At 43.2% G+C, this 60,948-nt stretch overlaps 2 protein-coding genes and 1 long non-coding RNA gene across 3 annotated transcripts; 1 reads left to right on the top strand and 2 right to left on the bottom strand.

Moving 5' to 3' along the window:
- The first annotated feature begins 430 nt into the window (after window positions 1-430).
- On the top strand, window positions 431-22,827 carry MYEF2 (myelin expression factor 2). Its single transcript, XM_082198940.1, has 17 exons — window positions 431-864; window positions 6,449-6,678; window positions 7,859-7,911; window positions 9,103-9,110; window positions 9,226-9,319; window positions 10,235-10,426; window positions 11,199-11,352; window positions 12,655-12,704; window positions 12,783-12,846; window positions 12,963-13,067; window positions 13,758-13,808; window positions 13,886-13,957; window positions 14,044-14,139; window positions 15,959-16,057; window positions 18,847-19,061; window positions 19,145-19,196; window positions 21,995-22,827. Exons 1-17 carry the CDS (start codon window positions 446-448, stop codon window positions 22,156-22,158), a joined length of 2,118 nt encoding a protein of 705 aa, XP_082055066.1. The 5' UTR covers window positions 431-445; the 3' UTR covers window positions 22,159-22,827.
- Window positions 3,037-3,533, bottom strand: LOC309518588. Its single transcript, XR_014213529.1, has 2 exons — window positions 3,395-3,533; window positions 3,037-3,130 (listed from the first exon to the last, which is right to left on the bottom strand). It is a non-coding gene; the product is annotated as an uncharacterized lncRNA (long non-coding RNA).
- Window positions 22,822-36,151, bottom strand: SLC24A5 (solute carrier family 24 member 5). Its single transcript, XM_082198610.1, has 9 exons — window positions 35,954-36,151; window positions 32,080-32,259; window positions 30,678-30,761; window positions 30,486-30,589; window positions 29,564-29,664; window positions 26,220-26,500; window positions 25,102-25,308; window positions 23,594-23,695; window positions 22,822-23,217 (listed from the first exon to the last, which is right to left on the bottom strand). The coding sequence occupies exons 1-9, from the start codon at window positions 36,090-36,092 to the stop codon at window positions 22,895-22,897; spliced, it is 1,521 nt and encodes a 506-aa protein (XP_082054736.1). The 5' UTR covers window positions 36,093-36,151; the 3' UTR covers window positions 22,822-22,894.
- Window positions 36,152-60,948: the final 24,797 nt, after the last annotated feature.

The following is a 60,948-nucleotide window of genomic DNA, read 5'->3' as shown; positions in this document are numbered from 1 at the left end:
CGTTTACAGAGTTCGGGCTTCTTCACCCCTGCTAATATTATGTCTTCGTTTTGTTAATTCAGCTAACGAAAGGAGCCGTTGCTTTTGCCAGTCCTTCCCACCCCCAGTGCTTTTTTTCTGGGGTGGGGGTGAAGACGCATACCCCTAAACATTTTGTGAATAATAATAATAATAATAATAAATTTTTATTTATACCCCGCCCTCCCCAGTCAAGACCGGGCTCAGGGCGGCTAACAACCAATAATAAAAACAAGTTGATTAAAATACAATTTAAAAGATTAAGATACAACATTAAAACATTAGGATGCAGCCTCATATAAGTTTGGCCTCATTGAGGGGCAGTATTTCAATATGAGTAGGAAAAGGTTTTTTTAAAGAAAAAAAAACTGCCCACCCCGCCCCCACCTCCAAATATCGTGGTTTAGCCGGGGGAAAAAATGTAAGCATGCAGGCCGCCGGCAAAAGGCCTAGGCCGCCGCCGCTGTCGCTATGGCAACCGGGAAGTTGCCGGTCGGCAGGCAGAAAGGGACCGCCGCGCTCTCGGAGTTCTCGCGAGAGCCTGGGGGAAGCCGGTGCAGAGACTAAGGAGAGAGAGAGAGAGAAAGAGAGCGGGATCCAGCAAGTGGAGGCCGAGGCGCGCGCTCGCCGGCTCGCTCGCGAGGAGGAGGAGGAGGAGGCGGCAGAGGGCCTTTTCAAACCCGGCGGGGAAATGGCGGAGAACGACAAGTTCGAAGGGTCGTCGGCGCCGCTGGGAGAAGCCGAAGAGGAGGCGGCCGCCGCCAACGACCACGAGCGGCAGCAGGATGGAGAGGCGGGCGGAGCCGCCAGGCCGGAGAGCGGCGACGGCGCCAATGGCGTCAAAATGTGTGTGTCTGTGAGGGAGAAACGGGGCGGGGCGGCGGGCCAGGCCGGGAGGGGGGCGTGGGCAGCCCGCCCGGACCCGTTACCTGAGCGCGGGGATTCGGGGGGCCGCGCAGGCCTCGCGCCAGGCGGGTTTGGGTTTTTTTTTTTGGGGGGGGGGGGAGTGGTCCCTGCGCCATGGTGGGGTTGAGGCTTCGGGTCCCCCTCGTTAGTAACCATACCCGGCATTGTTTGGAGAGGGGCCGCTTGATGGGTGTGTTATGTGTGGGAGTGGGAGGGACAGAGGCTGGCTGGGCTGCCTGCGACTCTGGGATGGAAGAAAGGCAAGGGAGGCACACGGTAGGCCGTCGTTGTGTTTCTTGAGCAGGAACAGAGATGAAGAAGATGATGATGATGATGGAGCAGTTATGATTAGATTGGCTCAGGGTATAAAGCTGCCACATGATGCGATGGCGGCTGCACAAATGAAAGGCCATAAAAGGAAAACAAAAACAGCACGATTGTAGTGATAAAGAATAAGTCGGAGTCATGAGAGATGAAGAAATGGATCGAGAAGATTCATGAAGGGCAGAAGCGTGTGGGAATGGGGTGTAACCCTGACACACTTTGTTGTTGTTTAGTCCTTTAGTCGTGTCCGACTCTTCGTGACCCCATGGACCAGAGCACGCCAGGCACCTCTGTCCTCCACTGCCTCCCACAGTTTGATCAAACTCATGTTGGTAGCTTCAAGAACACCATCCCAACCATCTCATTCTCTGTCGTCCCCTTCTCCTTGTGCCCTCCATCTTTCCCAACATCAGGGTCTTTTCCAGGGAGTCTTCTCTTCTCATGAGGTGGCCAAAGTATTGGAGCCTCAGCTTCACGATCTGTCCTTCCAGTGAGCGCTCAGGGCTGATTTCCTTCAGAATGGAGAGGTTTGATCTTCTTGCAGTCCATGGGACTCTCAAGAGTCTCCTCCAGCACCATAATTCAAAAGCATCAATTCTTCGGCGATCAGCCTTCTTGATGGTCCAGCTCTCACTTCCATACATCACTACTGGGAAAACCATGGCTTTTACTATACGGACCTTTGCACACACTTTACCTTGGACGAAGCCCTGTTTTCGCTTCATAGGGCTTAGTTCTGAGTCAACAGGTACAGTGTGTCCTTTGCACCCACAGTTGGTTTACAGCAAGGAGTCCCTTTGCACCTTTGAGATGGGCAGCTTGTTTTGTGGCAGAGGCCTTTTGTGGACTAGGACCCACGTTTGTTGTTCCAGGTTGTCAAGATACGCAACAAACAAGGCCAGTGTCCACCAAATGCAAGAGGATACAGTCTGTGACATTGCTATGCAAAGCCGCAACATGTATGCACAAGATAAGCACAGTAACCATTCACAACAAGAGCAATTGGTGATAACACTAGTCTGTCAGTGTGTGTTCTTGTTACTAGCTGGTGAGTGTTAAAGGTCCTGCTTGAGAACTGCTAGGTCTGTCTGTTCCAAAGCAGGAGAAGTTTTGTTTTAAAAGAAACTTTAATCTCACATTTTCCAGCTTATAAAGTTTGAATCCCTTCTCTTCCAAGGTTGTAATATCCCTAGGGTTAATTTAAGAAACCTCTAGTTTGCTGGATTATTATAAATAAATAGAATTTGTGGTTTTTGTGTGCATACTTTGTGACCTTTCCACTCTCTTCCTTTGGTGATTACGAAGAGCACGGAGAATATGGCCCCACACTCACTGTAGTTGCTCATTGTGTTGGATAGGAAATAAATTCCACACAGACAGGAGAGCCTTTTCACATATATAATTACTGTATGGAATTCACTACCACAAGATGCATTGGTGGTCCCTAGCTGCATTAATTGTGGATAGGTCTACTTAAAGCTGTTGATCATGATAGCTGAATAGAACTTCCCAGTATGGCAAATACTAGATCAGGCATAGGCAAATTCGGCCCGCCAGATGTTTTGGGACTACAACTCCCATCACCCCTAGCTAAAAGGACCAGTGGTCAGGGATGATGGGAATTGCAGTCCCAAAACATCTGGAGGGCCGAGTTTGCCTATGCCTGTACTAGATGGTGGGGAGAAATAGCAGTGAAGAGCGTTCATGTGCTGCTTTCAAGCTTCCAGGAGCTGGCCACTTTTGGAAACACAATTCTAGACCAGATGGACCATTAGTGAGAAGCAGCACTAGCCACTCTATAACTGGTTGCTGTAAAGGAATGCTTGGGCTTCAGTCAAGTCACCTGTTCGGTTTCTCTGCTGAAAAATGAATCAAGTTATTTCTTCAATGTTTAGAAGAAGAAGAAGAGTTTGGATTTGATATCCCGCCTTTCACTCCCCTTCAGGAGTCTCAAGGCGGCTAACAATCTCCTTTCCCTTCCTCCCCCACAACAAACACTCTGTGAGGTGAGTGGGGCTGAGAGACTTCAGAGAAGTGTGACTAGCCCAAGGTCACCCAGCAGCTGCATGTGGAGGAGCGGAGACGCGAACCCGGGTCCCCAGATTACGTGACTACCGCTCTTAACCACTACACCACACTGGCTCACTATCAATGTTTATAGGTGTCATATTTGCTTTCTTAATAGCAGCAAACTTTTTCCACTTTTAACTTCTCCTGGAATGATGGCTTCACAGAATACAGTATACCTTTCCAGGCTTTTAAAGAGCTGCTCATCTGGTCATATAATCTCTCAAGTAAGGGTACTGCAAGGCAGGGAACATTCAGGTCAAATGTTTTTGGTTTTCATCGAATCATCAAATTGGGTTTTGTATATGTCTTTTTCATTTATAGTGTCTGGTGTGTAGTATTTGAAGATCACATAAGTGAATAGTAAAACTGTTTAGAATAGAAACTTTATGGCCAGCCTTTTAGTAGCTATGGTATATCTTTTTATTGTCTGAACTTGCGTTTGACAACATTAAAAGTGGTAATACTGGGTGAAGCCTTTTTAAAAGAAAGATACGCATATCTTTGTATCATTGCATTATCCCAATTCTTTGTTAATTTTATAATTGATTGGAAGTAATATTAGGATCCCAGTGAAATAATTTTTCTATTCCTAGTTCATATTTATTGTTTGACCTGTTCAGTTTTTTAATCCATCATATTCAGCATTAGTCAACATTGCAGAAGTTTAAAAAATGAGACCTTTTAGGTTAATATTTTTATTCCATTAAACAATAATGTGAAATTATTTAAAAAAAAATTATGACAAGCCCTGGGCTCAATTAATTTGATGGCCGGTGCCATTCTTTTTTCATCTATCAATGATGGTGGGGGAGTTCTTATTGAAAAGAAGGCTATCTAGAGGAATGGCTATATCTCCAGTTTCTGTGGGAAACCCCCTGTGTTTTATTCAGTTATTCTAATAATACCACATGTAATCCTATGAATTTCCTGTAAAATCTGTGAATTGGTCCCTTTCTTGATGATTGATTGATTTGTGAAGCTTTTCCAATTGCACTTTGCTCAGGAATTGATTTTGGTAGGGAAGTTGTAGTTGTACTTGACCTCAAATATTACCGTTTCAGAATTCTCTCCCCCCCCTTTATAATATTTGTTTAGTGTTCAGCTATCCCACCTTTGTTGGATTACCTAAGAACTTTCAAAGTTGGTCCTAATTGACCATTAGGTAACAATTGCAGTTATTTTAGTCCTAGTGCTTAAATTCCTCTGGATTTTTCCTAGCTTGGTCAGGCACAGACCTGTCCAAATTGTGTGGTTCCCTTATCAATCCTTTGTTGTTATTTAGAAATATTCTCCTGTGAGCAATTGGCCTTTGTGTGGGTTAGAGTGTACAGACTTGTGATTGTGCACTTTTAGGTGGAAAAAGTGTACAAATTGACAGCGTGGATATGGGGCTATGTGATCCCCCTGTTAATATGGATCATTTTCAAAAGATGTTGGAGAAAGTGATTTCCAGGTGTTTTGTACACTGCTCAGGCTGTGTGTGCAATTCGACCTTGTACATTAGTACCAGAAGTTACAAGCTCACAAACATTTTCACTAGCCTGGTTTTTCCTCCTTAGAGGGACTGGCAGATGGAGCACCCTGTCCCCCCTTTGCCAGTCCCCTCTACAACTGAAAAGCAGGCTAAATATAAATGTGGTGGGTTGGCACAGGGAGCATAGAGCAGTCCCTGCCTCCACCACTAAACTGCTTGGTTTCCTTGTTAGGCACATATTCTGTACACCTAGCTTGGAAACTGAGCAGCATGGTGATGGAAAGAAGGAGTATTCCTTCACTCCATGCTCATGTCCTGCTTGTAGACTATGAACAGGATGCCACACTAAATGGTCCTTTGGTCTAATGATGTATCAGAAATGGATGTATTATTTTGGTTTCGGTGCTTGACACACATGAGGGTTTTGCCCTCCTCCACAGCTAGCATGGAAACACAGGAAGCTGCCCAAGGTCGGATATCTTTCTCCATGGAGCCTGCTTCCTTTCTGTGGTGGGTGAGGAGAAGGGCAGTGGGCTGCTGGAAGCAGCTTGAAGTTTTTGTCTCTTCTGGCAGTCTGCTCACTTTTCTAGATGAAATTCATTGCCACCTATGGCAGCCAGTTTAGTGGTCAGAAACATGACCAGCCTAAGTCTTCATTACATTGCCTGGGCACATGCGTAGTCCCTAAGCAGAGAATTATCAAACTGGCAAATAAGCGTTGATGCTGACTGATGTTACTAGAAGACCATATATGTTGACAGGGCAATGTAAAAAATATGTTCTTCATGCATGTCAGTTTGGGCACCCACAACCTGTACACCAGCAGATATTTCTGTTGCTGCATTGTATGCTAAAGAAAGTTCCTGTTTTGTAAACAAGTGTTGCTGTCTTCAGCCATTCTGATCCTCTTAAGCGTGGCAAAACTGAAACAGTTCCCTTCATAAGAAACCTGAGTAACTTTTGACTGAGTGTGGTGGTCTTATATTGTCTCACTTGTGTATTCTAGCTTGTAGAAGGAACTGCTGGTTTAATCCTACTGGAAATGAAAGTAAAATATGGTTGAGTGACCTGTGTGCAGTTGCTAACATTGTCTCTTAGTGAGGGAAAAGTGTAACACTCTGAATGCATTAGGACCTAGATGAAAATTATTGCTTTCATTTAATCAGTCTCTCTAGTCATGGAAACTGGACAGAGATGCAAGCCAAAAAGGAGAGGATCATGGGCTTCATGTGATGCTACATGCATCTTTGCATTTGCACATGCAGATTTATTTGGTTTTTAAATAGCCGCAGGGATCCCCAATCCAGATTGGGACCAAAGCACAGCTGGATGAGGAGTTAACCCTTTCTTTCCTGTGCAGGGTCTTACCAAAATCCTTCCTGGGAAGCTGTTTTTGGCATAAATATAATCTTTTTTCATGGGGGGACTTAGTCCCTCCCCCTTCCCACTCATACTACAGTTCCAATTCTGGATCCACTCTCATGCCTGCTGTTTTAAAACATATGCACACAGGTGTGAAGGTATTACCCTGAATATGTGTCATTTGTCCCTGTGATAGGTGCTACTTTGGGCTTTACATTTTGTCATAAAGGCTTGATAGGATTATATACTTAAAAGCAAACTAATATTCTTATTTTTTTCCTTCTTCACATGCAGGGAAAATGATGAAACGGGAAAGGATGAGAGACCACCTGTGAAATCAAAGTATATTTCAAAGCCTAAGGCAATCCCGTCTCTTGGACACAGGAATAGATTCCATCCTTACACAAAGGAGAAGGGTGCAGGCACTGGAGAAAAGAAGACCCTTAACCGTAACAGAGTATTCATTAGCAACATCCCATATGATATGAAATGGCAGTCTATTAAAGATCTTATGAGAGAGAAAGGTAACTTGCTCCTTGCAGCTGGCTTCTCACAGGAATGAGACAAACTCACATATCTGGAATACTGTGAAACACACAGTTTTGGTTTGTCCTTTTCAACTTCTGCTTGTTATGTCTACTTTCCCCCCTCTTTCACTGGAGACATTTGCATTGCAGGATAGTATCAGTAAACAAATGAAGTATCCACAGTCTCCTTCCATTCTTGTACGATAGTAGGTAGCCTAGAGAATATGCATGCCCTCATGAACCTTTAAAGGGACTGCGTTATGTCTAGGTGTAGTTCTGAATACAAGCAAAATTTAGTGTGCTTTTAAAGTATGAATGAAAAGATGTCCTTCAAAAGATGTTTCTGTATTTTTCTTGGTGGAATCTGGCTGTAGAATTCTCTGTCTGCATTGTCACTTCTGCCATGACTTGTCTGTCTGGAGCTCTATATCACGTTTGTTACTACAGTTGTAGTTTTTTTGAATGCCCCAAACTTCTTGCCATGGGCATGTCTGGGGTGGAAGAAATCCCAATTCATGAACTGTCAAAAGTTGGTTTTGAATTAACTGGAAAAAATGATTGCTTCAAAATCATGCAAAGAACATTCGGTTTCTAGGCCTTAAAAATAAATAAATAAAACAAACCTTTAACTGTGCTAGGTGTATCTGTTGTAAGGTGACGTGACTTATATGATTTGGTTTATGCAATGAAACCTTAGAAAGTGTGTGGCTTGCTGTGAAATTTTTTGACTTTTGTAAATTGGTTATTCTATTGAAGGCAACCTCTTTACTATTTGAAGCTATTCAGGTAGAAAGTCACCTTAAAACAGCTGTTGTTAGCAGGATGACAAATGTCACTGAAAGTGTTATTGTTGATGTCCTTAATTGAGAGGTGAAGGGACTATTTGTATATCTGAACTTGTTCACCAACTATATCATACTGGCCAAAATATGATCTGTAGTATGAATTAGGTTAAATATAGTTGTTTTTCTTTAGCTTTTGAGAATGTGGCTGTTGCATATTCCTGAAAATTAGCTAAATTATATAGACCTTGACAGGAGGTATGTTGGTCTGGTTTTGATTGTTGGTGAATAATAGGTGCTTCTTCGTAGAGTTGTGCACAGGGACACAGCAAAGCAAGACATTGGTGTTTAAATGCATTGTCTCTTGGTATTTTCCCTTTGTATGTCTTATGTAGTTGGTGAGGTTACATACGTGGAGCTGTTTAAGGATGCAGAAGGAAAATCAAGGGTAAGTGCCGTGGGCAATCATCTGCTAGAGGTTTAAAGTTGCTCAGCAGTTTTACTTTTGTTTAATACTTGTACCAGTAATTGGAAAGTAAGTTTCATTTTTTTTCACTGATGTTATTACAGACTGAGGTTTCTGTATCAGATACAGCTTTGTCAACTTCCATATAAACTGGTGTAGTTGGATGCAAGGGGAAAGCTCTTTTAATATGTGTCTAAATAAATGGCATTTACCTAATTCATTTAAAACAGCAGCTCTCGTTAGGATTTTTGGTGTGTTCAGATGTGTTTTAAGTTGAGCATTGGAAAAAATATCACTGAAATGATAAATTAAGTGTAGCATTCTAATCTGAGGCTTGAGTCCAAAAGATTGCAGGACTTCTTCTGGATTATTGGACTTGTCTAGGTCTTTTTAAAAATGGAATGGAAGGAGTTGGTTGTTAGGCAGTGGATTGCCAGCAATGAGGGAGGCAGTTCAGTGCAAAGAATGTTAAAAGCTGCTTTGTGTCTGTCTTCTTAAAAAGGTCAAACGTTCAAACTATAGTAAGTCTGAGCCTGCTGTGTGAACAAGAGAATGCAGGTTTGACTCGAACGTAAGCAATTAAACCTGTTGGGTGTCTGGTTTTTTCCCTTTGAAAATTTTATTTAAATGCTTTTTTTGTTCGGCCTGTGGGAATGTTTCAAAAAATAAAACAAAAATAGACCTAAACTGGTTGCTTTATTTTTATTGAATAGTAGTGCTGAAAAAAAAGCAACCAAACTGCTTCTCCTTAAAATTGAAATATGGAAAAGATACTAGCAGTTGTTAAGTAATATAATTGCAGTCATTTTTCTGGAAAACCTGAGTATTGCACTTTAAGATAATCATCCACTTTTGGTTATCCTGCTCAGTTTTTTCATTTTCACATTCTATTTCTGGTTTGGCTAAAAAAAAAAGTCAGAGTTTTAAAAAACTGACCATCTGTGTCTATATAACTAATGTTAAATAAATAAACTTTGTAATGTCTATGCAAGGTGGTAGGAGAAATAACTAGCTTAATGTTGCTCTTCCCACTCCAAAACTACATTCTTCATTCAGCATGTCTATTTTTGTTCAGTTTGTCTGAAATGTTAAAATACTTCATTGCAACTGCATTTACTAAATCAACTTTATTTTTTCCTTCTTCCATGTTGGCAAATCTTCACATGGCTATAGGGTTGTGGGTAAGTGCTCCTTTGTGTTTTTTCCTTTGTTTTCTCCTAGTTTTTTAATGTATTTTAATAACAATTTTAAAAGTTCATCACACAAACCAAAACATCATTATTTTGTTTCATCCAGTGTTGTTGAATTCAAAGATGAAGAATTTGTAAAGAAGGCACTGGAAACTATGAATAAATATGACCTAAATGGAAGACCATTGAACATAAAAGAGGTATGCTTGTAGTTTTTGCAGCTTTGATGCAGAGTATTGAAAGAGTTTTGGAATTCTTTTAAAATAGCAGAACAAACTGTGTAGAGTTATTAAATGCCCTCACAGATACTTCCACACAGTAAAAAGAATCATACTTCATTTCCAAGCAACCAGTGATATAAAAAATGCCAATTTTCTCTCAGAATGACAGATACATTCAATTCCTACTCCTTGTTTCCATTACCTGTAGCTTTTAAATGGATTAGATATGCTGCAGCCTCAGACTGCTTGTCTAGGGAACTGTTGAGGCACTTGTATAATTAAAACTTCAGATAAGACTGCTATACTGACATGAGTTGCTTAGGTTGGGGATCTACATCCTACTGATATTCTTGAGTCTTAAAATATGCCTTTCCCCCTACAAGATTAGATCTGTAGTTGGATGAACAATCACCTTTAAGTCTGGGGAATTTGCTGTGTGGCTCTGATGTGTATCATGTTCAGATTGCCTTGCTGTGGGAGCGATAAGGGAGGAATAAAATGTGTCAGCATTTTCATTTGCCTTTATGAGTGTTCCAGTCGGAACCATGATGTCAGAGAGTTATGTTTTCTACGTTTGATATTAACGGAGAGCACCAAGATAATTGAATTTGGTTTTTGAAAGAACATGTTAGGCTGACAGATTTCTACTTGTCCATAGGCTAGGTAACAGCATATGAAGTGGCAGTGCACACTTGTCTCAACCCTCATCTGAAAGGACCACCTCTAGAGGTGAGGGAGCTAGGTCTCCATGCACATGAAGTACTTATTCCTTCTGCCGCCGCTGATAAGGATGCTAACCGCTCTGTTGTGATACTGTGAAATTTCTGAAAGAAAGTACTGTTACCTGTGATTTGGGATTAACAGATGTATATTCTATTACTAAATTTGTTGTAGGATCCGGACGGTGAGCATGCTCGCAGGGCATTGCAGCGTGGGAGTGGACCCTACACGGGAGGACATGGCCCAGAAATATCACCCGGCTTGATGAATTTGCCACCTTCTATTATTAATAATCCAAACATTCCTCCCGAGATTATTAGCAATCTGCAGGCTGGCAGGCTTGGGTCCACCATTTTTGTTGCCAATGTAAGTATTAATACATACTGGCTGTGCATTGCTTCATTTTGGAGCAAAACATCAAGTTTACTTAGCACAGCACAAGTGATTTTTCTTAGCCAACAGTATTCATGTCTATTTTAACAGGGCTTTAAACACGGTTGCATCTTATGTGAGGGTGGTTTCGTGTATCTAAACTGCAATATAAATATTTTCCCCAACTTGGTGCCCTCCGGGTATTTTGGACTACAGCTCGCATCAGCTCCATCAAGTTGTAATTCAAAACATCTGGAGGCCACCACGTTGGAGAAAGCTATTTTAGGACCTCCAACTTAAATTTTTATGCTGCTCTGCAATTCTTGAAACCCATTTTAATAAACCTGTTCTGTGAGCTGAGTGTGCATATAAATAGTTTTCTCTCAAAGTAACTGGTTTTAAAATCAGTACATGGTTTTTTGTTTACTCTTCCCCAACTAGATACTGTTGGATTATGTGCTCAGTGTACTACATTCCTTTTGATGGCTTTTAGCTGAGTTGTTACTTTTCATCAGAACTAAGTTGTTCATCAACAAGTTGAAAAAATGAAAGGAAAGAACATGGATGTGACCAAAGATTTATTTGCATCTCTGATAACTAATGCTTCAGTGTTGGCAATCTTCCATGTATCTGTCACCACTACAGGATATATTTTTTTTTTGCTATACTTAAGCTATGTGTAGAGTTTGCCCCTGTGCTAAAACAAAAATCCTGTTTCATAAGACAAAATTGTGTTTGTTTGTTTCATGGAAACTTTCTTTTTAAGCTTGACTTCAAAGTTGGCTGGAAGAAATTAAAGGAAGTGTTCAGCATTGCTGGGACTGTAAAACGTGCAGATATTAAAGAAGACAAAGATGGAAAGAGTCGAGGAATGGGAACAGTGACTTTTGAGCAGCCAATCGAAGCTGTTCAGGCAATATGTATCCTGACAAGAGTTGGGGAGTGACTGGGCCTGATTAAAGGAGTATGTTGTCAAGTGTGGGTTAAATAGGAATGCATTATTTTCTGTCTACATTATATTTGACTTGTATGTTTGTGTGAATATAGGTGAGCTCATCAACAAAGCAATTGATAACTTTTCTGTTCGTAGTATATTTGATCATGTACATTTCCCCTTGATATACTAACTGTATTACTGCTAATATATTCAGGAGATTGACTATAACACCATGATTACATTGGAGTAGGGATAACATAGAATGGGGAGAATGAAAATGTTAAGGGGAGAACTTGAAGCCCAAATTCATCTTCCTCTAGTGGAACAAAGTGGCTCATGGCATTAGAGATTCTGAGAATGATGCTTATCACCAATGAAATACAAAATATACCCTATTTTATGGTGGCAGCTGATGCACCCTAGAACTTAAAACCTAACTGAAGAATTTGGCAAGCACAGTTAGACTATATGGAAAATCAGTGTGACTGACTTGTTCAGTCCACAGAGCATTGTTTACATGCAGAATTATTTCACACTTGTTTTATTGAAAAATACTGGTCTGGCAATAGAGAACTACTTAAACCATTATTAATTGTGACTTACAAGCAATGATGTGCTTTAAGGACAATATTTTCCCATTTTGCCATTACTTTTAGGTAACTAATTCCTTAGTCAGTGTTTGTTGTTTGAGTGCAACAGTGCTCATATTATTGGAGGAGAGATAGGAGGGCCATTAATGAAATTCACAAGGGCCGCCCCCCTCTTGATTCTCTATGGTTTTAGCTATATAATCTCCCCTCCACCCCAAAACCTGATAGTCTTGAAAAAAAAGGGAGCTAAGGATTCTGCTCGCATCTCACTGCCCCCACTGTATTTGAATAGTGGGGTGCAAGTTGAATACTTTAGTACAATAGGAGATAAGACAGCTATTCAGAAAAGTACATGAATAGTATATAGTAGGATTGTAATGTTCAGTTGATTTTACAGATTTAAAAAGTCGTCTGGTCTAACTCATATGGCAGATTTTAAAGAAATTATCTATCAAAGCCACAGTCAGTAGTCATAATCTTGATGGCATTTCAAATCAGATTTCTTCTAAATTGTGCTTGCTGTAATGAATTCGGACCACTATTTTATATGCATGCATATAATTGCAAATTTAATTGACAAGACCCCTAAGATGAAGCTATTGGATGACAGTCTAGAGGGCAAGTGTGTTTGTAAGATCACCTGTGTAGCTTAACATATTATTGGCGGATGTAAGTTTCCTTGACTTTATGTTCAGCTATGTTCAATGGACAATTTCTGTTTGATAGACCCATGCATGTAAAAATGGTGAGTTGTTCATTTGTTTTGCCCATGGTAGCTGAGACAAACCGCTACAATGTTCTAAAAGTCTTTGTCTGTTGTTAGGATGACAAATCAATTCCTCACGATGATTTCCGTGTAGCAGACAGCAAAACACCACAGCTACCTCGTGAGTATGCCTGTCAATATAGACATAGGTATCATTTTGAAGCCTAGTAGAATTGCCCCTGCCTTCAACTGTTTAGAAACACTGAGAACCTTATGGAGTGATCTTTGCTTTCAAAGGTGGTCTTGGAGGAATTGGAATGGGACTTGGACCTGGCGGGCAGCCCATAAGTGCAACCCAACTAAGCATGGGTGGTGGTGGAATGGGAAGTGTGGCTCCTGGAGGTCAGTATGCTTTCTTTCCTCTTCTCAATGTTTTCTTGCCTTGGACAAAATAAAAAAATTCCTTCCAGTAGCACCTTAAAGACCAACTAAGTTAGTTCTTGGTATGAGCTTTCGTGTGCATGCACACTTCTTCAGATACACTGAAACAGAAGTTGCCAGATCCTTCTATATAGTGTGAAGGTGGGGAGGGGTATTACTCAGAAGGGTGGTGGGAATGGGAGATTGGCAGATAGCTGAGATGAGCCTGTTGACGACTCTTAACGACTGCAATAGGTCTTACAGGAAAAGGCAAGGGGTGAGAAGGTGAAAAATGTCTTAGTCATGTATAATGACTACCTATCTGTAACTTCTTGCCATGGAGTGAGGGAGACATTTCCTGAAGTACCATAGAAGTCTTTAAATGTATTGTGACTCATACTTAAATTTTAATCATTTTTTCATTATATGTACCTTTAAAAGTGCCTGTTCAGCACCAAGCTTTTCTTGTTTGGTTCTTCCAAAAATTTTTTTTAAGTTCTTACATCTTATCCTGTTTTTAACTGCTGGTATGATTCCTCACTAGGTTATGATATATTTTGTTGCTATATTGCATTGATTTTATTGTGAACCTCGCTGGGAGCTGTTCAGCTGAAGGGTAGAGTGGCATAAAGATATACTTAATAGCTCACCTGTAAATCTGTTTATTTGAAGGAATGGGAGTGGATGGTCCAGGCTTTGGAGGAATGAACAGAATGGGCGGAGGTAGGCACATTCCCCAGTTACTTTGTTGCTATACAAAATTTATGAATTTAGTAAAATGCTCTCTGCTTACGGTTCAGGTGTTGGCGGATTTGGTGGCATGAAAGGGATGGCAAACATGGGAGGATTTGGCGGAGTCAACCGAATGGGAGGTAGGTGACTATTTGCTCTTAATATGTACAGCTGTTCCAGTGTATCTAGAAGTATTGTAAAACTAAAAAATAAAATCTATTTCTAGGAATGGGCAGTGTGGATGATTTCCGAGGAAATATTGGCAGCGGAATGACTGGTGGCATCGGAACAGGCATGGGGGGCATGGCAACAGGTATGGGAGGTAAATTAACCAGTTTTTTAAAATTACTCTGTGTTTGCAGTTGTAGCCCAATCATTTTAAAGCTACAATCTTTGATTTAAGAGCTTAAGATCAATGATGTGGAAACGTACATTTAGTTTTAAAAAGGCTTCCGTAAAACATAAACTTCAACTATCAGCTGTGAAGCACAGTGTGCTTTCCCACCCCCATCTGAAAACTAGAGTGTGGGAATATTCTCCTGGATGTGTTTATCAAATTTATTTTCATTGGAGTTAATGTATTACAAGCAAATCTGCAAGCAAACTTTCAGCAGGGATGCCTAATTGTTGAGTTTAACCAAAGGCTTCATTTTGCTTGCTTGCTTGCAGCATACCACCTTTCTAAAAGGTGATTTAAATCCTCTGAGCTTAATACAAATTAAACAAAAATTAAGAATTTGTTAACTTGATAAAATACCATATTTCATGTTCTTGACCAGAGCTTCTATAAAAAGCTCAAGTTAACTGTTGCATAAAAGCCAAAGGTTTTAATTGCTGGGGAGCGTGCAAGCCCAGGTGTATTTATGGTGGTAATGCCCCTTGATATCCTCATTCTGGGATAAAGTCATTAAGAAAATGATCATAATTAGTGGACACAATATTGTCAACCCCAAAAGTTTTGTCACCTATTTTTGATGACATTATTTACATTAATCTAAGGACTTGGTAACACTTTGGCTGGCTCAGCCCAAAGGACCCTTTCTTAACAGTGGCATACAGTTGACCTAGTGTTGTGTAACTTGCTTTTTCACACAAATGAAAGAGAGCCCTGTCCCATATTAGACTATGCACACACATTTGGAATAATGAGTAATAAACAATGAATTTGACAAGAACTTATACTTGGAAATGGACTGAGGTATTCTTATCCAATGATCTCTCATAATGTTGATGTAAATATTCTCTCTCTATTTTCTGTTACTCTTATTAGCTTTATGCCAGTATCCCCAGTTTTTCCATAAGGGACCCTGGTGGCCATGTACAAATAGATTTATTTTGTTTTGTATTTGTTTGTTTTTGTTGAGTACTGTATTAAAAAACACACACCCTGAAGGGCTTATCTGCTACATTTGTGTGCCTGTGCACAGAGACAATCAAAGTAGATGTGATGTTAAAAACAGGACTTTGCATTTCACATGCAGTTTTTTAAAATTGGAGGAGGCTGCTTCTTAATGAGATTTAAGCAGGCAAGGAGGGGTAATTTAGCTTCTCCACAGCTTTGATATTGAGGAAGATCTCTCTTTTGAAGCTGAAATTTGGAGGTGGTGGGAAGTCTCTCATTTTTGCCAGTGCTTGGTGCCATGCTGCTGCCTCCAAAACTACCTCGGCTCCTGGGATTCTTGAGGAGAACATTTGAGACTGCATTATATTGGCATCATCCACTGATCCTGTGAGAGGGATCTACTACAAAAAAATTATAGCGACTCTTCTAGAGTTCTGAATCTCACATTTGTAGTAATAGGGGAATGGAAATGAGTCTTGCTTCGACTGTATACCCAACATGTACAGTCAAGCTATAATGCATGTTGACTCGGAAAGACTGCCTGAACTATGGAGAACCTCTTCCATTCAGGGTTGACAATGCTAAGTTAGATGGATCAATGGTCCATGAAACACAGCTTCCCATGTTCCTATATTTTTTAATGAATTTGTTTGAAATCAGTATCTTGAATAAGCATCTTTCCACTTAGCTGTTTATGGTACCATTCAAAGCGAATCCTTTGTACCCAAAGGTCTGTCTGTAAGCAAACATACGGTATCTGGAATCTAAAAGAAAATCCTGTCTACTGTGTTTCCTGCAGAAATGTTCCGTGGAGGAATGGGAGGAAATATTGATAGAGACTTTGGTCGAACTGATATGGCAATGAACCGTGGCTTTGGAGACTCGTTTGGAAGGATGGGTATGGCCCTTGGCAAACTTGCATTTTTCATGGAATTGGGTATCAAGCATGTAGCAAGCAAATCATTTTCACAAGTGAACACTTCATACTCATAATCTCCCTTTTCCCTTCCGCCTGAGATAGATGTCCATGAAAGGTACTGTTGTCTTCTTTCTGGAGATTGACAGGGTGAAGTGCTTTTCACATACTGCTTTTTGAGATTGAATAGAAGTAGTTTAAAGCAGGAATCCAAATTAGTTCTCAAATAACCATTCAATTTTAAGAGATGCTTGTAGACTTCTTGCTGCATTGTAGCTCTACTGGCCTTACAAATTTACATTCTCTGAAAAAATTCAATGAGAACATTGTAGTGAAGTTATTTTTTCTCATAGTCTAGTAGCTACCCTTGTTCAGCTTTTGTATGTCCGTTGAGCATTACTGCCATCAATAAATTATTTTGTTATGAAAAGGTAGTTTGGTAGAATTCCCTAGCTTTTAAGTAAAACGGAGATGTATAATGTGACTTTTTTCTGTCCTTGTTTAGGTGGTGCAATGGTTGGTGGTTTTGCAGGAGGAATGGGAGCTTCTAATATGGGCCCAGTAGGATCTGGAATGAGTAGGTTGATCTGCTTCAACCAAATATAAATTCTAATGTATAATAGAAAGGATCTTTTGTTAGTGCTATGCCTAGATGGATCCAGAAAATTGTTCCATTGATTTAAAACTTCCAGTTTTATGTGACTGCAGTTATAACTGAAGTTCATTAAGATGTCTAGTGTTTTCTTAAGATTAAGTTTCTTGAGTGGGTCATTTGTATAAACCCTAGCAGCCTTGTACCTGGTGTTGCCCAGGAATTCTAAGAAATCAAAAAATCAGTGCAGTTTTGAAATGCTCATTCTTCTGTTCTGATTCAAAAAGGTGTCCAGTTGTATACAAACACAGACAAAAACTTGCTCCTTGATCTTAGAAACCATGCAGAATTTGGTTATGACATCTTAAGAGGTGTCCAAATGCATAGCAGACAAGCAAATTTCCAAAAAACAGCAGATAATAGCAAGTATTGGAATCTGATATTAAATAAAACCTGTAGCAACAGCTACCAATCGCAGAATTTCAGATAGCTGTTTTGACTTACAAGGTGGTTTAACATCTGTCTGTAAAAGGGAGATTCATAGAGTTGTCATGCATGGCTACAAAATAACTGAAAGGTGCATGTTAAGAATACTAACACCTCTGCATTCTAAGTGTGAACAGTATATGTGATGGAATATAAGTCTAGCTCTCTTATCTGGTCATATTTAATAAGGGAATAATACACTGACAATTCCATGCTTGTGAGAGCCATTATGCTTATTTTGTGAAAAATCACAGTTTGGATTAATAAATTTCTATAACAGGAGCATAGGAAACTGCTCTTAAACCAAGTCGCATGTTAGGGATTGAACCTGGGACTTTTTGCATGAAAATACGTAAGCTGCCATTGAGCTATGTTCCTTCTCTGTAGTCAGTGTCTATCAAACACACACAATAATTTTTAGTATTCTCCAAAACTTGGCATTTTAAAATTCACCTGGATCCTGCTTGCTTATGAAAAAAGCATCTGATCTTAATGGGACTGGTAATCGCAAAGTGCCTGTTTAAACAATAAGTAAGTGACAGCCATGACCTGATAAGCCCACAGTCACTTTCGCAAACTAGCTTGCACTGATCTACTTTAGGCACATCAGTTCAAACCCACTTCAGGGTAGCCGTGGCATCATAAAAGCTGGGAAGGGTAGAATTCAACTTTGTAACAGGGGCATCCATGATAAAATATCAAACATTAAAAACTTCCCTAAACAGGGCTGCCTTCAGATGTCTTCTAAAAGTCAGATAGTTGTTTATTTCCTTGACATCTGATGGGAGGGTGTTCCACAGGGCGGGTGCCACTACTGAGAAGGCCCTCTCTCTGGTTTCCTGCAACCTCATTTCTCGCAGTGAGGGAACTGCCAGAAGGCCATCGGAGCCGGACCTCAGTGTCCGGGCAGAACGATGGAGGTGGAGGCTCTCCTTCAGGTATACTGGACCGAGGTCGTTTAGGGTTTTAAAGGTCAGCACCAAAACTTTGAATTGTGCTCGGAAACATACTGGGAGCCAATGTAGGTCTTTCAGGACCAGTGTTATATGGCCTCAACGGCCGCTCCCAATCACCAATCTAGCGGCTGCATTCTGGATTAATTGTAGTTTCTGGGTCACCTTCAAAGGTAGCCCCACATAGAGCGCATTGCAGTGAATGCCCATGGGCTGATACTGCCATAAATCAGTAATGGCTAACTGAAAAATCTAGCTGCCATGTAACATTCTTTCAGACAGACAAACATTAGTAGGGGTTTACATCTACTTTCATAACCCAAATACTGTATGCACCATTTAAAATCTGCAATTATTAAATTCAGTTAGGAAAATGTAGGTCAATGGCAGAAAACAAAAATAAATGTTTGGTCTCTTTATAGTTGGCTGGCTATTACCAGCATAATAAATCATTGTCCATTTGCTTCCTCAGATGGAGATCAAATGAATTTGGTTAAAACAGCCCTCAGCCCTTTAAGTGCTATTTCCTCTGAATATTTTCATGGGATTCAGTTGCATGTCAAAGTTAACTAGTGCACCAGAAACGTACTTGACTTTCTTTATAGAAACTCATCTGCATTTTCCCTTGCATCAAACCAGCTTATTTATATATGAATTTGAAACTTATCAAGCTTTTGTTTACTATTGTGCTATAAACATTACTATTGGGTTCCTAAATCTCTCTCTGTGTGTGTTTGCAGGTAGTGGAATAAGTGGTATGAACAGTATGACCGGAGGAATGGGCATGGGCATGGGAATGGATCGGATGAACTCCACTTTTGATCGAATGGGGCCAACCATGGGAACTGGCCTGGAGAGAAATATCGATATGGATCGAGGATTTGTGCCTGGCCCAATGGGAAGTGGTGTGAGAGACAGAGTAGGCTCCAAGGGCAACCAGATATTTGTCAGAAATGTAAGCACATAAATTGAACCAATTAGCAGCGTTATTCTCTGGCTTTTTCTCCTTGCGTTACTATATGCTTATCTTCATTTCAGCTTCCTTTTGACTTGACCTGGCAGAAGCTTAAGGAAAAGTTCAGCCAGTGCGGTAAGTATTAGGCACAAATGTTGTTGCCTCTAAGGCAAAGATGATTAGCCGCAACAAAGATGGTAGGGCGAGGCTACCACTTGTGCCAGAGTTGTTGGACATCACCTGCTGCTCAGCATGAATGGAGTGGGTACCTTAAAACTGTGTATGTTTCAGGGGGAAAGTTGTCCTTTCATGGAAGCTTGAGCTTCATTACCAACCTTCATTGAGGAACCCGAAGGGTCCCCAGAATGTGGCGACTTGGATGGCTTGCTGTGTGCCATCTAATTGAGACTCTAAGCCACGACTTGTGTTCCAGATGCAGAGGCAGCATTCGAAACTCCCATTGTTCTAGGCGTGTTTTGCGACAAGGAATTTCATTAATGCAAGCAGTTTCTGAGCTCGGAGCGATATTGCACCTAAGATTTCAGATTAAAATTGCCATTGTTGGAACGAAAGGAGGACCTTTTGCTGCCTCCCCATATTGAGCCATTCTCTGAGGAGTGGAGAAGGGACACTTATAAGAATATTAGGGGGGTGGGTATGGCTTTGGTTTTTGCAGTATTCAGATGAGGAAAAATGAACATAAGATTTTAGCTGCAGTTCATTTTCAGCTTGTATTGTTATAAAGAAGTGTGCCTAGACATTCCGTTGCGGCACCCATAACCTAGATTTAAGGTGTCATTTAGCTCCTAGCTTTCATCTCTCTATTTCTAGCACTGTGCAGAGGCAAACAATTATTGGTTTCTTTCTTATCTCTTCCTGGGAATCCCTAGATGTTGTCCCAAACAGTAGCCTCTGAGCAATGCCCCAAACCATGGTGAGAAATCAGTTTGCCTAAAGTAGTTTACAAGCCTCAAGCCGTAGTAATAGATCCTGCTTGGTTGATACTCACAATTTGTGATTTGTTTAGTTCCTTTAATTAAATGACAACAAACAATGGTTTGGGTTTCCATATGAATTTCCCTTAGTTTGAAACTGCTAAGAATATATTAAGACTAAGGGATGTGGGTGGCGCTGTGGTCTAAACCACTGAGCCTAGGCTTGCTGATCAGAAGGTCGGCGGTTCGAATTCCCGCGATAGGGTGAGCTCCCGTTGCTTGGTCCCAGCTCCTGCCTACCTAGCAGTTCGAAAGCACGTCAAAGTTCAAGTAGATAAATAGATACCACTCTGGCGGGAAGGTAAACGGCATTTCCGTGTGCTGCTCTGGTTTCGCCAGAAGCGGCTTGGTCATGCTGGCCACATGACTCGGAAAAACTGTGTCTGTGGACAAATGTTGGCTCCCTTGGCCAGTAAAGCGAGATGAGCAGTGCAACCCCAGAGTCGTCCACGACTGGGCCTAACGGTCAGGGGTCCCTTTACCTTTACCTTTTAAGGATGCAAGAATGTTGCAGTAATGCTAGTTCTTGGCATTCCAATATAGATCTGGGTGGCAAGGGTGTCTTTCTTTCTTTCTTTCTTTCTTTCGTTTTTTTGTGTTCGCAGCAAATAATGATTTTTACTTGAGGTCCAAGTCATCTAAGTCTCATTGAATTCTGAGGGGAATGTAATCTCCATCTTTATTACCTTTCTGTGAAAACTCATCCTTGCTTTGCTCATGAAATGGACAACCTGTTCAAAGAGAAAGGAGCTTTTGTGGTTCCTGGTAGAACTCTCAAGCTATAATTGCCTTCTTTGACCGCACACTTCTGCAATGTTACATATTTGTCATAATCCACAAATTGTGCTTTTGAATTCTCAAAAATGTATAGTTTTTGAAATGTGCACTTAATCTTATTCTCAGCATTTCATGTTAGCTTAATGCACCAGCAAAAGTATTTTTCTTGCCCTCCTTTTGAAACATGGATGGAGAACTTGTGGCCCTGCAGATATGAAGTTCTCTTTTCAACCACCTCTGGTCATTAGCTCTGGTGGCTGGAGCTGATGAGAGCTGAAACCCCTCAGTATCTGGAGGGCCAGAGTGTTCCCTTTCATGCCTTAAAGCATCAAAAAGCAAGATTCCCCCCATCTGTGCTCTGTTGCATTTGTGGCTTAAGAAATTGAGGCTTTTCTATACTTTTTAAAATTAAAAAGTCCTATAACAAGTAGTGACTGCTAGGCCACCTGAAAATGCTGCAAGAAGTGTTGAAGTTACTAAATTTTATTTAAGGGATTCATCATCATCATCACCACCATAACCATAATGACAATAATATTATTATTTATACCCCACCCATCTGGCTGGGTTTCCTTAGCCACTATAAACTATATAAACTGAGTCTGAATGTAGAATTGCACAGTTTAGGGTCAATTTTTAAACCTATCCAGTGTTTTAGATCAGCTGCCTGTTGCCCCCAATTGCCTGGGTTCATCTAGATGTTTAAAATGTTAAAATACTGAGAATCAACAATCTCTCAACCTTTCTTTACCGACGAAGTTCTTAGAAATGTGCCCTCTCTTTCCCAATTCAGTTTTCATTGAGGGGGTGGGGTGGGGGGAGAAGTATGGAATACAGGAAATTTGGGAAGAGAGCCGACGTTGCCAAACCTGTTGGAAGAAAATATACCTAATGTAGAGGAGGAAGGATAGGTTGGCAGATAATTGGAATGCAGTGGCATTTGAGGGGGTGTCGAGTTTATAAATTCAGTGTGGCAAAACGGAGGCTGCTAGATGGCTTCTCTTGCTTGCATGGGTAGCATTACGATAGGAGACCTGTGACATGAGCTGGCTTTTATTACATTGCAATTCAGATTTTTTAAAGTTATCTGTGGCGACTGGGATTTCTAACACCAGCAGTGCATCATAGACTAAATTGGACTTTTTAACTTTGTTTATCCAGGTCATGTAATGTTTGCAGAAATAAAAATGGAGAATGGGAAATCAAAAGGCTGTGGAACTGTCAGATTTGATTCACCAGAATCGGCGGAAAAGGCCTGTAGGATAATGAACGGCATAAAAATCAGTGGCAGAGAAATTGACGTACGTTTGGATCGCGTTGCATAATTTATAATTAAATGTTGGGGAACATTCCTTTTTGTCAGTTTAGCTTTTCTCTCCTTGTCTCCTCCTAGTGAGTCGTTTTTAGTAACATTGTATGCTTTACTTAAGTTGGAAAAACAAAACTTTTAAAACCCACCAGCCTTTAACAGTATAGTGTTTAATATACTGTGAGTTCATTAACTGACTCTTACTACATTTTGGTTTTTGAAAGAGAACTTTCCTGACTTGTCCAGTGGTATGAACACCCACACCTTCTCTTGAAGTCTGGGAGCTGTGGCTGTTTTAATACCTCTCCAAAATCATGCTAAGTGTCTCTAGTCATTCAGTTTAAATGAATGGTTCTACTGTTTTTAATAAAACAAGCCATTTCCTCTGTTTAACAAAGACTGTATAGTGGAACTTGTTTTGTGTCATATTTCCCTATGTTACAATTGTAATGTAAAGAATGTGTCTTCCCTTTTTTTACTCCCCCTTCTCCCTGTTTGTTTTACATGCATTTATAGTCACTGCTACTCCTTTCTCTGAAATGACATGCTCTCATTAATTCTTGATAGCCTTGAGCTTTTAAGTGGTTCTTATGTCATGATGTGGAATTTCTGTAAATAAGTTTTAGAGCTCAAAGGGAATGCTGGAGTTTTTTATTTGACTAAATGAAGAAACTAGTGCTTTCAATATTTTATGTATGTTTATTTCTTATCCTCGATTACATTGTAAAAAAAAAACCCCAACCCTAGCCAAACTAGTCTCCACAGATACTGATAGGATTGTTTCCTATGGCTCCAAGTTCATACAGGATTGATAATATTACAAATGCCAAGTACATCACTAGACAGACTGCCCCCAATTTTTTGTCTAGCTTCCAGCCATTCAAGTGAACAGCCAGAAAAATAAAAGCAATGGAACAAACAAGAGAAATGGCAGTGTAAGTCAAACCACTGCTGTTCACTTCTGCAGGAGCTGTTGTGTCTACAAAGGCTGTCCTTATAAACCATGGCAATCCCAAACACAACAAATCAAATACATTGGATCCTACAATGTTTGACATCGCCATATCGCCTCTTCCTGCAAGATAAAACACATTTATGTGTATCAATCCTAAGGAAGCTTTTTGCTGCATTATACCGTATTTTATACCGTACCATGATTGCAGAAATTGCTAGTTTTAATATGCCTGAACTATTTTAGGTTGGCTGCTAAGAATTTGTTTTGCTGGAGCCATCCAAGCTCCCCGAAGTTCTCCTTTGACCCTAAACACCCTGGTACTACTTATAAAAGTAACAATTCATTCCCATGTTGTGTGCTAAACGTTTGCCAGTTCTTCATGCCAGTATAGCGTTAGTGCATTCTGTCGGCATATTCTAAACAAAGGGAACCGCCCTCCCCCTTTACACTTGCTGCAAATTGCTTCATAATGCTATGGGTATGAAAAACCACTCACCTTTCCTAGCCACCAGCACACTTGCAACTGTATCTGGTATGCTTGTTCCTGCTGCTAGTAATGTAAGACCCATTACAGTATCTGGAATGTGCAAAGTTTCCCCTGTAGCAAGCAAATTCAAAAGGAAGGAACACTTTAGCTTTCTGTTAATGGACAAAGAATGGAATTGTGTGTGTGTGGGTTGGGGGGGGGTCTTGCTAGTGTTTCAGCTACCACATTTCTAGATCAGTATGAACAGATTTAACATACTACAGTTTGGTGGTATATGCTGAAAGAAGCTATGCTATTCTGTCATTTAAAAGTCACCATTAAGAGATTTCTAGTTCTGAAAATATTGCTACTAATCAACATGCCTGCGTCAAGTTTCCCTTCAAATATGGAATAGCTTACTCTTCTAATTGCAGGTCTCTTGGAGTTGTTACAACTGGTATAATCCCTTCTTTTCCTTTGGCATCTTTATCACATGAGCTCTTGAAGTCATATGAACCACTAACCCTTCTTAATCATCTGCTCTTGAAAGAAACACATGAATTCTAGGCTGGGGGCGGGGGAGGAAATTAAGTCTGCTGATAATCTTGACTCAAAAACTTCCAAATGGCATTGCTGTGAAAGTTCAGCTGGGAAAGTAACTTCAAGCCTTTAGTTCCTGAAATGGATGAAAGGGCACTGTAATAGTTTGGAATCCAAATTTCTAAGCTGCTATTGTTGGCTTTAGTTTAACGTCATTGCCAATGCCTGAAAATAAATTACAACGTTGTAATTTTGCTGCACAGTTAGAGGATGAATCTAGGTGTACTGCCCAACACATGACTCCCATGTGTTTCCCCCCCATTATATCAACGGAACAGTGGCAGACAGAATATAGGAAAGGTTTAGTATAATGCTGCTGGTGAGGTTTTTTAGCTCATTCCTTGGAAGACTCCATTTTGGTATATTAAAGCAGGTTAATCTGATCATCTGGGGGGGCTGGCTATAGTTTCAGTGGAAGACCCAGATGCTTTCCATCCAGCAGTTCTCAGATTCAATCCCTGGCATATCTTCAGTTTAAGGGAGTGGGTAGCAGGTGATGTGGAAGCTCTTTGAGAGCTGCTGCCAGAGGAGACAGTACTGGGCTAGAAGGATGAACAGTGCCCTAAGGTTAACTGCCAGAAATATTCCATTTTTTGTGCAGCTTATCTACATTAGTTGGCTGTGAACTCTTGATTTTTTTTAGGGAGTTGGACTTACAATCTATGTTTTTAATAATAAAAAGAATGCTAGGCTTAGCTTTTATTTCCTAAAACACTGCTGATTCAAGCTGGCTAAGCCTGTGGTTTAACTCTAGTAAATTCATACTTTTACATTGACCTAATGTAGGCATTAATTGTTAAAGAAGTCCAGTCTGAAATCCTATGCATAGCAACTTTTATCTTAAGCACCACCAAAATCGGGATTCTTGTTTTAAGACACTGCTGCCAAATTGACTTATTATGCAAGGGAGGGCTTGTACTGCTGGATTCAATACATACCCACTATTGTTACCATCCATACAAGAACGTATGTAAATGCCGAAATCCACACTGCTGACATGAAGAATGTAAGCATGAACCAGTTCTTCCAAAACTGTCTTCTGCAGTCAGGTGTCGTCAAATAGAGCAGAGCAATAACTGGAAGGGACAGCACCCACAGAACTCTCTTCAGATCTGCTTCAGGCATGGTGAACACGCTTTGAGAATCTGTCAAGGTGGCAAGCCATTTAAGAAATGAGATCTTGGTCTTTATAAACTTAAGCTTTTGAGAGCTCCATAATTTTCCTGATAGGAACTCCTGTCTTATTTAGCCATTTGGATAGACCTACATTACATATTACTCGCTGTCCTCCAAAAAACTTTATCCCGTAATCATTACACGGTAAAGTACCATGAATAACTACACAAATCCCCAGTCATTTTCTGACAATGTACAGAATCACAGAATTGTAGAGTTGGAAGGGACCTTAAGGGTCATCTAGTCCAACCCCTGTAATAGAGGACTCTCAACTAGGTTTATGCTGTACAGTCATACCTCGGGTTAAATGTGCTTCAGGTTGAGTGTTTTCAGGTGATCCAGAAGTAACAGAGTGCGTTACTTCCGGGTTTTGCCGCTCGCACATGCGTAGATGCTCAAAATGATGTCACACGCATGCGCAGAAGCGACAAATCGTGACCCGCGCACACACGGGTTGCGTTCGCTTCAGGATGCGAATGGGGCTCCGGAACGGATCTCGTTCGCATCCAGAGGTACCACTGCACAGGTTGAGGGCTCTTAAAGTTTAATTAAAACTAACAAGACTGAGTCTCAGGAAGCAAAATTTAGATAGCAGGCAACCAAGGATCATTGATTGCTGTGTATGTGTGTTGCCAGAGGAATATGACCCTGTTCAAGATAGTCTTGTTTAAGCACCTGAGCCATTATATAATTTAAAGCATTTCAGCCACCTGACTTGTAAGTTACATTCACATGGCAAAGCCTTACTTTCGGTATTTTCAGGAAAACTTGAGAGTGACCAGAGCGGCTAATGATTTATTTTTTCACTAGAATTTCTGAAGCCATTTGCACTAGTGCCAGACCTTTCTAAAATAGCTGTTGGCAAAGATTGAAGGAATACCTTCAGAAATAGTATCAGGCCCATGTAAACTTGATGAAAGTTGAGCGTAATCTGACTCATCATGGAAAATTCCGCTGTCTGCTCTTGACTGCCGACGAAGAAGAGGCCCGGACTCTTCCTTCCAGCCCATCAGTGGTTGCTGTTCAGTCTCTTCTGCAGTCACTGTGAAACAGGTACAGCAACGACTAAACTTCTTCATGATGTACTGATTGATTTTAATGTCAAAGCAGAGCACCAAAATGTAGACTCCGTATATTAAGAGGAGAGAAGCAGATTCATACCTAGAACAAAGTATTAATAAATAAATAAAATTGCAAATATCATAGTGTGTTTTTGTATTCAATACACTTCATGTTTGGTTACAGAACAACCTCAATTAAAAATAATTCATGTTTGAGTATGCATGGTTATTCCAAGGTGATGAATTAACAGTTTCTGTGGTGTTTTTCCCCAAGGGGGGAAGATTTGCAAAGCAAGAGAGTACATAAGAATCTGTTCTTTAATGTGTCAGATGGTTGGTCCATCTAGTTCATTATTGTCTACTTTGGCTGGCAGCAGCTCTCCAGGGGACTTCAGACAGGGGACTTCCTCAGCTTTTCCTGCAGATGCCAGTTGTCAAACCTGGAACCACTGTTGTGCAAAAGTATGTGTCACTCAAATGTTTGTGCCACTCAACTGTGGCTCCTCTATATATCTTCCTAGGGGCCCCCAGCTTTTCCCCAGAACTATTATTTCTCTTTAAGGGTCAATTTACCAGAAACCTTAACTAGCTAATCAGGAAATATAATCAGGTTTCTGTATACAATGGTACCTCTGGTTACATACGCTTCAGGTTACATACGCTTCAGGTTACAGACTCCGCTAACCCAGAAATAGTACCTCGGGTTAAGAACTTTGCTTCAGGATGAGAACAGAAATCGTGCTCCGGCGGCACGGCAGCAGCAGGAGGCCCCATTAGCTAAAGTGGTGCTTCAGGTTAAGAACAGTTTCAGGTTAAGTACAGACCTCCGGAACGAATTAAGTACTTAACCTGAGGTACCACTGTAGTGTAAAGTCAAGCTAAAGGGACCCCTGACTGTTAGGTCCAGTCGTGGCCGACTCTGGGGTTGTGGTGCTCGTCTCACTTTATTAGCCGAGGGAGCCGGCGTGCAGCTTCCGGGTCATGTGGCCAGCATGACTAAGCCGCTTCTGGTGAACCAGAGCAGCGCACGGAAACGCTGTTCACCTTCTTGCCGGAGCGGTACCTATTTATCTACTTGCACTTTGATGTGCTTTCAAACTCCTAGGTTGGCAGGAGCGGGGACTGAGCAACGGGAGCTCACCCTGTCGCGGGGATTCGAACCGCCGACCTTCTGATCGGCAAGCCCTATGCTCTGGTTTAACCCACAGCGCCACCCGCACTCCTCTGTATAGTGTATCTGAGGCTTATTCAAATTGTCATTGTAATAAGCAGCCTAAAGCTTCATGAATTAACCAGTTCTTATGAGATGCATGCAACCATTATCACATGAACAAGTCCCCATATCTCATGGAACGAGGCCTGTCTTTCCAGCAATACTTCAACACTGGTTCTTATCATTTCCTGCTGGTAGGAAAATTGAAGTACTTGAGGCCATTTACAGTGTTATTTCTTGTACTTGTTAAACTAAAAGCGGTGCGGATTAAACACGGTTACCATGCCAAGAATGGAATCCCAAAACTTGTGCATACAGATAAAATATCCGTGTGTGAACTAGGACTGCCCACCCACATGGCTTACGAGAACGAAACCTTAATAAAACGTTTTAATGGCGCTTGGGGGGGCGCTTGGGGGGGAATTGTCATCGCGCCACTCCTTGGTGTGTGGAGTACCTCAGGGCGCGATACTCTCCCCGATGCTTTTCAACATCTTTATGCGCCCCCTCGCCCAGCTTGTTCGGAGTTTTGGGCTGGGTTGCCATCAGTATGCTGATGACACCCAACTCTATCTGTTGATGGATGGCCATCCTGACTCGGCCCCAGATACACTGACCAGATGTTTGGAAGCTGTGGCTGGATGGTTACGTGGGAGCCGGTTGAAGCTAAATCCTTCGAAGACAGAGGTCCTGTGGCTGGGACGGGGCGATATAGGATTGGGGGGGCAACTCCCATCTCTTGCGGGGGCGCAATTAGTGCCAGCACCGTCCGTTAAGAGTTTGGGTGTAATCTTCGACACCTCCCTTTCCATGGAGGCGCAGATTGCAGCTATAACAAAGGCGGCATTTTTCCATCTCCGCCAAGCTAAGCAGTTGGCTCCTTACCTCTCTCGCCCTGACCTAGCCACTGTGATCCACGCGACGGTCACCTCCAGACTGGATTATTGTAACTCGCTCTACGTGGGGCTGCCCTTGAGACTGACCCAGAAACTCCAGCGGGTGCAGAATGCTGCAGCGAGACTCCTTACGAGGTCTTCGCTGCGAGATCACATTCACCCGGTGCTATACCAGCTGCACTGGCTCCCGGTGGAGTACAGGATCAGGTTTAAGGTGCTGGTTTTAACCTTTAAAGCTCTATATGGCCTAGGACCCTCGTACCTACGGGACCGCCTCTCCTGGTATGCCCCACAGAGAAACCTACGGTCTTCAAATAAAAACATCTTGAAGGTCCCAGGCCACAGAGAAGTTAGGCTGGCCTCAACTAGAGCCAGGGCTTTTTCGGCTGTGGCTCCGATCTGGTGGAACACTCTGTCACAAGAGACCAGGGCCCTGCGGGACTTGACATCCTTCCGCAGGGCCTGCAAGACAGAGCTGTTCCACCAGGCCTTTGGCCAGGGCACAGCCTGACTCCCTCCCTCGGCAATCTTCGCAGAGCTCTGGCCCAATGGTTGCTAGTGGCTTGAATTAATTAATTTTTATAATGAATGATTTTAGAATGTTGTTTATGTTGTACTTTTGTACTGTTTTATTGTTGTTAGCCGCCCTGAGCCCGGCTTCGGCTGGGGAGGGCGGGATATAAATAAAATTTATTATTATTATTATTAATATTACCGTATCAGAGCCATCTCGCTAAAAGGTGCTCCAACTGATTGATCAACAGATCAACCCCAAATAGGGGCGCTGTTGCTAACACCCTCCGGAAGCAAAAGTACGCTGTCTAAATGGCTTGCAAGGCATTTAATAGCCAGTTATGGGCACCTGTGCCTGCTGTCCAACTAACTACAATTGCATACAATCTAACTACATGCAATTTTTTGAGGCAACAGAGAATCACATGTTTCAAAGGGAACTTAAAAGTCCCATCTTCCTGCTGATGCGGGGAATCCACTAAAAAAAGAGAACCAAAACTCTGGTTGTGTGGCTGACTACTGCCCATTTGTGGGCACTTACCAGTAAACTTTGTTGTCTATTATCATTGCAAGAACTGCTGCTGCGCTAACTGCATAGGCCAAACAGTCTCTGAACAAGGGCCAGCAAGACAGTCTTGAAACCTGCAGATAGAATTGAGACATACTTTTAGGAAAGCAAAAAGATGCTTGCGTTTTGCAAGCATAAGATGCACCTTGTTGCAACTGTTTCAGCCCAAGAGGATACAGTTGAAGGCTCAGCCTTAACCTCCTACCCCACACATAGGAGCCAACTCCTATGGGTCCAAGGTCCCTTCGCCATCCCATCCCCAAGTTGGATGGTTGACGGGCATTACCATTCAAATGGTGTGGTTGTGTGCCACACCTTGTGATCAGTTTTGCAGGGCAGAGCTAATGTGCCCCCTCCAATATTTTATTGGCACCCTTGATGCTGCTTGCCTTCAAAATGCTGGCCTCTATTTAAATATCTCAGGAAAAATGTGGGGCATGAGATTCAGAAATATTCTAGTAATCAGTGCAGCAAACTCCATGTTTCAGGTTTCTGAGTGACCTGGATGAACCTTTCGGGGGAGGATACCAAGACCTCTGCTTTGAGAGAGAAGTGGACCATTTTCAGATGTCTGTACCAGTTTTGGGAGCTGTAGCTCATCTGGAAATGCCCTAAAAATTCAGTACCTCATAAGTAAATCAGTGAGACCCAAACGTCTTTATTATCCCCATTTAGCACACAACTTTCTCATTTGGACCTCTACGTTAAACTTTCAGCATTCTGAAAGTTGCTGAAGGATAGTAAGTGGGGTTGCGTATCAAAGGTTTTTACTCTCTTCCAATTGATTACATGCTGCTTTGCAAGCCTGTTAAATTTAAGTAACCTCAAATTAAGCCAGCTTTGGCACTGGACCACAAGGAAACAGCTTCAGAGTGTCATAAAAGCTAGGACATACCATGCCAGATAACAGTCCGCAAGCTGCACAGATACCAAGGAGGTTGTAGATTGCAGAACCAAGAATAGTGCTGACTCCAATGTCCCCCTTTGTGACAAATACCCCTAGAAGCAAAGCATCATTTTGACAGAATTAATTTCTGCTTCCACAAGGGAGGGAATTGTGTGCTGTTTAAAGCTGGCTTCACTTTACCAAGAAAGGCTGTGACCAACTCAGGTGCCGAGCTACCCGCTGCCATGAAAGTTGCTCCTGCAACATCCTGAGAGAGACCAAGGGCTACAGAGACAAGGGACAGAGAGGAGAGAAACAAGAATATATCTATGAATGGGGGCTGTGCAGAATTCAGAACATTACAGTAGCAGATTCATGTTGCAGAACATAGGCTATGCTGAAATACTGAAGGCGGAATGCATTTTGAGCAGGCATTGCAGACAGGCCTCTTAGTATGATGATTGGCCACAGTAGTAGTAATAATAATACAGTGGTGCCTCGCAAGACGAAAAGAATCCGTTCTGTGATTCTCTTCGTCTAGGACGGATTAGCGCTATTAGCGGCTTATCAGCTTATCTGATCAGCTGATAAGCGGCTTAGCAGCTTAGAAAAAGGGGGGAGGAAAGGGAAAAAAACCCCGCAGGAACTCGCAAGACATTTTCGTCTTGCAAAGCAAGCCCATAGGAGATTCATTTTGCGAAGCACCTCCAAAACGAAAAACTCTTTCGTCTAGCGAGTTTTCCGTCTTGTGAGGCATTCGTCTTGCGGGGCGCCACTGTAAGATTATTATTAATAATAACAATAATAACAACAACAACCACCCCACCCATCTGGCTGGGTTTCCCCAGCCACTCTGGGCAGCTCCCAACAGATTAAAAACACAATAAATAATCAAACATTAAAAACTTCCCTAAACAGGGCTGCCTTCAGATGTCTTCTAAAAGTCAGATACTTGCTTATTTCCTTGACATCTGATGGGAGGGCGCTCCACAGGGCGGGCGCCACTACCGAGAAGGCCCTACCTGCTGAACTAGATTTGCCTTTGGCCTGATCCAGCATTACGTTCTTAATGGTAGCTCGTCTTCTGTGTGTGATCTGGGTTCGATTCCCACCTGGGGCGGGGAATTCATATTCTGTCGAGAAGGGACCTTAGCTCAGTGATAAAGCACACACTTTTTCACTGCAGATGTCAGGGACTGAACCTGGGACCTTCTGCATGAAAAACATCAGCTGCTGCAAAGGATCTCCACCTATGAACCCAGAGAGGTGCTGCCAGTCAGAGCTGGTAATATTACACTAGACAGACAAATAGCTTGACTTGCTAAGTAGCGTTCTATATTCCTAAATTCCTATACTAATAGGATATAGAGTGCTGAACCCTTCCCCACCTCTTTTCTTTTTCCATAAGCCTTTTGTCCACCCAGGCTCTGACTCCTTTAAAAAAACGAAATGGTAGGGAAAAAAGCCTAGCAATTTTCCAGCTCACTTCTTACCTACAAAAGAGACGGTAACCTCCAGTTTGATTTAGTGCCTTTTATTTTTGTAGAAAATATATATGTCCTTTTTAAGATGACAACACCACAAGAAAAGGGGGAAAACTTACCGTCGCTGATGATCTCTAGAGAAGGGAGGAAGTAATAATCGCACACAATGGACACAGCCAGGAACATATAAAGAATGATTAAGAAATAGATAATGATGCCTCCATCTTCTCGCTCCTGCTGCGTAAAGAATCCTTCTGGGAATTCCGATGACGGGGAGACAATACACTGCGTTTTATTTTCTGAAAACAATGGTTATGTGGTTTTAATTTGACACATGGCACACTTTTGCTGTCTTGCTGCTGAAAACCAGCTGCTAAGAAAGCAAGGCAGTCATTTCACTTCCTTACAAAAGCTACTAAAAACCAAGAAATAGTACAAGCTTGGTACAGTGGTACCCCGCAAGACGAACGCCTCGCAAGACGGAAAACCTGCTAGACGAAAGGGTTTTCCGTTTTGGAGGCGCTTCGCAAAACGAATTTCCCTATGGGCTTGCTTCGCAAGACGAAAGCCCATAGGGAAATCTCCGGGACAGCGGGGAAGCAAAGCGCGTCTTCCCCACTGTCCTCGGACCTCCTCCGAAGGCTGGCAGTGGGGCGGAAAGCCCTTCTCCCCGCGCCAGCCTTCGGATGGCTGTCCTGAAGACTTGCGGTGGGAGGAGGGTTTTCCTTCCCACCGCCAACATTCAGAATGCTGTTCTGAATGTTGGCGGTGGGGAGGAAAAACCCTCCTCCCACCGCAACCCCCGGGAACAGAGGAGAAGCGCTGCGCCCCTTCCCCTCTGTTCCCGTACCTGTCCTGAAGGCTTGCGGTGGGGAGAAAAGCCCTTCTCCGCACTGCCAGCCTGGCAAGCGGTTTCCATAGGAACGCATTAATTGATTTTCAATGCATTCCTATGGGAAACCGTGCTTCGCAAGACGAAAAACTCGCAAGAAGAAAAAACTTGCGGAACGAATTAATTTCATCTTGCGAGGCACCACTGTATTTGGTTTTAGACACATAAGCCAATGCTTTTTTTAAAACAACAACAACACAACAACAGGTAGCCTTCTGGGGATGCCTCTTCTGCTCAGATTCTGAACTGTGAGGTTTTGCTTGCACACTTATAGCCTTGTTCCTGTGGTTTGTCCCCAGGTAAAAGGTAAAGGGACCCCTGACCATTAGGTCCAGTCGTGACCGACTCTGGGGTTGCGGCTCTCATCTTGCTTTATTTGCTGAGGGAGCTGGCATACAGCTTCTGGGTCATGTGGCCAGCATGACTAAGCCGCTTCTGGTGAACCAGAGCAGCGCACGGAAACGCCATTTATCTTCCCGCTGCAGTGGTACCTATTTATCTACTTGCACTTCGACGTGCTTTCAAACTGCTAGGTTGGCAGGAGCAGGGACTGAGCAATGGGAGCTCACCCCGTTGCGGGGATTCGAACCGCTGACCTTCTGATCGGCAAGCCCTAGGCTCTGTGGTTTAACCCACAGCGCCACCCGCGTCCCTCTTTGTCCCCAGGTAGTTTACCCTGAATGCCTATCATTTGATGAATGCAACCTCAAACGAATAACTTGCATGGGTGAATGGCCCATGGCAGAGCTCACAGCACCAACCATATACTCACCTCCACTTCCTTAAAGGGCTCGTTTCACACATTCAGTAATCCAAATAGGTGTTCCCACCCAAAGCAGGCTGAAATGAAGAAAGCTAACTAGGTGTGGTCTCAAAGGACAGTGAGCTCACCTCAGAACAGAAAACTGTTCCTCAGGCCCAGAACACGCTCAGAGGTTACACTCTTCTACAATTCTAACTGTGGCCTCATCTGCACCATTCATTTAGAGCCATGGTGTATCACTTTAAATAGCCATGGTTTTCCCCAAAGATCCCAGGAACTGTACTTAAAGGGTGCTGAGAGTTAGAAGACTCCTATCCCCCATCAGGGGACGCGGGTGGCGCTGTGGGTTAAACCACAGAGCCTAGGGCTTGCCGATCAGAAGGTCAGTGGTTCGAATCCCTGCAACAGGGTGCGGTCCCTGCTCCTGCCAACCTAGCAGTTCGAAAGCACGTCAAACTGCAAGTTGATAAATAGGTACCGCTCTGGTGGGAAGGTAAATGGCATTTCCGTGCGCTGCTCTGGTTCGCCAGAAGCAGCTTAGTCATGCTGGTCACATGACCCAGAAGCTGTACGCTGGCTCCCTCAGCCAGTAAAGCGAGATGAGCGCCGCAACCCCAGAGTCGTCCGCGACTGGACCTAATGGTCAGGAGTCCCTTTACCTTTTTATCCTCCATCACAGAGCTAAAATTCCCAGGAGATGTTTGACAAAGATACAATGGGGAGGAAAACGTGAAAACAACTGAGAATACAAGGCAGCGTTTTATTTTATTTTTTCTATTTCTGCCTGCATTTGAATTGGTCACATCACTTTTACTGCATTTTGTATGTATTTATATTTATATATCTAATCAAAATCTATACACCAATAGTTTGACAATCACAGGTAACTGGGAATTGCAGTTCAGTGTGGGCAATACAGGTTTCCTAACAACTCTACAGTTCTCAGGTGACTTTGTGGCGAAGCTGTAACTTAATTTAAGTTGTACAATGCTCCTTTAACTGATACTGCAGCTGGTCTGTGTGTGTCTTTTTGCAACTGGCTTTGGCTGGTTGCTGTTGGGCTGCTGTTTTTTTTTACTTCAGAGTAGATCCAACAAGCTTGCATGTGTAGCACACAGCTTCTTAAGAAGAATCAGTAATACATAGTAATCAGTATTTGGCAGCAAGCCGGCCTCATATTTGATGACCTGAAGAGCTTTAAATATGGACAGAATCAACAGTGAGGATGAAACGGGCTCTTTAAAAAGTGCTCGTTTAAGATGAGTCAAGCTTACAAGGGAAGGCTGAAGAATTCAGTACAGCTGGAAAGAGACGCTGCTCACCAAAAAATTAAAGTACATTGCTTCAACCCCCCCCCCCCGAAATTCTGGGAACTAGTTTGTTTAAAAGAGCGCTGGGAATTGTAGCTGTTTGTGAGGGGCAAACTACACTTCCCAATATTATTAATGCACTTTAAAAGTCTTAAATGTTCTTGCTGTTTCTCTGCTAGCAGCGGCTGCTTTCTGCATCCAGCACAGCGCGGAGAAAAGTTTCCTTTTGCAACCGCTCTGCCTCCCAAACCCCATTGCTTTTGCACCAGCAATTTCGTTTGGGAGCCTCCAAATTAGGAACGCCACCTCACTTCCTGCAAATCGTTGTTAGTCCTGGCAGATCGCCTCAATGCATTTTCTTTCCCTTAGCTGTGATAATAGCATAGATCATGATGCATGCAAAAATCCTGCATCGCAAGGCAACTCCAAGCTCAGCTGAACCCTGCAGCCCCAAAGCGCCCCGATCCTTTGCTTTTCTGCCAATTCCAAAGGCTTTCCTCCGCTAGGTGTTGGCGGTAGCAGCAGGATCGCAGCTTGCTCAGAACTTTTTCCAAGTCCCAAGCTGAGCTCTAGAGGAGACCTGTTGCATAATAGCATAGATCAGATGCATGCAAAAATCCTACACCGAAACTCAAAGCTCAGCTGAACCCTGCAGCCCCAAAGCGCCCTGATCCTTTGCTTTTCTGCCGATTTCAAGGTGTGGTGCGGTAGCAGCAGGATCGCAGCTTGCTCAGAACGTTTTTTAAAAGTCCCACGCTGCAGTGGCGTAGCGTGGGTTGTCAGCACCCGGGGCAAGGCAAGTAATTTGCGCCCCCTCTGCCCTAGGGGCAGAGAGCTGCGAGTGCGAGCGTTCCCCCCCCCCCAGATGTTGCGCCCGGTGCTGCCGGACCCCCCCTGCACCCCCCACGCTACGCCACTGCCACGCTGAGATCTAGAGGAGACCTGTTGCTGCACCCTAGGAAAACGTGCGTGAGAATCGGGAGGCAAAAAAAAACAGCCACCTTTGCAATCAGCACTTGATCCCTTACCTGAATCCCCGGGGATCTGCTGAGCCGACGCAACAGGTAGCTTTCCCAGAGGAACCACCGTTGCGAAAAACAGCAGAAGCGCCGCCGCTACCACGCGGATCCCTCGGCTCCTCCCCGGCTGGCTCCCGCCTCTGTGCATCCTGCTCCGAGTCGCGCACTAGGCGCGGAGCGAGACAGGATTAGGGGATCGAGTGGGATCATGTGAGTCGACCGGGAGGGCCTCCCCAGACCCTGGGGCTGGCAGGCGGGGAGGGAGGCGGACACGAGATGGAGCTGCGGAGAACAGCAGCAGCACAAAAAAACACACCTAAAAATAAATAAATTCAGATCATCATATTTCGTCGTGGAATTGAAACAGAGGGAGAGATTTCGGGAGGGCTTCGGTCGCGTGCCAGAAAATCCGGGTGGGGGAAATAGAAGTTGATGGGAAGATCTTGCACAACAAACTGGCTCCCACGCGCCCCCACCGTACTTTTTGGGGAGAAGGGAAATGACGGGGAAATATTGAATGTCACTAGCATTGAACTCCACCCCAGATACTAAAGTCATTAACAGGGAAGAAAATAACAAGGAAATAAAAAGTGGATCCTCTTGTATTCTAGTGATGTAATTTGGGGGATGACTACCAAACTAAGACTGAACCACCGCAAGAAAGGTGGATCTGGTGCTTTTTAGCATTGGCCTGACACAAAAGCATTGGTAAAGTTGAATTGTGTTTCTTACCCACTCTTTGCCAGAAAGTCACAGGGCTAGTTACAGTATAAAAAGACCCAGAATCAGAACATTAAAAACTACCCCACCCACAACCCCAAAATCAATAATTTGCATAGCATATTACAGGAAGGACACCGAAGCCCATTATTCAGTTTTCAAAGGCTATAGAGTTCAAGAAGTGCATCATCCACAACCCATGGATGTGTCAGACTCACCTGTGTGTGAAGGGAGTTCCACATTTTTTGTTGTTTAGTCGTTTAGTCGTTTCTGACTCTTCATGACCCCATGGACCAGAGCACGCCAGGCACGTCTGTCTTCCACTGCCTCCCACAGTTTGGTCACATACTTGGGGCCAAAATGGAGAAGGCCCTGTCATGAGCCTCTGTCCCATGAATCTCTTCAGAGCTGCAGAACCACTGAGAGTTTCTCTTCCGCTGATCTGCATCTTGGGCCTGGTCTTGGAGGCACTTTTTCACATATTCCATACAATTCAAATTATGATGCAATAAAATACGACATAAGAAATAAAAGAAGCAGCTGAAATACAATTAGATATCAGGATTTAGTGTGATGGCTGTGCCACCTCTCATCTAAAACCAAAAACCCACAGACCCACTGTGGGTCACGAATGAAGCTCGCGGACCACAGTTTGGAAACCCCCACCATAGAGAGCTTGTGCCCCTCATGGTGATAGGTTTGCTTATCTGGAAACATGAAGCTGATCTTAGCTGTATTGATCTGACAGGGCTCCCACCCGATGTTCTGCTTTTGCTAACTTTGGCTTTTTGGGCAGAGGGGCTTCTTACGCTGTTCTTGGGGATGTTGGCGAGGATTTGGCAGGAGCAGTATTGAACTAAACATAAGCCTCAGGCTGCTTTCTGTGTGGCTTGCTCAGCTCAACTCGCTTGAAATGCTGAAGTACACATGTAATTGATAATTAAATGCTAATGTTCTTGGCTGTTTCAGAACACAAGCTTTATTTGTCTATGGAAAAAAAGGACTGGCTATCTAATGCTGGGGGGGGGGTGACAGCGGAATGCAGAATTGTTGTTCCATCAAATCAGTAATAGTGGTAGTTTTCATAAATATTTGCAAGCCAATTATGCACAATCCTGTGCTAGTGTTGTAACTAATGATTTATAAGGCATTGACCCATTGCTCACTTGGAAGTACAGTGGTACCTCAGGTTACAGGCACTTCAGGTTACAGATGCTTCAGGTTACAGACTCCGCTAACCCAGAAATAGTACCTTGGGTTAAGAACTTTGCTTCAGGATGAGAACAGAAATCATGCGGTGGTGGTAGCAGTGGGAGGCCCCATTAGCTAAAGTGGTATCTCAGGTTAAGAACAGTTTCAGATTAAGAACGGACCTCAAGAATGAATTAAGTTCTTAACGCGAGGTACCACTGCATATGGGCATATTATAAAGGTAAAGGTAAAGGGACCCTTGACCATTAAGTCCAGTCGTGGCCGACTCGGGTTGCGGCGCTCATCTCGCTTTATTTGCCAAGGGAGCTGGCATACAGCTTCTGGGTCATGTGGCCAGCATGACTAAGCCGCTTCTGGCGAACCAGAGCAGCGCACGGAAACGCCATTTATCTTCCCGCCGGAGCGGTACCTATTTATCTACTTGCACTTTGATGTGCTTTCGAACTGCTAGGTTGGCAGGAGCAGGGACTGAGCAACGGGAGCTCACCCTGTCACGGAGATTCGAACCACCAAACTTCTGATCGGCAAGTTCTAGGCTCTGTGGTTTAACCCACAGCGCCACCCGCGTCCCAGGGCATATTATAGTCACATACTAAATAGGAAGGAGAAAAAAGAGAGGTGGAGTTGTTTTGCTTCAATTCATTCTAGTCCACCTATTGGTGTGTTTATAAAATAAATTCTCTGGATTTTTCGGATTCACGGTTAACATAATGTAGATTTAGGGACCAAATGAGGAGAGGCTCAGGGGTTGTGCTTGCAAAAAGTATATCCATTTGAAGGTTTCTGAGTGTTTTATTTTTTTTTAATGGAACTGAAATGTAGTCCCAAAAGTAACTATATCAAAGCATGCTGTGACATCCTTAATGATACCAGGACTGCTTTATGCAAGAAGGTACCACTCTGGTTTCACTAAGCAGTCGGGATGCTTGAGGAACATGTTATTTGTGAGTTCCGGTATGAAATAGGCACATCACACCTAATGAGCACAGTTATCCTTCAGATTTCATGCTTCTCGGAATTTTGCAACGTAGATCTCTGCTGAGAAAACCTATGGATGTGTGCTTATTAAGGAAGGGGTTTGTTTGCATGGAGTACTGCCAAACTGAGCAGGATTTAACCCCACTGCTCATCCGCTGATGGAGCAGGGGGGTTAAATCCTTCTGGTTTGGCTGTGCATCTCTGTTCCCTGGTGGGAACAGGCATACGTAGCCAACACAGGATTTGACCCTGCCCTTCTGCGCGTCATACGATTTCATGAGTGACATCAGCTGATGGGCATGTGGGTCTGGCTTGGGGAAAAGGGCCTGAAGCCAAGATTGGCCTGTGGGCTGGAGGTTGCCAATCCCTGCTCCATAGAATCAGGCGTGGAGGGGTCCCAGAGCTACAGTTCCCAGAGTGGTGTAACAGACAATCCCTCTTCCCAGAGATCTTTGGGAACCGTAGCTCTGTGAGGAGACTAGGGGTCTCCTAAATGAAGTGGTATGATGCTGTGTTAAATGGATACTGCAGGTGGGAGCTGTGTGTTCTTTTTGCACCTCCCTTTCATAATAATAATAATAATGATGATGATGATGATGATGTTGATGATGTAGATCCAGCAAGCCTGAAGTCTGCCAACCCCTGATGAACAGCTCAGAGCTGCTCAGATTCTTTCCTGAGTCTCTATATGAGGTTTAGGAGGAACATTTGAATGCAGTCACTCTCTATTTCTTTTTCATTGCATTCTAAGTGTAACTGGAAAAGTTTCGGATGCTTGCAGCTGGAAAAGTTTCAGTCACTAGCAATGAAAAAGAGATTTCTGCCAGTTGGGAGAGTGAAAAAGATGGGGGGTTGTTTGATTTTAGAGGGCATTGAGGGATAACAAGAGGCAGAAAGCCTTTTCACTGAAAGAAAAATGAATGACACATGAAAGAAGAATTACAAGGTATTTTTTCCTTCCCAGGCCTTAAGAGTGTCGTAAAGCACCAAAGTCTCCGTTGGCAGCAATATTTTTGCTTCTGGTTCACTGCTCAAACTATTGGGTTAGCTACTTTCTAGTGGCAATTACATGTTAGTTCAGTTTAGTTATACTTGAAAGTTGGCCAGTTCCCGGGGAGCCCAGCGCTCAAGAAACAGTGTGATTGCTCTGTGGCTTGTGAGTTTTGTCTGATTTATCTAGGACATTTGTCGACCAGCCAGTCAACAAGGTCCTTTGGGTGGTTCACACAGAGTTCAATCAATGAAAGATACCATAACAAAAATAAATAAAACATTAAAATCAATACGGTGTCTCGCATAAAGATAACCACAGCGGCATAGATTATGTTAAAACATTTTTAACCTAGCAGAATGATCTGTTCCAAGGGCAAAAGGTATAGTCACAAAAAAAGACCCAGGAGATTAAAAGGACATGGAAAATATATTTATGTAGGTGCAAGATGAGCCTTGTTGGGGATGGCCTTTTCTAATTGGGGTGCCACCACCAAGAAGGTCATCTCACTAAATACCCATATCACCTCTTTAGGCAGATGTTCCTGGAGAAAGACCTCTGATGAGGAGATTGATGTCACAGCTGTCTCCAAAGGACCCTCAGGTGGGACAAGGCCAGGATTGAAGCTGACGGGGAGACATACCAAAAGATTTTATTTATGTATGCCACTACAGCAGCAAGAATGTTGATTGCACAAAATTGGAAGACTGGAGAAATACCAACTAAAGAACAATGGCAAGAGAAGTTGATGAACTATACAGAACTGGCAAAAATGACAGAAAGACTAAGAGAAAAACACAACAAAGATTTTGAAAAAGATTGGGAACCATTCATATTATATTTGCAGAAACAAAGAAAGGCAATAGACTTGATGGCAAGATTTAAATAAACATCCACATTACAGTGGTACCTCGGGTTACATACGCTTCAGTTTACAGACTCCACTAACCCAGAAATAGTGCTTCAGGTTAAAAACTTTGCTTCAGGATAAGAACAGAAATCGGGCTCCGATGGTGCAGCAGCAGCAGGAGGCCCTGTTAGCTAAAGTGGTGCTTCAGGTTAAGAACAGTTTTAGGTTAAGAACAGACCTCTGGAATGAATTAAGTACTTAACCCACGGTACCACTGTATTAGCATCAGAAAATGTTTGGAAGATAGTGAAATAAGATGATGTATTTAATTTAATTTTTATGTTTTTAAGGTTTGATGTTATGTTATTAATCACTTTTTCTGTTGAGAGATATCAAAGCGGGTGAAAATAGAAACAAACCAGAAACGCAAGTTGGGGGAAGTCTTGGAGGGGAGGGAGAAATATATAGTAAATGTTAAGAATTTGAGATGTATGTAATGAACCAAAATGAAAAATGAATTTTTAAATTTTTTTATTAAGAAGCTGAGGGAAGGTGGGGAACATATGAACAATGCATTTGGGAGCTGGGCAAACACTTCCAACAAAGAAAGGCATTGCATGGCTTTTACCAGGAGCTTCTTTGAACGATAGGCAAAAATAGACCCCTAATTCCTCTCCAGAGGTGTCAATAAATAAACAGTGCCCTTTGGCTGAACGGAACACCTTTATAGTGGATAGGGCAAATGGGGCACCATACCACTAAACTCAACCTGTCCTCATGCCTTCTTGCCTACAACCAGAGCAGGGTTGTCTATCACAGCTTCTTCCTCCTTAGTCTCAGTTGCGTGCTTCTAAAACTCAGCAGGGTCATAGTGCTATTTTCCCCCCTAGGAAAAGAGGTGCCAGAACTCACCACGAACGCCTCCCTCATTCTCTTATACAGTGGTACCTCAGGTTAAGTACTTAATTTGTTCCGGAGGTCTGTACTTAACCTGAAACTGTTCTTAACCTGAAGCACCACTTTAGCTATTGGTGTCTCCTCCTGCTGCTGCGCCGCCGGAGCACAATTTCTGTTCTCATCCTGAAGCAAAGTACTTAACCTGAGGTAATATTTCTGAGTTAGCAGAGTCTGTAACCTGAAGCGTATGTAACCTGAGGTACCACTGTAATGCCAATGGCGCCCACCTGAGAGGTGCTGGAACTGATTCCTGGCGTGTTCCAGCTGAAGAAAAATCCCTGGTTGCTGATGTGGTTGGCATCTGACTGTCTCTCAAGAGGCAATGGAGTGTGCCTCTGGGGGCAAAGTCAAACTGTTGCATTAGCAGCACTGAGGTGACCTCTTGGGGTACAAGCCTGGCCAGTGTGTATAGAGGTTCTGGGCTGCCCAGGATGAATGGGGTCTTTAGGATAAGGTTACCAGATTTATTTCAAAGAATCCGGGGGCACTTTTTTTTTTTGAAAAGAGAGGGGGAAAGTAATTTTTTTAAAAAAGTATTTTTAAAAAAGTAATATCTTCTCTTCTGTGGTCTCCTCTGTCGCATGGCCTGCCTCTGGACCCTGGCCTGCTCTCTTGGAGCGCTAGCTGCTCTTGAGTAAGCTCGGGTCGGGCCTGGGCTCAGCCACATGTCCTTGCCCTCCCAGTGCTCTCCTACCTCTCTTCCTCAGCGGCGGCAGCAGTGCGGCAAGGTCGGGGCTCCCCTCTTTTTTCTCCTTCCTCTTTCTCTCTCTTCCTCCTCCTTCCTCTCCTCCTTCTCCCTGCATTGGCTCCGGGGTTTACTTGGCCCCGGAGCACCGTTGGCCGGGAGGCCGGGCGCTCTCTTGCACCAGGCTCAATTTGGGTTGTGTGTGTGTGTGTGTCAGTGGTTTCCCCCAGTTGATGTACCAGGTGTCCCCAGTTTCCTTTTGGCAGTGGCGGCAGCAGCGGCAGTCTCAGCAGCCCAGAGCCAGCCTCGTAGCGCAGTTTGCTCTGGCTGGCTTCAGGAGCTGCTCACTGCCATGGCGCCCGCCATTTTGCCTTGCCAGAAGTCCCCATATGATGTGTCTTGTGCCCTTGAACCAATCACGCAACATTCATTCCCTGCTAATAAATCTACAACACTTAAAATATAAATCCGGGGACATTAAATGAAATCCGGGGACATTCCAGGGACGGATTTTGTCCGGGGACAGATTTCTGAATATGGGGACTGTCCCCACGAAACGGGGATGTTTGGTAACCATACTTTAGGGGAGATGGAGTACTTCTGGTGTGCTCCTTCTGGGGTAGTTTATCCACCTTTGGTCCCCACCCTGCACTCGGCTCTCACCTGTGTCTCCTAGAAGCTGCCAGCATGTGACACTGGACACATCCTGGGAATGGCTTTGACTGCGTGGCTAAACCAGGTGAGGGTAGCCGATGGGTCTCAAAACCTCAGTCAGTTAGGGACTTCCCCTGCATGAGAAGATAGGCTCTGGCATATTGAGCAGATGAGACCAATAGTGAGCTCAACTCAGCAGGAGGAGGATGGGTAAAGCTAGAATTAGTCAGCTCCTGCTATGATTAGCTCTGACTCCACCTATTGCTGGACTCACTGCCTTACACCAGTTCCCTCAGTACCTTTATGTCTTCCTCAGGGCATTTTTTCAGTTGGAACTCGCCTGAACTCAGTTCCGGCACATTTCAGGTTGGTGGCGATGTGGTCTAAACCACTGCGCCTATTGGGCTTGCCAATCAGAAGGTCGGCAGTTCGAATATGCGTGACGGGGTGAGCTCCCATTGATCTGCCCCATATTCTGCCAACCTAGCAGTTCGAAAGCACGCCAATACAAGTAGATGAATAGGTACCGCTGCGGAGGGAAGGTAAACAGTGTTTCCATGCGCTCTGGTTTCCGTCACGGTGTCCCGTTGCTCCAGAACCAGTTTAGTCATGCTGGCCACATGGAAAGCTGTCTGTGAACAACGCTGGCTCCCTTGGCCTGAAAAGTGAGATAAGTGCCACACCCCATAGTTGCCTTTGACTGGACTCAACTGTCCAGGGGTCCTTTACTTTTTACCTTATAAGAGAACAAGGGGGAGACACTCACTGGCTATCCTACAGTTCTATAGTTGTGGAAGGGCCGTTATCCCCCCCCCCATCTCAGCCTTTAATTGAGAAGAGGCAGAAAGCTTCATACCACATTTAGGTGGAATTAACATTTGTGTGTGAGAGGGAAGAATTATGGGCATATCCAGCTGACCCTGCCTAAGCCACCTGAATTTGGCACACCTAGACCAGCCTAATGATCCTGTAAGTGGAAAGTAAATACTCTGTCACTGCTATGGTGTTTTCCTGCAACAGAGAACTAATGGACAATTAGGAGGGCACATGGACTGGAATTAAGATGTAAATTTGGCCAATGTTCGTGTGCTTAAGCTGTGCCTGGGTTGGATTCGAACCATTTCACATTACATTTTTTTTTATATATATAATTTTTTAATTGGTTTTTCACAGTTTTTATAAACACAAACAATACACAATACAAACAAACAAACACACAAACAAACAAACATGTATAATTTCATATCCCTTTTTCTTAAACCTTACTTTGCCGACTTCCCCATACCTCCCCTTTCTACATCCCAATTTCCAAAATTATTTCAGCAAATTTTAACACTTGGTTTTGTCAAATTTTTTCCCTTATTCTTTCCTTTTACTTAATCTTTTACAGCTGTAGTCCCCTTCCCCCCCCCGAAACCACAACATTTTAGCACTCATTAATTTTACAATGTTTCTTAAGATAAACTTTGAATTTCTTCCAATCTTCTTCCGCCGTCTCTTTCCCCTGGTCACGGATTCTGCCGGTCATTTCAGCCAGTCCCATATAGTCTATCACCTTCATCTACCATTCTTCCAGAGTGGGTAGATCTTGAGTCTTCCAATGCTTTGCGATGAGTATTCTTGCTGCTGTGGTGACGTACATAAAAAAAGTTCTATCTTTCTTTGACACCAATTGGGCGACAATGCCCAAGAGAAAGGCCTCTGGTTTCTTATATTTCACATTACATATTGAAGTCTAAAAGCGGATAGCCTTTTGTAAAATGACTATAAGTGATGCACCTTTGCATGGGGGAGAAATCTGATTTGCCTTTAAACCAAATTCACGCTTCTCGAAACATCAGATGAATTGAAACGGAGCTACCCTTCAAAATTCACGCTTCCCCTAATTTTGCAATGCAGCTCTCTCGCCGAGTGATCTGCGCAAAAGTGCATTTTCTAGAGTAAAAATATATATTAAAATGCATATGTTAGTGAAAACATCATACACAACTGCATAATATTAAGGGAAGGTCTAAATAAATTTAAAAAATTGTCCAGTAGCACCTAAGAGGCCAACTAAGTTTGTTCTAGGTAGAAACTTTTGTGTGCATACACACTTATTCAGATGCACAGTATCTGAATAAGTTTCTGAATAAGTGTGCATGTACACGAAAGCTTATACCCAGAACAAACTATATTGGTCTCTAAGGTGCTACTGGACAATTTTTTTATTTATTTCGACTGCTTCAGGCCAACATGGCTACCTACCTGAATCTAGAATTAAGGGAAGGTGTTTGCAAAAAAAATGTGTGTGTTAGGGAGAATTTGCTGACCGGGGGAAATAATTCAAACTGAAGCGGAAATGGGGAGAACTGGACTTAAGAGTGGAAAAAATGAGAAGCTGAGAGAAACTGAAACACACACCATGCAGGATGTTCAGGGGAGTGATACTGGATGCAATTCCCTGCTGAAGCATACCGGTATATTTGGTGATGAATTCAGGTTGCATAATGTATGGAAATCACCCGGATTGTGCCCTCTGTTTCAGTGGTGAGCCTCAGCAATTGAGCAACTATTCTAGTGGTCATTTTGCAGGTGTTTTGGGTCTTGTATATACTTAGGCTTATCCCGGGCACAGGGGGCAGAGAGGGTTCTGCCACCTGCTGCCACCCCTATTCTCCCCTTTCCTCCCCACTTCCAATCCTCTTCCTGACCATACACTTTTAAAAAACTGAAATGAACTTTAAATTTACAACCACCTTTCTCCCTATGGTGACAAGCCACAGCAACTCAGGCACTCTCCCGACCACCTTGTTTGAAGGCTTCACGCTGAATAGCTGGATAACTCAGTTGATTAGAGTGTGCTGCAGGTAACGCCAAGGTTGCAGGTTCGATCCCTGTATGGGACAGCTGCATATTCCTGCACTGCAGGGGGTTGGACTAGATGATTCACAGGGTCCCTTCCAATTCCACAATTCTATGAAGGACCCTCTTGACCCTTTCTCTGAGTGAAGTGAGGCAGGGAGGAGGAGGTGAAGCGGTGCCTTGCTTCGCTGAGTGACTGGTGGGTAGCCACATGCTAATAATAAAATCAGCTAATAATAAAATCAGCAGGAGGCCTGGGGATGTCACACATTTGCTGCCTCCTGTGCCCACTGCCTGAGACAGTGGTCTCATTCCTCATCATTATTGGGCTGGTTCTGGGATGATGATCTCTCTGATTTATTTCCCTGTTCAAGAGGCCGACATGAGACTGGAGAGAGATTAAAAGAGCCTGCAGTTAAAATGAAGGACTTTGCCTACCGTGGAGCCCACATCCCCCTGCCTCCATTTTAAGCCCTTTTATGACCACGTAAGCACCAGAAGGGCCGAAGAAACGTTTTTACATTAATAAATAGTACAGTCATACCTTGGAAGTTGAATGGAATCCCTTCCAGAAGTCTGTTTGACTTCCCAAACATTTGAAAACCAAATTGCGGCTTCTGATTCGCTGCAGGAAGCACCTGCAGCGAATCAGAAGCCCCGGAAGCCCCGTTGGACGCTTGGGTTCCAAAAGAATGTTCACAAACCAGAACAATCACTTCCGGGTTTGCGGCATTCGGGAGCCAAAACGTCTGAGTTCCAGGGCATTTGGGATCCAAGGTACGACTGTATTCTGACTGGCAAGATGCGAAGAAGTAGAGGCTGGCCCATTAGGGTGAATGGCGCACTGTTCCACCAGTTTGTCCTCTGCTGTCTGGGCTTTTGACCACGGGTTCCGACTCCTAGGATCTAAGCCCCTTTGTCCCTCCTATATTTTTGGGGTAGGGGCCAAGCTCCACCATGCCCCCAAAGCATGGAGCCAAAGAGTGGAGTCTACCATGGCATGCCTCCAATGACTGGCTCCTTCTCCTGCCGCAGAGGGGAAGCTGCCTGCCACTTTCCTTCTCCATTGACTCAAGTGTAGTCTTTGAAGAACTCAGCAGTGAGGATTGGGACAGAGCTATAAATTAGTTGGCTTCACCTGCCCTTGACTCTGGCTGTTGACCTCCCTGCATCCCATCCTATCAGCTCCAAGGGACGCCACCTGCCAGCCAATACAGTGGTGCCTTGGTTCCCAAACAGCTTGGCTCCCGAACAAATTGGTTCACGAACATCCAAACCTGGAAGTAAGTGTTCCGGTTTGCGAATATTTTTCGGAAGCCGAACATCCAACGTGGCTTCTGCAGCTTCCGACTGAGTTCAGGAAGCTCCTGCAGCCAATTGGAAGCCACACCTTGGTTTTCGAACAGTTTCGGGAGTCGGATGGACTCCCGGAATGGATTAGGTTTGAGAACCAAGGTTCCACTGTACATCAAGCCTACAGTGTCCCAAAAAAGTGTCCTCTGTGGGTCCCAAACATTTATAGGGACTGCAGCCCCTGGGAGGGGAAGTTTAAACCTTCCCTGTCCAACCATAATCCCAACGAAAATTGCTGTTGCGCAGCAATGGGCATTAGCTAAACAACTCTCAGTGGTGTTAATTTCCTAATACTAATTGTGGTGTTCGGAACAATTTGCCTCTGTATTGCTGCTGGGGAGGGAAGAGTTAAACTTCCCTCCTTGTACATGGCAGTCCTCATGAAAGCCTCCCCCCCCACCCCTCAAATTAGATATTAAACTTTTGACATGCAATTTCTGCCCATGAAATTAAAGCAGGTTTGGGGGAACCTGTTGCCCTCCAAATGTTGCAAGACTATAGCTCCCATCATCCCTAACCATTGGTCATGCTGGCTAGAGCTGATGAATGGTGTAGTTCAAAAGCACCTGGGTCTCTCTTGATTTTAAATAGTCCCTTTTGGTCCTGTGAGTGTCGTGAGATAAGACCGATGGTCTGCAACTTCCTGGAATTCAATGGGATAACAGCCCTGAGATTACACTATAATGACTTTGGAGGTTGTGAACTAACAGTGATTGCAAAGTGTGTCCCAGGGACTGTCCCTTTCCAAAATACACGGTGATAAGATTTCTGGAAGGTACAATGCTGAGGATCTCGGGCTCTGACTTTGCAAATCCTCTTTTTTCTTTTTGCAAAATGATTTTACGAGCCTCACGGAGGGTCAGCCAAGAAGTGAAATAAGACCTCCTCCTTCTCCTTACAAAACGTGTCTCAGGATGTGAAACTCGGGTTCATTTAACAGCTGCCTTTTTCCTTTTTTGTCATGTGTCTTAAAATGGTGGAACAGCTTTTATTTCCTTCTCTGCTGGTGAGGAAAGGGGGACTCCGATTTCTGCCGGAATCTGTTCTCTGAAATTATTGTCATCTGCTGGAGTCGTGAGCCCATTTCTATGCAAATGAGATCACGGCTATCAGTTTGTGCCAGCTCCTTATCAAGTCACAAAGGACTTCTTTAAAAAAGAGGGGGGAAAGGAGGCAGAGGAAAAGCTGACTTTTTCCTTTCTATCATGGCCTCCCCAAACTCTATTAGGAGCCAGTCATGGAGCTAAGCAATCGTTCTCCTCCGGCTGCATTCCTCTGACAGGTGCAAAGCAGTCGGAGAGGAAAGAGGAATCAGACTGTCATCAACTCAAACCAAACAGGAATGCTTTCCTTATTTTCTTTATCTTTATATTTTATTTTAAAAAGCAGGACTTTAAAAACAATGGAATACCTGTTCTCTGTCTGTCTGTCTGTCTTTCTGTCTCTCTCATAATGAGGTTTTTATTCATTTTCATCTTTAAGCTGTTTAACATGGTTGCATTAAGATATATTCTTTGTAAACATTTGAGCACATGGCATGCAGCAATGACAAAAGAATAAAACAACCGATAAATGTTTCTGAACATATTAACAAAAGTTGTGTCAAAGTGTATCTACCAAAATTATTACAGTCATTACAGATTTGAAATGATGTATTGAAATGATGTCCATTGCTTATATTGGTGACTAAGTAAAAGGTATTTTGTATCAATAACTATTAGAATCTATAGGAAGGGGGAGGAAAAAAAATTAAAATATGTACTTCATGCACACCAGACTGTGCTATAAAACATGGGTACTATTCTATCCAGTGCTTTTTTCTGGGGGGATGCAGGGGTACGCATACCCATAAACATTTTGTGAATCTTTATATTTTTGTTCATTTACTGGATTTATTTTCCCCAATTTGAACTATAAAATGGTGATTCTTTTGTGTCAAAATGAGAGTACCCCTAAACATTTTTAAAGGAAAAAAAGCACTGTTTCTACCATATGGTTCATTATTTGCGTAACCAATAAAGTCCCTCCAGACTGCATAAAAATTCTCATGTATCTACTTTTATTTTGTGTGTGTCAGTTTTTCCAATAACGCTGCTTGCCAAATTCCATCATACCACTGGTCCATAGTTAATAACTCTAATGATTTCCATGTCCTGGCAATAATTGTTCTTGCATCGGTTAATGTTGTGAAAGAAAGTCTTTCTTCGTGCAGTGCATAGTTAAAGTACGGAACTTACTCTCATAGGAACCAGTGATGGTCACTGACTTGGGTGGATTTAAAAGAGGACCAGGCGACCAAGTCCTACTAGTCATGATGGCTACTCTCTGCCTCCATGGTTGGAGGCAGTAATGTTCAGAGTATCAGTTGCTGGAAGCCACCAGAAAGGGGAGAGCTCTTGGGCTCAGGTCCTGCTTCTTGGCTTCTCAAAGGTATCACTGTGAGAATAATATGCTTGTGTAGATGGGCCATTTAGCATGATCAAGGATGCTCTTCTAGGATGCTGAGAAATGCAGAGATTTTCATGCATTGAGCTGTTGTAAACAAAAATTGCCCTTTTCCCTTATCCAAGAGCCCATATAGAGTCCTTACACAGGTTCCCTACTGGTAGGAGAAAATAACAGAGGCCAACCAGAGAATATTGAGAAGCAAAGTAGCTAGTAAGCTTGATCTTTATTGATCTGTTGCAACAGGGTGCTCCCCTCACCCGCAGGAGAGGAGGAGGAACCCAGAACAATGGCGCGCAAGGCCTTATAAAGACTTTTCCGAGCACAATTCAAAGTGTTGGTGCTGACCTTTAAAGCCCTAAACGGCCTCGGTCCTGTATACCTGAAGGAGCGTCTCCACCCCCATCGTTCAGCCCGGACACTGAGGTCCAGCCCTGAGGGCCTTCTGGCAGTTCCCTCGCTGTGAGGTTACAGGGAACCAGGCAGAGGGCCTTCTCGGTAGTGGCGCCTACCCTGTGGAACATCCTCCCTTCAGATGTGAAGGAAATAAGCAGCTATCCTATCTTTAAAAGACATCTGAAGGCAGCCCTGTTCAGGGAAGTTTTTAATATTTGACACTGTACTGTTTTTAACACTTGATTGGGAGCCACCCAGAGTGGCTGGGGAAACTCAGCCAGATGGGCAGGGTATAAATAATAATAATAATAATAATAATAATAATAATAATAATAATAATAATAAATTGCCACCCTGTAGATCAAGACCACCCCCAGAAACATCATACATACATCACAGAAGGGGTGTAACCTAAGACCACCCCTCAGATACATCATACCTACATCACAAAAAAGGCAGTCTAAAACAGAAATTTGAATGTTGTTTTTCTCCTGTCATTGTTTATATCCTGTCTGGCAGGTTACTTGATTGGATTGCCTGGGGAGCCTGGCCAGTCTTTTGTAATGATAAATACTTAGTTCCTGGGCCAGGTCACAGGCTCACACCCTATTCATATCTTAAATGTGCCCTTAAGGTAGGATTTGTGAGGAAAGAGACAATGGGGAGGTTTCCCACTTTGACCTTGCAGAGAAAACATTGGCTCAGTTTAGGAATCAAAATGGTTCCAGGTTGGTCTTCCTGTGCTGATCTATGTACATGCTTGGTTGGTACGCTTATGAACATTACCATATATCTAAGACCTCAAAATTCCTATCACAGAGCATTCGCAACGAAAGCAAGGCATGTGCTGTATTTTGTTCTTGGGTATGTGCACTGATGTCCCATGAGAAGCAGCACTAACAAGATTAGATCATTTTTATTAGAAGTTGTTGATCAAAGACACGGCCGCTAGGGGGAGTGGGAGGGCAGTAGATCCCCTCACCTTGAATGTTCCTTGTTGTCACAAGAAGCAGTTAGAACATCATAGGCCATGGAAGGCAATGAGACCGGCCCTTTTTTAAACCGAGGCATAGAAGAGGGAGTTTCAACAGGGACAGCTTCCCTTGACCCTCTGTGACAAACTGTGTCTGGCCAAAGCCTACTTTCTGCTCAGCTACCTTCTGCTTAGGTGTTCCGTTGAGCCAGAAGTGGTTTAGTCCTGCTGGCCACATGACCTGAAAGCGAGGTGAGCACTGCAACCCAACTGTTGAGAATTCCATTCCTCTTGAGCTGCAGGTGTGTGATTGTTGCATGTCACATGTCTGTTTACATTCCAGCACTAATTGTTGGAGTCTTGTGAGCAGAAATTGAGATACGCTGTAACGTTTTGTATAGCTTTTGCTTTTGCAGTCCTCTATCCAAGGAAGAAAGACAGAGAGAGAGAGGCCAAGGTTTCTTTGTTCTGTTATGTTTGATTTAGTTACAGATAGGTAGCCGTGTTGGTCTGCCATAGTCAAAATAAAAAAATTCCTTCCAGTAGCACCTTAAAGACCAACTAAGTTAGTTCTTGGTATGAGCTTTCGTGTGCATGCACACTTCTTCAGATACTTCTTCAGATGTGTATCTGAAGAAGTGTGCATTCACACGAAAGCTCATACCAAGAACTAACTTAGTTGGTCTTTAAGGTGCTACTGGAAGGAATTTTTTTATGTTTGATTTAGTTTGCCATAAATTAGGCTTCGATGTTACTTCTCAAGGCTGAGCTTCTGTTTTGAACTTTGCTCATCGTGTGCTCATGTGGGCCACATCAGCGTGACGGGAGACCGGAGCGAAGAATCCCGGGCGACGCTGCGTTGGGGGGAGGCACCAGGCCTCGGTGTTATCACCCAACACCCATAGTTGCCTTTGACTGGATTTAACCATCCAGGGGACCTTTACCTGATCTCTACCTTCACCTGTCCCCATCCAAGGGCCAAAGTTGGCCCACACAGCCACAAAGGTTTCCCACCCCTGGATTCTCTCAGCCTAACCGGCCTCACAGGATAAAATGCTTGAGGATAAAATGTGGAGAAGTGTCCATGCCATCTTGAGTTTCTTGGAAGAAAGGTGGGATATGAATCAGGGGCATTGTGTCCTTTCACTGAGCCCATGCGCCCCTCAGCCCTGCTGCACTGCGCCCCTGCTTGCCTGTGCAGGGAGCAGCCTGCCTAGCTGACACAGCTCTTGGCTCCAGTGACCAGCGTTGAGCTGGTGCACAGGCTCCGTGAACCCTCTGTGCCCTGTGCCAGGCAGGAGCGGAGAACAGGTCAACAGAACCCACCGCGCCAGGTCAGCCCTTGCTGCCAACGCAGCTGGGCATGCATGCAGGGGGCAGGGAGGGTTCATGGAGCCTGTGCTCCAGCTCAGCCCTGCAAGGAGGAGCCCGGCTGACCAATGCTACCCTTGGCGGGCAAATATGCCCCCCTTGACACTGGCCAGGCTGTCATTCAGTGAGGGGGTTGCAGCGGTTGGGCCAGGCCAGGCTCCGGGCTCCATAGACCGCCGGCAGCAGGCAAGATGGGACGGTGATCCCTGCATGGGGATGCCTGGCTCACTCCCCCTAAAAATCCTGTTCCCAGGGGTACGGACCCCTGCCCCCCTGCTACGCCACTAGTATAAATGCATTAAATAAATAGAGGTGAGATTCCTTTCCTCTTTTCCTTTCTGAAGCTGCAAAAGCATGTGGGGAATGTTCAGTGTGTGGGCTGAATTTTGAGGGCGTGGGCATTAAATTAAACAGCTCTTTCTCAGCTGTTTACTCCGCCATTCACCATCTTTAACAATCCCCCAGGTACCATCATTTAGGGTGTGTGTGTGTAAGCAATTGAAAACCACCATCTTTCCTCCCCACCAATGCCCCTTGGGACAATGCAACATGATGATACAGCACTATTTGGGGTGTGTTAAAATATGGTGACTGGCAGTGCCAGGAGCCAAAGGAGAGCTGATTAATATATATCCTGCCCACAGAATTCACCCTCCAGATGCAAAAGAGGGAGGACAAAACAGCGGTTGTCTACACGGCAACCATAGGCCACACTTGTATGCCACCCCCCCCATTTTATGACTTCCTCAAAATTTCTAATGCCCCTGCTGGTCAAAAAACAAAAGGTTGGCAATCCCTGTTTTACAATACATGTGCTGTAAGGTGCTGAAAAACTCCCCAACCTCAGAGGAGGTGGTTTGTTCTAGAGAATGTACCCCCTCTTCCCATATTCTTAATACAGTGGTACCTCGGGTTACATATGCTTCAGGTTACATATGCTTCAGGTTACACACTCCGCTAATCCAGAAATAGTACCTCGGGCTAAGAACTTGGCTTCAGGATAAGACAGAAATCGGGCTCCGGTGGCGCGGTGGCAGCAGGAGGCCCCATTAGCTAAAGTGGTGCTTCAGGTTAAGAACAGTTTCAGGTTAAGAACGGACCTCCGGAACGAATTAAGTACTTAACCTGAGGTACCACTGTACATGCAGGATCCGGCCATTCCTAATCTAGAGGACCCTGTTCAAATGGCCCAGTTTGCATAATGCAACGTGACAGGAGTCAATCTACTGTTCATTTGTTCCACCTCTGATCAGTTTCCTCACTTTGTTAACCCCCTTTCCCCTCCTGAATTAGAGCTGTAATATATTTGCTTTGATTGCATGCTTGCCGTGGTCGGCTGTGTGATTCTGTTACGGCGAGTGGCGTCGATGCCGTGATCTGAGGCAATTATGACACCAACGTGATGGTGCAGAAACCTGGAGCCATGGCTAATTTTAGTGACAGATGGGAGACGCCGCCAAACCTGTTTCCCTCTTTCTTTCTGTGGTTTTTTATTTATTTTACTGGCAACGTGCCATTTGTTTGAGCTTTCGCCAACAACCAGATTTGCTGCTGCTAATATATAATGATTTTAAATGGGAAGAGAGAGAAAAAGAGCAGCTGTGCTTTGATTTGGTTCAAGCTTGTGCTCTGGTTTTCCCCAGCAGCCTTCAAACACACAGGGCCGGTTATGGATGTCAATCTGTCTCTTTGATGCAGGTGGTTTCATATCCACAGTGTTTAGATCATGAGTTCTGTGATAATAATAGTAGCAAAAGAGACATGTGGCTTGGCAGCTGAAATGGGCAACTTGTATCAGGGAGGCTGCCTAATGGTAGGGCCAGGCCTGATTTAGGAACATAGGAAGCGAGCGAGGTCCCAACGAAAGGAGAATGGCAACTTAAACTGATGGAATATGCGCAGCTTGCAGACCTAAAATATAGAACAAGAGAACAAGAAGAACATACGTTTAAAGAAAACTGGGAAACGTTTATTGATTATATGGGGGGAAATTGTGTACACTTGAAAATGTTGGCAGCATTAAGATAAATTCAACAGTGTCAACAAGTTTTGATGGGTGTAATAATGGAATACTGAATGGTTTAGTTTATGCAAAACATGCAGGGATTTATGATATGCAAAATGAACCATGGAAAGAGAAGAAGGGAAGTCACTGATATTTTAAGGTTGTTTAAATGAATATTCTAAAATGTAAAACTAAATGTGCAACATAGGAAGCTGCCTTTTACCAAGTCAAACCAATGATCCATTTAGCTCAGAATTGCCTCAGCAAACTTTTCCAGCAGGGGGCTGGTCCACTGTCCCTCAAACCTTGTGGGGGGGGGAATGAGACTATATTGGGGGGGGGGGATGAACGAATTCCTATGCCCCACAAATAACCCAGAGATGTATTTTAAATAAAAACACACATTCTACTCATGTAAAAACACGCTGTTTCCCAGACCGTTTGTGGGTCGGATTTAGAAGGCAATTGGGCCAGATCTGCCCCCCGGGCCTTAGTTTGCCTACCCATGGCCTAATCTGACTGGCAGTGGATCTCCAGGGTTTGAATATTCGCAGTCCTCCCTGGAGAGGCTGGGGGGAATCTAGGATCTTCTACATGTAGAGCTACAGTCCAGAGGGGGAGAGCTACCCTGGTTTTGGTTTCTTTGGAGAGAGACTTATGGCGTTTTTGTAGTATTTCCTTTTGTACATTATGTAAACTTCTTAAGAGGTTTTTTTTTTTTAAAGCAGTCTATAAATCTTTTAAATAAAGACAGAAATAAAATATAGATTGTTAGCCCTCCAAACGTTGTCGGACTCCAACTCCCATGAGCCCAAGCTGGCATGGCCAATTGTCAAGGATGATGGGAGTTGTATTGCACTGACAGATGGAGGACCACTGGTTCCCCAGCCCTGAATAGAGAACATCAGTAGAGACATAACGTACTCCAGAAGGTAGCAGAACCACCACTGCACATCATACCCCAGAGAGAGAGAGAGAGAGAGAGAGAGAGAGAGAGAGAGAGAATGATCAGGCAACAGAGGGTTGTGCTACATTCAATGGTCCTGTTGTATATGTGTAGATTATCGTCTTCCAAAGCAACTACTCTATTCCAAACTTAAAATGGAAAGGGTAATACTGGTGGTCAACAAAAGAGGTTCAAAGACTCTCTCAAGGCAAATCTAAAAAAATGTAGTACAAATACTGACAACTGGGAAACACTAGCCTGCTAGCACTCCAGTTGGAGAACAGCCTTTACCAAAGGTGTCATGGGCTTTGAAGACACTTGAACTCGGGATGCAAGGGAGAAACGTGCTAAGAGGAAGGCACGCTTGGCAAACCCTCACCGTGATCAACTCCCGCCCAGAAACCAATGTCCGCACTTTGGAAGGACGTGTGGATCCAGAATTGGCGTCCACAGTCACTTACGGACACATTGTTAAATCCGTGTTTATGGAAGACAATCTTGCTAGGCTATGAGTGATCACCAAAGAAGAAGAAGACATTCAATGAGTGCAGAATCTTTGCAGCTGGGGTACAGAAAGAGTTGAGCTGTACGCTCGTATAGTGAGTTACATGCAATATTCAACCAGTGCAGAGTCTGTGTACCTGTGTATACAGGTGTTGAGCTGTTATTAGGGTTGTTCACAGGTTATCTTGTACATGTGCTCAGATGTTCATGAAAAAGAAGCTAAGGCTGTTGTCATCCAACTCTTAGCTTTTTCCTTTATCTTTCTTTCCTGTATCTCTTTGTCTGTTCCAAATGGCATTCCAACGCTCTGTGATGCTTTGTAGTTTCAAATGCTTAAGAGAGTTTTTGGTAGCAAAAAACCCCCCTCTCCTTAGAATTAGCTCCCATAAAGAGATATCTCCTGGCCCTTTAGGATGGGCTGTTCATCAGTAATCTGTTTGATGAAAAAGGAACCCAACCCCCAAGCAAAATAGTTATGTTGGTTCAAAATCCTTGGTAGGGCGACTTCCGGTTCGGCGCCAGCGCTAATGGCTGCTCCCTCTCCGAGCTCCGGAGAGAGGACGGCTCTGCGAGTTCGGGTCTGACCCGCTACGGCAAGCGGGGGACCCCTAAAATCACAGGAACGGAGCCTGTGAACAAGGAGATTCGGTGGGCACCTGAAGCGCCCCCCTTTACCGCAGAAAGAGCCTTTTTAAAGGCTCCGGAATGACAACGGGGAGCGCGGTGCTGAGAATCGCTACCCAGCCCGCAGGGTGAAGCCGCGTCGCCATTAGTGGAGAGCGCCGATTCCCTTCCTGAATAATCTGGACAAAAAAGACCCGTGAGTAAGATTGAACCTCTATTCGTGCCAAAACTACTTGAAATTAGGCTGAGAACGGGAAAGGCGAAAATTAAGGAAGTCTGCCTTCCCCCGACTGCATGACAATTAAAGCAACGAAAGTTACCGAGCTGCATCCGTATGGGATATTGTCTTTAACTGCTTGAATCCGACATTTGGACTTTGACTATCCCCTCTAGCTTGCAGGGCAGAGGGGAGGAATAAGTGATTTTATAAGCTGCATGACCAACTTAAAGGAAAGGGAACTCTCTGCAGCCTTCAACCTGGCACAAACTGCTATTCGAACAAAGGAACACTGAACTGACTTTAGACTCTTGTGAAAGTAACAAAGTGGAAGTCTCATTGCTTATTTGATACAAAGTTTTGGGACTCTGTGGACACAATATATCAGGGAAGGCTGGGACTTTATCTATTGGGAAAGTGTTGCAATATACATATAGAAGCCTCCCGATAAATTTGCTTTTTAAATACTCTTTGCCTTTGTTTGCGGACATCTTGATTTGCTCCCTCTAGAGGGTAAATTAAAAGTTGCTACGCTTTGGGACAGTGGAATTTTCCTTTAGGAGAAGGCTCTCGTGGGAAACGACCTTGGGATATGAGTGGCCCAGTAGACGAGATAAGCACGAGAGCCAAGACAAGGCAATATCAACAACAGCTACAGCAACACAAGAAAAGAGGCTCGATCTCAGGCATAACTCCTACAGTGACAACAGGACAAGAAAAAGGTACAGCAGTCTCCATGGATGCAGTGTCGCAAGCCCTTCTTAAGATAAACCAGTCTCTGGAGAATCTAACAAAGCAGACGGCAGAAAATACCAAGAAATTGACAGAGAATTCACAGAAATTGACAGATTTAACAACAAGACTTGACCTGAATACAGAATCTATAAACAGGCTTACGCAAGAAAATTCTGCCACACGCCAAATTGCGGAGGAAGCCAGAACTATTGCTGGAGAGACCCAGGAAAAATTAGAACCGATTGCCAGGAAGGTCTATGACCACGACGCAACTCTGGCATTGTGGGAACTACAAAGAAAAGAAAGGAATTTGAAATTACGATCAATTCCAGAGGACGAAGGAGACAATCTTACGGACTTTTTAACGAAAGAGTTTGCTGATTCCTGGGAAGATCTAGAGGAAGACGAATTTAAAATCACAACAGCATTTAGACTGGGCAGAAGACAGAACAGAAAGGCGCCGAGAGACTGTCTGATTACTTTGAGATCAAAGGAGGAAAGAGACAAAATTCTAAGACTGCACTTTGAAAAGGCCTTACAAATTGGGAACTCACCGATACAGATCTTTAAAGACATTCCTAAACATATTTTGGACTTGAGAGCTTCTTATAAGGATTTGGTCTACCTGTTGAAGAAGAACACCATTCTCTTCAGGTGGGAATTTCCACAGGGACTGTCTTTTGACTATAGGGGGAAGAAGGTGAAAATAAAGACGATACAGGATAAAGACAGGTTCCTGCAAAGAAATCAAGAAGATTTACAGAAAGGAACTGTAGACCCAATTGCTGAGCAAAAGAGTGTAATAGACATCCTGAACCTTTCGTTTGGACAGAACCTTCCACCACCAACAGAGGAGGAACAACAACTGGGAGCTGTTGGAGGAATACCAGAAAAATAACAAGATGGCCCTGCAATTCCTTAGCTGGAATTGTAATGGGATGAACAGTCCTTTGAAGAGACGACAAATATTCCATATTTTGTACAGAGAACAACTGGACTTGATTTGCTTACAGGAAACTCATATAACTAGAGCACACAGGAGACTGCTTATGAATAAAAAATTGGGACAAGAATTTATTTCGTCGGACAAAGTGAAAAAAAGAGGAGTTGTGATTTATGTAAAAGAGAAGTGGGCTCCAAAAATGATGTTTAAAGATGAACAAGGAAGATATTTAGCGGTGGAGATTCAGGTACAAGGAGAAAATTTTTTGATAATTGGGATCTATGCGCCAAATGAAGGTAAAGCAGAATTCTTCAAAAAACTCCATGAAACTTTGACGGATTATTTGGAATACAATATGATAATCATGGGAGATATGAATGGTGTAGTTTCTACAAACATGGACAAGACACAAAGACTGACACTTACTAAAGAAGGGAGACTCCCGAAGACTTTCTTCGAAATGACTGAAAATATGGACTTAATAGACATTTGGAGAACAAGGAACCCTCTTGAAAGAGAGGGAACCTTTTTCTCCCATGCAAAGATGACCTGGACCAGAATCGACCAAATATGGGTTACTAGTGGAATGGCTCCGAAGATTAAGAAGGTAGAAATCTGCCCAAAAACCTGTTCCGACCATAACGCCGTGAAGATGGAAATGAAATTTACAACAACTGGTCAGTTTAGATGGAGAATGAATGACACCCTATTTCGAGATAGAGAGATCCACATGAAGGCCCAAAAAACTCTAAAGGACTATTTTGAAATCAATCTAAAGGGCGATGTGGAAAAAAGAGTGATCTGGGACGCAAGTAAAGCTGTGATGCGAGGATTTTTGATTCAACAAAATTCAATAAAGAAGAGAAAACAGAATGAGAAAAAGGAAAATTTTTTGGAAAAGATAAAAGAAGGAGAGAAAAAATTAAGATCAAAACCAAAGTCCCAGGAGATTTTGAGGGATATTAAGTTGTATCAAACACAATATATGGAATTGATGAACCAAGAGATAGAATGGAAAATAAAGCAAATGAAACAAAAGACATTTGAGTCGGCAGACAAATGCGGTAAACTTCTGGCATGGCAACTTAAGAAAAGACAGAAATTAAATACAGTCACAAGTCTAGAAGTGGATGGAAAAAATATATCTAAACCCAACGAGATAAGAAATTGTTTTGTGAGTTATTTTAAAAAACTTTATTCCCAAGGATTACAAAATGAAGAGGACATAGATAAATTCCTTAATAAATATGGATTACAAAAAATCTCTCATCATAGCAAGGTGGAGCTAAACCAGAGAATAACAGAACAAGAGATAGAGGGTGCCATTCAGGACATGCAATTGGGCAAATCTCCAGGGCCAGACGGACTGACTTCCAGATATTACAAATCTTTAAAGGAATGGCTGATACAACCGTTAAAGGAAGTTTGTAACGAGATCTTAGAGGGAAAAAAGGCACCCGAATCGTGGAAAGAAGCATATATCTCACTCATACCAAAGACAGAGACTGAAAAGACTCAACTGAAGAACTACCGCCCAATTTCGTTACTGAATGTGGATTACAAAATTTTTGCAGACATTTTAGCAAAAAGATTTAAAAGAGTACTGATGGAGAAGATTCACAGAGACCAAGCAGGCTTTCTCCCAAAAAGACACCTCTCAGACAATGTTAGGAACATAATAGACATTTTGGAAAAGTTAGAGGTGAATATAAATACTAAAGCAGTTTTGATATTTGTGGATGCGGAGAAAGCCTTTGACAATATTTCGTGGAGTTTTATGAAAAAGAATCTTCATGGGATGGGGATAGGACAAGGATTTGAGAATGGTATGGGTGCAATATATTCCGAACAAAAAGCTAAGTTGATTGTAAACAATGTAATAACTGAGGAACTTAAGATAGAAAAAGGAACACGACAGGGGTGCCCAATTTCCCCATTGCTTTTTATTTCGGTCCTGGAGGTGTTGCTGAACATGATTAGAGATGACCAGCAAGTTAAAGGTGTAAAGGTCGGAACCAAACACTATAAGTTAAGAGCGTTCGCAGATGACCTTGTATTGACCTTGCAGGAGCCAAACACTAGTACAAAAAGAGTGTTGGAAATAATTCAACAATTTGGGCAGGTAGCTGGATTTAAATTGAATAAACAAAAAACTAAAGTCTTAGGGAAAAACCTAACAGATATGGAAAAGAATAAATTTCAAGAAGAGACAGGTCTGACGGTGGTTAAGAAGGTGAAATATCTAGGGGTTAATTTAACATCTAAAAACTTGAATCTGTATAAGGACAATTATGAAAAATGTTGGTCAGAAATTAAAAAAGATCTAGAAATATGGTCAAATTTGAGATTGTCAATGTTAGGCCGAATTGCAGTGATTAAGATGAATGTACTGCCTAGAATGTTATTTTTATTTCAAACTTTGCAGATTATTGACAAGATGGACTGTTTCAAGAGGTGGCAGAAAGACATTGCGAAATTTGTCTGGCAGGGCAAAAAGCCCAGAATAAAATATAAAATATTAACAGACGCAAAAGAAAGAGGGGGATTTGCCCTGCCGGACTTAAAATTGTATTATGAAGCAGCAGCATTCTGCTGGCTGAA

This window comes from Podarcis vaucheri, assembly GCF_965113315.1.
Source record: "Podarcis vaucheri genome assembly, chromosome: 14".
NCBI lineage: Eukaryota > Metazoa > Chordata > Lepidosauria > Squamata > Lacertidae > Podarcis > Podarcis vaucheri.
This window is presented reverse-complemented; position numbering and strand designations above follow the sequence as displayed.

Excerpts from the sequence above, each read along its gene's own strand:
- MYEF2 (XM_082198940.1), top strand. The coding sequence starts at position 446 with ATGCAGGCCGCCGGCAAAAGGCCTAGGCCGCCGCCGCTGTCGCTATGG. Across the intron at positions 865-6,448 it reads GGCGCCAATGGCGTCAAAAT|GGAAAATGATGAAACGGGAA; the intron begins GTGTGTGTCTGT and ends CTTCACATGCAG. Across the intron at positions 9,320-10,234 it reads GACCATTGAACATAAAAGAG|GATCCGGACGGTGAGCATGC; the intron begins GTATGCTTGTAG and ends AATTTGTTGTAG.
- SLC24A5 (XM_082198610.1), bottom strand. The coding sequence starts at position 36,092 with ATGCACAGAGGCGGGAGCCAGCCGGGGAGGAGCCGAGGGATCCGCGTG. Across the intron at positions 30,590-30,677 it reads GTTGGTCACAGCCTTTCTTG|GGGTATTTGTCACAAAGGGG; the intron begins GTAAAGTGAAGC and ends CTTTGCTTCTAG. Across the intron at positions 26,501-29,563 it reads ATAGACAACAAAGTTTACTG|GTATGAATCTGCTTCTCTCC; the intron begins GTAAGTGCCCAC and ends ACTTTGTTCTAG.